Consider the following 72,089-nt stretch of genomic DNA (forward strand, 5'->3'; position numbering starts at 1 on the left):
ATTTGACTTGGAATAATGGCTTTTTTTCACATCAGGGTTGCATTTTCTCCTATCACTATATTAAGATATAGAGTTGGACATAGTCCAATGTGCAGCTTTTTCATGGAGCTCTTGGGTGCATGCTCTGAGTGAAAGAAGCTTCAAGAAGAAAGCTGCTTTGCGAGAGCTCTGAATAGGTGGAACTAGCAAGAACAAACCACTCCAAAGTTGAGAAGTTTCATATCCTTTTGTGACACTCAAAATGGAAACAATAAGAGTTGGTGGCAGAAAAATAGCCAACCTCACAGGTTTATACCTTTCCTCTTAACCCAATACTGTAGGAGAAAGATTGGTGCTTCCAGAGATAGCCTCATAATTAGAATGCCTACTTAAGAGCAAGCCCACCAGAAAAACACTGTGTTTCCTCATTAAATAGTGAATATAATTCTAAGAGCATGGTTTGCTAAGTATGAGGAAGGGATTGAAATAAGGGTGTATCAGCAGTAGCACTGCTAGGAATTTACCCAAGGGATACAGGAGTGCTGATGCATAGGGGCACTTGTACCCCAATGTTTATAGCAGCACTCTCAACAATAGCCAAATTATGGAAAGAGCCTAAATGTCCATCAACTGATGAATGGATAAAGAAGTTGTGGCTTATATACACAATGGAATACTATGTGGCAATGAGAGAGAATGAAATATGGCCCTTTGTAGCAACATGGATGGAACTGGAGAGTGTTATGCTAAGTGAACTAAGCCATACAGAGAAAGACAGATACCATATGGTTTCACTCTTATGTGGATCCTGAGAAACTTAACAGAAACCCATGGGGGAGGGGAAGGAAAAAAAAAAGAGGTTAGAGTGGGAGAGAGAGCCAAAGCATAAGAGACTGTTAAAAACTGAGAACAAACTGAGGGTTGATGGGGGGTGGGAGGGAGGGGAGGGTGGGTGATGGGCATTGAGGAGGGCACCTGTTGGGATGAGCACTGGGTATTGTATGGAAACCAATTTTACAATAAATTTCAAAAAAAATAATTAAAAAATTTAAAAAAAAAAGAAATAAGGGTCTATAAGGATGCTTTCACAGGTAACATCCCTGGCACACACACGTGCACACACACACACACACACACACACACACACACACACCTCTTGGTAATTCTGCTTTTCTTAGCATAGGAAAACTGCATTCTTTAAACCTGCAACACTTGATGATGGGGCCAGATGTCAAAAAGCATGTGGAGTTGGAGAAGAATACAGCCCAAAGATTGAAGAGTTGCCATGGAAAATCCAAACACAGATCAAGGAAATTTTTTAAGTGAAACTTTTACCAGTCTATTGTTTGTAGTCCATTTAGGAGACAAGATACTCTATATGCTGTGAAAACAGTCACTGATGTGAAACAAGATTAATGATAAAATTCATTTCTTCCTCATTAGCACCTATACTAACAATCATCAGTGGACTGTACTGGCCTTAATGTTGTCATATTAAACATAGACACAATCCAAACCTTTCCCCCAGTTCTGATAATGTTGTGAAGTCCACCGTCTCCAAAGTCTAACATTACACACTGAAACATTTGTCTGTTTACTTTAGGTATTTTGTTGGTGTAAATTTTTTTTTTCATTTTACATCTCTGAGTAAAACTTTGGTTTGGAAAAAACATAGAGATTTTTATAGGTTGTGTGTAAGGGAAGGGGCTCATTAATAGACACAGTTCATTTTAAAATTTTAATAAAAGCTATCCAAAAATTATAGCACAATAAGCTGACACATTGTTTTGTCTAAATAAACCCATGTGTTGGAGTGCTGATTCTAGGCTATCTTCCAAACCCACAGACCTTTAGTGATGCCCTTGTTACGTGCATGTGCATCTGCTGAGCCAGCATGCTATGCTGCTTTGACTCAAAAGAGTTGTCCATATCCAGGCATTAAGTCACTATACCGGACAAGCACCACTGGAATGCTGTGACCTACATACGGTGTATGTGGTTTACATTTTCAGTAACTGGGAGGCAATTTAATTGTCTGACTCAATTACAGTAAGTGAGAGCCAGACTGCCAACTCTTCATTCACCTCCCTGAAAACGGACCCCTCAAAGTCAAGCCAAATTCTCGAAGGAGAAGCTGGGTCAGCAAAGCTGCTCCTGACGCACGTGTGTTCCAGTCTGTATCCTGAGAAAGCTGTTAGTTTTCCTTGATCCTTTATTTCCAGCTCTCTCTCTGAAACTGGTCAAACTCTAAGATCAACAGTACAATTGAGTTTGACTCTAGCAGAATGGAGATCCTATTTTGGGCAACTGTTTCTTAGATCAAAGCCAAAAGAAATACTGCCCAGTAGGAGGAACCATAACAAACCTGGGTTTTGATTAATTTGGAAAGTGTACATTTTCCAAGCAGCACTGATATGTTTGGAATTCTACATGAGTCTTAATCTCCACTAGAAAGAGGTAGCCTGGGCTCTTGGGACTAGACTACCTCATGTCCTCATGTGGCCAACTGCCTGAAGATTGGTTTGTCAAGTGACTCCTTCTTTGACCTGCCTTCACTGGCTTCTGACCAGAAGGTGCGTGGTATGCTTAGCCAGAGAACTGTCACTTAGCAAGAAACAGCCCAAGTATCCACTGAGAAACAATTGGTCTAACTCTCAGTTCCTAATGAAACAAAGGGAATCTGTTCAGGTCTCTTTCTTTGTAATGTGCCAAGCAGTAGGCATTAGATTTGAAGTCTTCCCCTCTTAAAGGGTAACTGTGTTAAAAGATGATGAAGGTAATTCTCAGTGAGGGTTATGATCAAGCCTGGCATGGGCAACGAGAAGTCCCAGAGGAAGATGGGTAAAATTCTAGTAGGAAAAGTGAAACCAGAGTGAGAGGAGAAACATTTTATACATCAGCTCTGAAAGCAAATGATTCTGCACTATTTATAGTAACTGAAAATCCCCACAACTTGATAGTAAGCAGGTGGGCTACTGACATTTCTTAGAAATACTAATAATTATGATGGAACCTTGTTTTTTCTCCCGTAAACTGAGTTTAAGCAGTGAAAGGAAGGCCCAGAGTGGGGCAAAAGAGAAGGCCGTGAGAGAACAGTCTGACCTGAGGCTGCAGCTTTTTTTTTTGTCTATATATTATCAACGTCTTTAGGATCACATGGCTATGTCTGAAAGACCAGGGGCCCCAAAATGATCACAGTTTAGATTCTATGACATGATGCCTATTTAAAATATGATATCGAATAGATGTAATAAAAAGCAGCAAACTTGTGAAACAAATAGGCCATTACCTATCACCACCAATGGTTGAAAGCTGTAATACCTTATGAACAAAGTATTAATCAATGCCAGTTGGCTGTTCAGAGTCTTCATTGGCCTTTCTATAGAGTACATTTTTTTCAATAATGTCTTATAATGTGTTAACAATTCAATAATGTTCAGAATTTGGGGCGACATGATTGAAAGATATTCTTAAAATAAATGGGTCCACACAGATGTTGGGGAGAGTGGAAAGGAATAGGGAATGTGGTTGAGAGTAATGGGCCTGGTACCACATGAACCTAAGTTTGGATTCAAGCTCTGCCATTTTGTAACCATTGGCTATGTCTTTTCTTTCTTTCCTACACCTTAGTTTTTTATCTATAAAATGAGAGAAAGAAGATTAATGAAATAATGCATCTAAAGCTCTTATCATAGTTCATGGCATATGGAAAGCCGTTAATAAAAATTAATGATTATTATCTTAAAAATAAGCAAATCAACACGTGTACACACACACACACACACACACACACACACACACTGTCTTTTATTCATCCACTGGTACTAGGATGTCCATGCTCTTCTTTAGCAGAAGGACCTGTAACATTTTTGTTCTTAGATACAACTTAGAAAATACTGTGCAAGTGAAGTAAGGAACCATCTATAGAACATGATTTCCGGGTTCCTGAAAGACCCTCTCTTCACCTACTGAGAACTGATATTCCAAATATTATCATCTTATTCCATCTCATTTAATGTATGCTGAAACTTAAGTTTAAACTTCCCTTCTTTCTCTCCTTCTCCTCTTTTCTCTTTCCCTCATCCATTCTCTTCCCCTATCTGGGATGTCTTGGTGGGCTTCCCAAAGTCCCTACAGATAATAGGAAGCTGGCGTAAGCTGCCTAGGATACAGATTCACTGAGAACTCAGTTCTGCAAAGTCAACACTACCACCTGCAATTATTCTTTAGTTTAATATTAAGACAAAAATGTTTTTGGAGGAATATATTTTAAGCCCTAGGTGGTAACAATATGTTTTATTTTCATCATTATTTGTATTTTTCTGATTTTTTTGCATGTATCACTTTCATAATCAGAAATTCAAAAAAAAACATTTAAGGAAAGTAAAGAAAGAAATTGATAGCACATTTCAGAGAGTTCTAAGTCAGCGCAGGATTCATTCGTCCCTTTCTGCTTCTTCTGCCATAATTTCTAAGGATCTTGGGTGTGTGGAGAAAGGATGACTTAGGTATCTGGGTTATGTATTTTATCGTTCTTATCTTTCATCATGACATTTCTGACAGTTTTTCTGTCAGAAGAAAAGTCTATGAGTTACATAGGCACATAACATATATAGTTCTTCCTTCCTGGGTTTGTACAGTTTATAAATTAAATTGCAAATGTGAACATTATTTGCTATCTTTATCTGCCTTTTGGCCTCAGAAGTTTCCTCACCCACTTTTTCCTTCTCTGCTTATGACATTCTAGAATGTTACATGCTTTAGCTTTCCTTCATCTTCTATGGAAGGCTTCAGCATGTCAGACCACTTTCTCATGTTCGTATGGAAGTATATTTCAGTAGAAAGGCTTACCAACTTGCACAATGAATAAGAGTAAATAGTAAAAACATCTTCTGAAAGTAAATAAAATCGGGGTGCCTGGGTGACTCAGTCGGTTAAGCGTCCAACTTTGGCCCAGGTCATGATCTCATGGTTCATGGGTTCGAACCCCACGTCAGGCTCTGTGCTGACAGCTCAGAGCCTGGAGCCTGCTTTAGATTCTGTGTCTCCTTCTCTCTCTACCCCTCCCCAGCTTGTGCTCGCTCTCTATCTCTCTCTGTTAAAAATAAATAAAAACTTAAAAAAAGATTTTTGAAAGTAAATAAAATAAAATCTACAAATGTACCTTGAGAAATCAATTTACAGTAGTAATATCTCTGGTACATGGATACATTTTACTTCCATGAAAGGTTTCTATATTCGTGTCTATCCGTTTGAAGAAACTGACAGCACAGTTATGACTTTTCCTAGTGAGAAAAAGAAAATCACATACATCAGATGTTCCATATGCCTGTGTTATGTCAAAGTCTTTAACTTTTTATTGACTCTGTCTGGTCAGATGTCTCAGGAAACACATCAGCTTATGACACACAAATTGAGTCCTTGAATCTACTTTCTAACTTTGATTTGGCTTTTTCTTTATGAGGCAAGACCACTGGTTTCAATTAGCCTGGTATTAAAGACAATGAGGATACTGTCAGTAAGAATGTGGGCCACCCCATCGCATAGGCTTAGAGAAAAGCAGCATAGTTTTTAAACTCACAAAACTCTTTGAAGGCAGCACTTTCCTGACTTGTGGCAGAGCCACTGTGGGATTTCTAGGTAGAGATGTTTTCACCATCACTTCTCCAGAGACGCTGGAAGCATAGAGTATCTCCCTGCGCTCCTGGCCAGCTCCAAAAGAGTACTGGCTTCCTGCACCACTTCCTGCCCAGAGATTCCTTCCTTGAGACTTATGCTGCTTAAGAAGGCAAAACCTGTTGCCATGCTGCTTGTTGGAGTCCGTCTTCCCATGTGGCAAATTTATCTCCAAGTTATTTACAAAAGAAAGAAAGAAAGAAAGAAAGAAAGAAAGAAAGAAAGAAAGAGAAAGAAGGAAACAAACAAAATGAATGAATGAATACCCATAAATTTGAATAGCAGCTTTCATACTCAATTTCTAGAAATTTGGAAAAGAAATGGAATGGAAGAGATTTGCAGTAGGAAAACTTTGATGAGTGGCTCTTGAAGTAAGTAAGAAAGAGTCTGCCCTCTTTCTACAGAGATTTTCCAAATCCGCAGAAGCACATATTGAATATATTATGGGCCATATTCTCATTCTTTTCCTCTCTTTTGACATGTAAGATAATACTTCTCCTTCCATCCTTTGATTTTCTGAATCTTTTAATGTACTAATGGCTCACTCTGATGCACATGTGTGCAAGAGTGGCCCTCTTCATGCTGCTTTTCCAGAGCAAACCTTTTTAATCTCACCTTATATACAACATGTGTCATTGTGTTGATCATCCTCTATAGCGTGTTAATAGATGAATCACCACACACGCTTTTACAATCTATTTGGAGAACTTCAGAAAAGAGTAATGACTCTTTTTTAAAGACTTAAAAAGTGTAAAATTAAAATAATGAAAATTTTTGTTGTTCTGATTTATATATACAATTTATCTAACATGATGAAATGCTGTGATGATTTATCACATTTTATTAATTTATGTGTTATAGCAATATACAATTAGCCTTTTCTCTATGTCAGCATCTTATGATTCTTTTACAGCATTTATCATAACACTTTTGACATATCTCACTGACTAAATCGAGATTGTCTCCAAAGCAATGACTAGGTCTTAAGTCTTCCTTGGTGTTGGAATATTTTGATTCTTAGCACAGGGTAAACATTTAAATGCACATCAGTTGAGTGAATTTTAAAAAAACAGATGAATAAATGGGGGGAAGTCACATGCATATATTTCATACTATAGTCTTATCTATACTACAAATGCAGGAAGATTTACTAAACGTTTCCTAGGAGAGCTCTTTAGGATTAGGCATGATGTAAATAGATGACACAATAGTTTACAGAAGGTTTCTCAACAGTGGCCATATGGACATTTGGAGTGGGATAATTTTTTGTTGTGGAGGCAGCTCTATGAATTGTAGGATGTTTAAGCAGCATCCCTGTCCTCTACCCAGTAGATGTCAGCAGCAATGCCTCCCTCCCCAGCTCAGACAACCAAAACTGCCTCCAGACATTGTCATCTGTTCCTGGGACAGGGAGGGGCACAACCACCTTCAGTGGAGAACCACTGACAGCATCCGATTTCAGGATGGTATTACATATTTGTATTGCATTTTTTTCTTTACTAGAAAATGAGTACATACTTGGAGTGGGAAACAGAGGGAATAGTAATACCATTTTCTTACTCAGATTGGGAAACATGAGAAACAATCTTTGTCTTCCAGAAAAAATCATTTCAGAGATGTCATTTATTCTGGTAAACTACATATTTTCAAACCATAAAGTGAAAATAAGCCTCTGGAGGCCCATATCCTAGTGCTTCTAATGCATGGGCTCTCCATGTAGTTTCTACCTATAAGATATACATTCCTACATCTGCTGGGAGAAACTTACACTACCATTTTTCTACTCTATTCTTGGTTTGTTTTTAGTACATAGTTGGCAATTTTCCTCATTATATACCCCATCTTCCAAATTCTGCAGAATTTGCTTCCACTGTTTCATTTTAGAAATTGAACAAAATATAACTAAGTTCTTGGATTCCTTAGTTTATCCATAATTATATGACGGGCAGAGCCAGGAGTAATCTGATGTCTTGAGTCCCAATCTCAAATTGAGTCCCAATCCCAAAATACACAAAATTTTAATTAGTACTTTCAGAATGCTCTTAGGACAGGATGTATTCATTTATACTCCTACAGTGGTACAGTACAGTTTTCATCCTGTACCCCTCATATTCTCACCGGTATTTGGCTCTATCTTACTTTAATCTTTGCCAATATCATTACTATAATGTATTATTCTATGATCACTCCAAGGTTGAGCATCTGACCCTATATTTCTTGGATACTTATATTTGCATTTCTACTAATGATTGTAAATCAAAAACCTATTTATATTTGCATTTCTTCTAATGATTGTAAATCAAAAAAATTTCTGCCAGTTTTAGGCATTATAAATGGTGTCTGACAGATTGTCACCAAGCTGTTAATCTGTACATGAAGAAAACTTCTTAATTTTAATGACATATCTATTGATTCATTCATGTCTCTATCTGGTGTTCAGCTTTGTGTAGGTTATAATTTAGAGACTCCGCCCTATTTTTTTTCTCCTTAAAGTTTGCTGGTTTGTGGTGTTCTTTTTGTGATAAAGTTCCCATTTATTCATAAACGTCATTTCTGAGCTCTATTCCATTCCATTGTTCTATTGATCCCTTCCTGTGCTATTACTACAAAGACCTTCTCTCTCCCTCATTCTTCTTTCTTTTTTTTTTTAAGTTTAAGTTTTAAAAATTATTTATTATAGCCCTGTGGCATATCTAGTGCACCAGTGTATCAGTCAGTGTTCTCCAGAGAAATATATATATATATATATATATATCCCCATTAATGAAGGAGAAATCAAGACATTTTTCAGTAAAGGAAGACTAATTGGTTACTCTAACGGAATGACTGACAGAAATTTGCTGCATGTAAAGAAATAAGAGAAAGAATCTTGGAACATTAGGAAGGAAGAAAGAAAACCAAAAAGGTAAAAATATGAGTAAAGACCTCTTCTTCTTGAGTTTTCTAAATTATATTTTACAACTTGAAGCCAAAATTATAACACTGTCTGATGTGATTCTAACATATGTGGAGGAAATATTGTAAACAATTATATTATAAATGGGGGAAAGTAAAGCGATATAAAAGTAGTAAGCTTTCTACATTTCACTTCTACCGATAAAGTGTTAACAATTGACTGTGTTAAGTTATATATGAACAGTGTAATGATGTAATAATGGCTTGTATGATTCTATTTATATAATATTCTTGAAAAAACACAATTATAGAGGTGGAGAAGAAATTAGGGAGAGTAGGGGGAGGGAATGGGTGACTATAAAAGGGTATTAAGAGGGAGATTTTTGTGGTAATGGAATAACTGCATCTTGACTGCAATAGTGGTTACATTATTAAATCTACACTTGATAAAATGGCACAGATTACACATTCATTGTGCCAACGTTAATTTCTTGGTTTTGATGCTGTACTAGTCTTATGTACGATGTAACCATTCGGGGAAACTTGGTGAACTGGTCCACAGGGTCTCTCCCTACTACCTTTACAACTTCTGTGAATCTTTAATTGGTTCTATATAACAAAATTTAAACAAAAGCTTACATCGGCTGCCGGCATGGTAATAAATTAACTTTTGGGAATAGGCTCAGACTGAAGAGATTAAGTGTATTTTTTCCCTTCCAGAGTTTAGGAAGTCTTAAGCTCAGAAGGATGGAGTCATTTCAGGAAAGAGGATTCCCATGTGGAACTCAGTCTAATCTTTGAACTTGCATTCAAAGAAATAACCTGCCTGTTTTTTGATAAACATGATGATGAATGGGAGGGTCAAAATCAGATAAAACATGGCCCCCACCCTCTGCAGACCTGAAAGATAGGCATGGAAGCAAAGTAGCAGCCTAAAGTGCTATGGATTATATACCAGCTATCTGTACAGAATCTACTAAGAATTCAAGACAACCGTATCACTATCCATGCTACTTAGGGATCCCAGAGAATGCTTCTTGAGGGAAGGAATCCTCCAGGTAAGACTTGAAGGATGTATAGTTCTCTACACAGAAGGGGATGGTAAATAAGGCAAAGATTATTTCTCTTTGTAAATCCAGCATCTAGAAAAAATGTCCAGTCTTCAAGAGGTACTCCATAAATGTGTGCAAGTCTGAGCAACCAGGGCTGTATAAAAAAGAGGGAAATGGACTTTAAATATGAAAGATAGAAAAAGAGCAAATTTCCATTAGGAAGGCTCTGCAGTGCTGAGACAATTTATAGAACCTAACAGGTAGAAGTAGCCCAAACTTTAGATATTCCATCTTTTTCATTCACACACATTTGTGAAGAATTCTTGAAGATGACTGTGTGTTACATATCCTTCTAGGGCCTTAATACCACCTGTTAGCATGGAAGCCTGGAGTTACCACAATTCCTTTTTGGAAATGCAATTAATTTGTGTATAAATTTAGTAAGTGTGTTATTTTTTAATGCAAATCAAAGTTTTTAAATCAAGCCTTTAAGGCATATCCGATGTTTAACTTTTGCATTCTCACCTTCAAACCAAAAAGTTATTTGACCTTAGTGAAATACTATATGGTCAAATATTTAATATAAATATTGTGCTCTAACATAAACAAATGACATTTGTTAAAATCAAATTTTCCACTGTGTTTTATCATTTAAAACATTTCCTACTCTCTTTTAACTTTATTTTATTTTATTTTATTTTTAAACATTTATTTATTATTGAGAGACAGAGAGAGACAGAGTATGAGAAGGGGAGGGGAAGAGAGAGGAGGAGACACAGAGTCAGAAGCAGGCTCCAGGCTCTGAGCTATCAGCACAGAGCCGGACACGGGGCTGGAACTCACAGACTGGGTGATCATGACCTGAGCGAAAGTCAGACGCTTAACCGACTGAGCCACCCAGGTGCCCCACTCTCTTTTAACTTTAAAGTGTCTTTCCTGTTATTGTTCCACATCCAATTGCATTTTTCAAAAGTTCCCCTCTAATTCTGTGTAGATTCAACTTATTCCCTTTTTCATTCACAGAGGAAACCCAACACTTGTAGAGAAGAAAATTAATAATATCTATGTGGATTGACCCAGAAAGAAACCTTTCCTCTTCTATGATATAAACTTAAGTTGGAGACAAATTAAAAAATAGAATTTTTTAAAAACTGAAGCAAATTTTCAGGATTAAAAAAAGTATAAAACAAAGTTTAACAAACAACTTTAGTAAGTTATTTGAATTTGTATGTTCTAAAGTTTTATATCACTTTTAGTGTATGTTCTTAAAAATGTGGACATTAAAAATAAAACTGAACAGAGCTGTTAATCTGCCAGTTTGAAACTACAATCAACATGAGACATAGATCTTGAATTCTTCTTTTTTTTTAAAATGTTTACTTATTTTGGTAGAGGGAGGGGATGGAGAGGAGAGAGAGGGAGAGAGAGAATCCCAAGCAGGCTCCGCGCTGTCAGAGTAGAGTCCAATGACGGCCTCGATCTCACAAAGTATGAGTTCATAACTTGAGCCGAAATCAAGAGTCAGATGCTTAACTGACTGAGCCACTCAGGCACCTCTAGGTCTTAAATTCTTTAGACAATGGCTGTGGAAATTTATACAAGGGATTTTACTATTGAGTTGTTATTAAAAGGACAATTATATAATATATCACATATACCATATATATAGATATAGATATAACTCTCCATTTATAAAATAAATAAGTCATGGGGATGAAAAGTACAGCATAGGGAATATACCCAATAATATGTAATAATTTTGCATGGTGACAAATAGTAAGTACACTTACCATGGTGAGCACTGTATAATACATAGTATTATTACCTCACTATGCTGTACACCTGAAAATAATATAACATTTTAAGTCAACTATACTTCAATAAAAAAAGGATAATTATAGACCGTCTCCTACTATGTGTGAATTTAAGACTTGGAAGTGAGCACATACTCACATAGTTTATAAAAACTGTAATAGAAAGTTACTAATGGAAAATTAGTTAAATATAGTCTTTGTACTTCCACAGGCTAAGTGGGTTAAATGGTTATATAAATCTCTTGTTTCTCAATAAGTAACATTGTCTCAGAACACAGGATTTTTTTGTCTTCCTCTAATAACAGAATGATATTTTAATGAGAAAAAAATCTTAGCTTTTTGCCTTTTAAGATTGAATGAAAAATATCCCCTGTGAGTGTTGACAGAGCATTCTAGAATATCATTCACTTTTATATGTGCCATGATCCTTGGGACTTCCAGTCAGGCATTATATGTACACACAATGTTTTAAGCTGATTTGTATTCTATTTCCTCAGAGCAGACGATGAAGTGTTTCATTTGGAACTTACCTACTTATCGGTAATCCCTTTAGATGAAGAATTCAGATAACTTACATTACAAGCTATAGATCTTCTTTGACTTATGATGAGGCTATGTCCTGATACACCTATCAAAAGTTGAAAATATGGTAAGTCAAAAATACAGTTATTTTATTTTTTTCCAACAATACATTTAACATACATAACCTACCACACATCATAGCTTACTTAGCCTAGTCTACCTTAAATGTGCTCAGAACACTTACCAGCAGCTTACGGTTGAACAAAGTCATCTAACACGAAGTCTCTTTTCTTTTTCTTTTTCTTTTTCTTTTTTTTTATTTTTGGGACAGAGAGAGACAGAGCATGAACAGGGGAGGGACAGAGAGAGAGGGAGACACAGAATCGGAAGCAGGCTCCAGGCTCTGAGCCATCAGCCCAGAGCCTGACGCGGGGCTCGAACTCACAGACCGCGAGATCGTGACCTGGCTGAAGTCGGGCGCTTAACCGACTGCGCCACCCAGGCGCCCCGTCTCTTTTCTAATAAAGTATGGAGTATGTCATATAATTTATTGAAAACTGTACTGAAAGTACAAAACAGAATGGTTTTCTGGGTACCGAAGGGTTAAGTGTATCTGCTGTTCGTCCTTGTGATCACAGGGCTGCCCGGGAGCTGCCGCTTGCTGCCCCAGCCCAGCATCACAAGACGGGATGACAATGTATCACTGTCCTAGAAAATATCAAAATTCAAAATTTGCAGCACAGTTTCTCCTGCATGCGTATCACTTTTGTACCATTATAAAGTTGAAAAATTTTAAGCTGAACTATTGTAAATGGGTACTGTCTGTATAAAATAAGTGACTTCTGAAATTTTCACTTTTTTTGGAATTGAGTATAGGAAATAACGAGAAATGCAAGAATAACACATTCGATGTTCATAGCTTGAGATGACCCATAAATGCATATAAAAATGTGTGCATGCATGACAAATGTGATATGTGCATACACATATGCACATATAATTAATATACATGTGTATATTATAATTGGGTGTCTTCCTTATGTGTGCTCATGAATAACCACTCATGTCAGGAATGCTCTCAAAATTTAACATTTATTCTCTCATTTCATGTTCATAAGGACCCTATGAGATATATAATATTGCTATCCCTGTTTTATAGAAGAGACAAGTGAAGCTCAGAAAACTTCAGTAACTTGCCCAACTTTAGAGCTCATATACTCGGATACTAGGTACCCCTGCACAACCCCATTAAAGCTAATGCTCGTCCTTTAAGCATAGCCAGATGCATGGCAATATGTGTTTCTTGTTTGCTTACTTTTTTAAAAATACAGTCTATATTTCTTAAAGGGGGTGGTTAATTCATTATTGATAATTCTCTTTAAAAGTCCTTTCACAGCAATTGTCCAAAACGGAAAGAAAAAAGTGACATTTTCAGGAATAGAAATTAAGCGATCCATATGGCCAGGTTTCCCCTGGAAACGACATGTTTTGGCTCGGTGCTGGGCCATGCATCAGAGCTAGACAGGCTCTAGCACATGTCCCAGAGCCACCTGATGATTGTTTTAGCAGGAGACACCAACACGTGAAGAGAGGTAAGCCGGGCACTTGTGCAAATGAGTCCTGGCTCCTCCTCTGTGAACAGTTGACAGAAGACAGACTTCATGTGTTCCAGTGTGGGAGAACTTCAGGACATGTTATGGTCTTTTGAGTCACATGCTCACATATAAGCTGTTTCACAGAGTGATAGAACTGGAGAATACCAAAGAGAATGTCTCATTTAACTCCCACTTTTCACAGCCAGGTCAAGTGAATAAAGTGACAAGGTCAAAGGTAATCAAAGGCAGAGTTAGATTGGGAACTGAAGTCTCCTGACCCCCATTCAGTCAGTCCAGCCCCCTTAGCAGCAGCTGAGAAATATTCTTTTCATTTCAAGTGTGAAACTGTCTAATTCAAAGCGGCTGGAGTTTAAAGGAGGTATTGTTTGTTCATGTAATCGAAGCAGCCACAAAAATAACAACAGGAACCAGCTTTCCTCTCCATATTCCACCCACACTTCCCCCTGTGTTGATTCCATTCTCGGGCTTCTCTTTGTAGCAAGATGGCAGTAGCAGCTCTAGCAGCATCCTCTCAAGTTTAAGTACAGAGGAAGCGAGAACTCTTTCTCCAAACAGTTTGACACTAAAATCTTGGGGTTGACTCTCTTGGCCCGAATTGGATGTATCCCTATTGCTGAAAAATCACTAATGCCAGGATGATGGAATGCACCAATTAAGCGAGGAGGAGTCTAGGTCCCATGCCCGTCCCCAGAGCCCTTTTAAAACCACATGACTGGGAGTGGGGCTGAGATATTTGGGATATTTTCAGCATGAGAAGATTAAATGAATAGAGTGCCAGAACAATATACGTTCGTTATATGAATGTAAATAAAACTTATAAAGTATGGAAGTGGCTGTTGACCTTTAAAGAACTGCATAGAAGTCTAAATCACTGAATGAAGGCGTATGGAGATTTGGGACCCGAGTATTTTTTTTTTTTTTTAGACGTTTATTTTTGAGACAGAGAGAGACAGAGCATGAACGGGGGGAAGGGGCAGAGAGAGAGGGAGACACAGAATCGGAAGCAGGCTCCAGGCTCTGAGCCATCAGCCCAGAGCCCGATGTGGGGCTCAAACTCATGGACCATGAGATTGTGACCTGAGCCGAAGTTGGACGCTTAACCTACTGAGCCACCCAGGCACCCCCTGAGTATTCTTTAAGTTAGTTACATTTTATTAAGTCATGAATCAATTCAAACAATGAAGGGATAGGAAAATATTTTTAACAACAATGACTGAAAAGCCAAAAATACATTGCAAATTATCGGAAGAGCAAAAATGTTGTCTCACCCGTGGGCAGTGGAAATGCTGATAACATAAAATCAATTATTGTTGTCTATACTAATAGAGTGAAAGAGTTCTTCTGTTGGACATCTGCCAGATTTCACCTACTTTCCACATCCAACCCTCTCAGATCAATAAAAGATATCATCGGTTGAAATAGACAAAATAATAAAAGCAATAATAGCGAATGACAGCTTTTGATTTAGCCAGAAGTCCTTTTATGTCTGAAGGACTTAAAACAAAAAGGGACTACAGCAATATAGAGGCCACCCATAACCTAACCTAAGAACATAGGCTAAAAATTAGAAGAAACTTCTCCATGTAGTTCACTAAAATAAAACATAATTATCACATGAATAAAATAATTCAGGAAGACATTATAAAACCAAAGAATGAGATGCTCCAGGATTGCAGAGGAAAACTCTGAAGACGAAGGCAGTATTCAAAACTGATGATAAACTTCTAAATAAATTAGAAATAACAAAGGACATAATAGACCTTAACTGGAATTGCTTTAATAGAGGAAAGATCAAGATAACCACTGTGAAAATGCAGAGAAAAAAAATATATATATATATGAAGAAAAGATCCATGAAATGAAGGAAGAATTGCATCTGCAGAGTGAAAAAAATACCCTCTTCCAGGAAAAAATTAATATGGAGCCATCAACCTTTAAGCATATCCTGGATGGGTTATATTACCTCCAAGATAATTCCTCACACATCCGCATCTAAGCACATCTAAGCAATGTACTTATTAGAAAAAATGGGAGCAAAATAAGCTAGCTTCAGACTTCATTCTAGCCACATTTAATGCCAGAACACAGACTAGGCATATCCAAAATGTGTGCAGAAATGCCCCAAAAGAATACATGCTGCTGTCATCCTGTTATTCAAGTATGAAGACAAAAGGCAGATACTTTCAAATATAAAAGGACTCAGGGACCACAGCACTTTTGAGTCCTTCTTTTGAAAAAAAGTACCATTCAATTAAATCAAGCCAATGAAGTCATGAATGAAGAAGTCTCAGTGAATTCTGTAATTGCACATATTATTCTATTATGAAGGCCATAGACATTCTCAAGCCTGTAAGAAGTCAGGGAAAGAAAAAAGTTCAGAAGCTTTCTTCAAACAAATGATGGTGAAATTCAGTCAATTCAGTTACTTGTCTTAATTCAGTTACTTATTCAGTTACTTATACAGTTATACAATTCAGTTACTTCTCTTAAACATAATCTTAAATGTACCATCCGGATTTTAAAAATAGCATGCAGACTGTCATACCTCTTTATAAATGTGTTTATTGTCTATAGATATGTACACATACATAAAGATTTCTGGAGTTATGTTAATCTAATGCTTTTTTTCTGTTAATCTAATGATGATAATGTCTCTTTCCAGGTGGTGGGATTTTATGTTTTTGTCTTTTTTCCTTCTTAAGTTCATTGAAGTTTTTGTAATAAACATGCATCGTGTTTATAAAAATAATATCATTATTCTAAACGAGTATTTCTAAAGGAACAAGGGAAGAGAAAATACTGAGGGAGGTCAGTGACAGTGATGAAGTTTTGGGGTGATTGTGGGGGGTGGTCTGGAGTCAATGACCAAGAAAGAATTCTTCGAGACGTCTCTGATGCACAAAGGTGATTTTATTAAAGCACAGGGACAGGACCCATGGGCAGGAAGAGTTGCACTGGGGTGACCGGTAACTCATCGTATACCCTCAGGTTGGTAGGTGGTCAGGGATAGACTAAGTCTCTATGGAATTTTGGAAGAAAGATTTCCAGGACCTTGAGGCACTAGGTGTTACTAGGGAAACACCATTTATTACCGTTTGGTAAAACATCGGTCATGAGACCCTTCAGATGTATCGGAGGGCCATAAACTTGGAGTATGCTTGCCAGCATATATCCTGGGGCGATTGAGATAAAGGAAGTAGACTTACAGGATCCTCGAGGTTGGGATAATGTTAAGCCAAGATTCCCTTTCCCCCCAGCAAAGTGTCATTATTGAGGCAGCTGAGCTCCTAGAGGGAGGTCACTGCTTATTTCAAGGACTTGTCAATGGACTGTAGGCAGTAAGAGAATTTAATTTTTCATTTGCCTTAGCTTCCCACATTACCATGGCAAGCACTTAAACCCCTTTCCTTTGCTCTCGGGTAGCCAGGAGTGTTCCAGGAATATCATACATATTCTCCCCACCAGCTGGAGAAGTGGGGGGAGGTGTGCCAGTCTGTATTTTGCCCTCAGCTTGCCCCACGCCCCCTCATCAACAGCATTAAACTGATGGCCTCAGGTATGCAGGTGTCATTTCAGGTTAATCATTTCATTTGGTTAGGACTTCATTCCTCAGACTACAAAACCACCAGGTCCCAGGCCTGGAATGCTGCCACACCCTCAAGACCTCAGGAAGGGGGAGGTGGATCACTGAGGAAGGAGGTCAGGGTGGTCTTCAACATTGAAAAGACAGGAGAAAATGAAAGTAACTGGAGGGAGAGTGTAACCTTTGCTCTTTAAGCCTCTTGCCCAAATTAACAGGGGAGGGAAGGGACAGAAATATCATCTATGCACACATTCTGCCTTTCTTAGCCTTTGCCCACCATATCTATATATGATACAGTTTCTAGGTCTTTGTTTTGGATTTTATTTAAGAAAGGCAGCCTTCTGGATTCAGTGGGCGGGGGGAGGGCGGGCTTCCCCTGCTTTTAAAGGTTCATTATAATCCTACTGGCATTGAACAGAGTTTAAGAAGAGGGTATGAGGCCCATGTTCCTAAGACTCCTATCAGGACTCTCACTGCTTGCTTTTACTCATATAGCATTCTAGTAAGAGAAACAAATAAAGTTAATAAATGCAGCTATAAGGCAGCTTTCCTTCTATCTTCTTTGAGTGCCCTCCTGTGCATCCCATCCTCTGCATATCTCATGGATATCTAACTTTTGTACTCTCTTAAGATTTTACTTTTGTAATACCATTTTGTCAATCCAGTACATCTAGGAATAAGGTGATTCATATAGTGATGTTCCATGTAACTGAAGATTTCTGCCTTAAGTACCTAAACATTCAAAATTTATATGTTTTTAATACCAAAAAGTTCCTGTTACCCCCCTCATTTTTGACCTAACTTCCAGTACTAGCCACAGTTAATACTAGCTGAAGAAAAAAACAAAACAAAACAAAATCTCAGACAAGAGTCATTCTCTACTCACCTCCATACTCCCATTCTCAGGAAAATAAGCGAAGTTCAGACTTTCTCTCTGGCACCCCGAGAAATGTTGCATGAGGACAGTAATACCAGCTCTGTGCTATTTTTATCACGTGACTGATGATGTGTCTTTCTTTTGCATATAATCTAGCATTGTTAATATTTTATTTGATATTTTGCACCTGGACAAAATTAATTCATTCTTTTAGCGAATATCTACCGGGTGCTTACAAATATGAGGTACTATATAGTGAACAGTATCCTTGTAAGCTTATGGTCTTATCAGAAAGACAAACATCGACAGGACATGAGCATCTTTAATGATTTGCCAGGCAACTGAGCAATCACTGAATTTCTCAACTTGTGCTACCATATTCTTAGTCCCGGAAGTTTCCCTCCAAATACAGCGCCAGCTGGATGTGATTTTTTAAGAAAATGTATTTTGAATGTTTCTATTTAGAAATGTGTGGGGACCACGAATAAGTTTTACATTAAGCATTATTTATATTCTTCTTTGACAAAACAAAATTAACTTTTAAAAATAATAAATGCTGCAGTTTACCAGATGGTCTTTTAGAGCCCTTGTTACCATTTGTGTTCAGTGCCATTCAGTTTATTTTTAAGTGGATTTTCCATTGAAAGCTTAAGCTGAGCTCTAATGAAATTAATGCATGATGTCAGGGTCAGACGGCATGAATTATTCATTGGGTTCTCACACTTGCCTTTATGGTTAAGTCATCATAATATATCACAGTTACGATGAAGAATGCTAACTTTCTAAAACCAAAAATTACTCTCTTATTAAATTGCCTTTTATATTTCTTACAAATATGTGTGTTCTAAGACCCATTCTCAGGGACTAAGGATTATAACTTAAAAGATTTTGGTATCATAACTTTAAATAAAACATTATCTTTAATGAACTCAGACTTGGGCACGTATAGTTTCCTAAGAAGTAAAATACTTTTAAAACCTTTATTGTCTTTAAATACCAGATTTGAATTAAGTATATTTATTTTAGTACGTTAGTCTATAATTAATTCTGACTTCTATATCTCCTAAGATTATGCAAGAACACAAAGTGAAGAAAAATATCAAATTTGATCTATAAGACAAATACTACCATTGTTTTTTAGGTACTTCTCTCTCATTTTTAAACTTAATCATTAAAAAAATTTAATGTTTATTTTTGAGAGAGAGAGAGAGAGACAGAATGAGAGCAGGGGAGGGGCAGAGAGAGTGGGAAACACAGAATCTGAAGCAGACTCCAGGGTCTGAGCTGTCAGCACAAAGCCCTATGTGGGGCTCAAACTCAAGCACTGTGAGATCGTGACCTGAGCTGAAGTCAAACGCTTAACTGACTGAGCCACCCAGGAGCCCCTGAAGATAACCATTTTAATATGAATTAATATATCTTAGAGTAGTGATGGACAGTTCATTCATATCTAAGGCATGCATCTGAAAATGGAGTTTCAGGCTATGAGTACCATTTGTGTTTAGAATAAAATATAAAACTTCTGGTAAGTTGTCCAGTCTTGCAGCTTTGCCCTGCGACCATACCTCTTCTGGGTCTCCCCCTACCCTAGTTCTCCAGTCACACTGACCTCTCTGAACGGCCCACTTATTCCTGGATGGACCTTTTTTTGCTCTTCCTTCTTCTGGCCTGCTTTCCCCTAATCTTCAACTATGGTCAAGCTAGGTATTCAGAGCTAAGTTCAAATGTCACCTTGGAGAAGACATGTCCTGTTATAGTTTCTTCATAACACGTCACTAAAGTTATCTCAGTGATATATTTGTGAGTTCACAAGTGATGATTACAAGTTAATTTTTATCTGTCCCACATGGGACACATGGAATGCAATGTCATGAGCTAGATAGACACTGGCTTCTATCTCTTTTGGTCTCTGTGTCCCCTTTTACTAGGTCCAAAAAACACACAGCACACAGCATAAGAGGTCATTAAATATTCTAGAACAAATGAACTAGAATTATCTTGGGCAGGGGCTGGTAACCTTTTGTTTTGTTTTGTTTTGAAAGGGCCAGAAAATAAGCATTTCAGCCTTTGTGGGACATATTCTTTGGTTTCCTTCCTTCCTTCCTTCCTTCTCTCCCTCCTTCTTTTCTTTCCTTTTTTTAAAAAAAAAATTAATGTTTATTTATTTTTGAAAAAGAGACAGAGTGCAAGCAGAGAGAGAGGGAGACACACAATCTGAAGCAGACTCCAGGCTCTGAGCTGTCAGCACAGAGCCCAACGCAGGGCTCAAACTCCCAGACCGCAAGATCATGACCTGAGCCAAAGTCAGACGCTTAACTGACTGAGCCACCCAGGTGCCCCTTTTGCCTTTTCTTTTCTGTTCTTTTTTATTTTCTTTCTTTTCTTTTCTTTTCTTTTCTTTTCTTTTCTTTTCTTTTCTTTTGCTTCTTTTCTTTTCCTTTCCTTTCCGTTCTTTTCTTTTCTTCTTCTTCTTTTTTTTTTTTTTTTTTTTTTTTTGCTTTTCTTTTCTCCTTTTCTTTTCTTTCTCCCTTTAAAAATGTCAAAACGACTCTTAGGCAGACTTTACAAAGACAAAGAGGACATGAGACTCATTATGCCCATTAGCTGGATTTAGCCTGTGGGTCATAGGCCATGGTTTCCTGACTCCTGATCGAGGAGGTTTGTTATGCAGGTGATTGCATCTGGAGACTCTTGTCAGAGTCTCTGGAGGTGGAACCCAGAAATCTACATTTTTTCCCAAGGACTTCAGTCAATTACCTAGCCATTGATAAATCTGAGAACTAAGGGATTGAAGTAAAGCAAATAAGTTGAGCAAGAGTCTTAGGAAAGAAAATAACATAAAATTCCACTAAGCAATAAGTCTTTTTTTTTTGGTAAAATGTTAAATAATGATTTTATTTTTGTAAAAATTACTACACTATTTTACCTTCAGTAACCATATCCAATGAGGAACATCACTTCTTCTACTTTTCTTTGATGCCAAGAAGTGGAATTTGTCTATTCTCGTCCAGTAGAGAAATGATAAAAAAATTTAAACTTCAATTTAAGTGAACAAAAATCCTATGTTTTGGTCTACATTCATTTTCAGACTCTACAGTAGGCACCAGTCCTGAGAACAAAGTTAAACTCTTTGTTTATTAAAAACCTGACTTGGAATTAGGTCACTGAGAAGGAAAAGGAAGGAACAGGCTTTAACAGGACTTTCTTCAAAAGACCATCACATTTTATTTCAGTCCATTGGTGTAGTAGCATCTCAGTGAAATGGTAGGCACAACTGTGACTATTCTCACTTTCATCACAGACTTGAAAACATTGTTTTTTCTATAAATTTTGGTGTCAAATTGAGTGATCATTTACTACATGCTGGGAGCAATGTAAAACGTAGAAAGAAAAATAATAAAAAGTAACAACCATAATCTGTTTTTTAGTCGTTCAATTGCATTCTGTTAGATTTGTTTACTGTTCTATTCAAGCCTGGACTATGTTTTCTCATGATCTGACTTCACACATGTCTCATCCAAAGCTATCTGATTAATATAATCTATCATTTTATTATCCAGTTTTATGCCTTTATTAGTATAATTTATACCTTTTATTACTTACTTACAATAGGTTATTACACAGATTAATTATGCTCCAGGCATGGCACTAAGTAGTGCCTGTACACGACCTGCTTTAATCCTCCGCTCCTGTTTACTGCCATCCTCATTTTGTGGATGAAGAAGCCAAAGCTGAGAGAGGATTAGGAAGTCAACCTACACCACACCCCTGGAGAGCAGTGGAGCTGGGAGGGCCATTTGGTGGACAGAAACTATGACAGTAGAAGAAGAAAAGTAGAGAAACAAAGGTTCTGAGAAAATGCAAAGGAGGAAAGAGGATAAACAAGGTAGGGAAGGAGCAGTAGAGAAGGAGAGTTAACCTGGGTTTCTGTCAGTTGGTAAGATTTCTCAAGACGGTGATAAGCAATGGAGAACAGCACTTTTCACTGGTATCTTCTTTGTCAAGGGTTTTAACTTCTCTGTGAGAAGTTAGTATTATGATACTGCCTAATATGAGGTACGTCTTGCCAATTTTCCTATATGTTGTGTATTTTGAAGAAAAAGACTTTGCCCAAACCAAAAAGGAAACCATAGTTGCTCAAATCACCTTTACAAAACTTCTATCTATTTAAGAAATTCCTAGAAAATTACTGGCTGAAGGTCAGATAGATAATAACTAATCCAGGCCAAAAGTTTATACTTGTTTGTGAGAGACCTGGATTGAACATTCTTTATTCCATGGAAAGTTTTCTCAGAAAACAAGTCACTTCGTAATAGATTCCAAAACATGGAGTCATGGCATGCTAACAGGCCAGAATACAATGTGGGAAGCTGGTTAAAATATGGAGAGTCACGTACATACACATGGCTTTGCACGCACATGCACACACACACAAACACACCCAACTTACTCTCCAGCAAACTTTTGAGTGTTTATTGTTCTGTTACCATATAAACACATAGAAGCATATTTCTATAGTTATGTCAATTGTTTTAAAAGCTATTATTTTATATTCAATGCCAATTTCCTAAAACCATGAGGTACTTATTATAATATATAAATTATCTTAAATAATTTAAGTTCTACACCTCTGAAATTTGTTTACTTCAATTAAGAACTTTCACATGATAAACAGGTGATGACAGATATCTAATAAACCATGAACTACAATGATCAAGTTGAAGCATTTTGGCATGGAATAATTACAAAAGCAAAGATATATCTGGGCACATTAGACCTCCTTAAAAGCCATACACATTGAACTTTTACCTCAGACTCTTTCTGCATCCATTTGCAAAACATAAAGTAATATTATGACGGTTTTCTTTCATGTGCTTATGATGGTTCCTGAGTACCCAAGCTTTGTCTGATCAAAATGCTATGTAGCAACCAAGGATCAGAGGGTACCATGCGTGATCTCAATCATAGTGTGGCTATACTATTAATAGATTAAAATAGAATTAATGACCATGGTTTTTCTTTGTGGAGAAAGGGAGTTTACTAAGTAAAAAGGAAAATTAGAAAAGTGAAAAATAATTTTGCAGTAGCAATTCTTTGATTTCCATGGTAATTTTTATTATTATTTCTCTTATTATTCCTAGAACTGCAAATTGTTTAAATTATCTAACGCCTTCATAGAAAAATAAAAATAAGTTGATGATTATAACTCTAACATGATTTTAGACCATGCAGACTTCTATATTTGATAATGTAAAGACTATAAATCCTGAAACTTCTATGCCTACAAAACCTTCAAAGTATTAAAATATCTTTTTAAAATGGATAGCCACTATGGGGCGCCTAGGTGGCTCAGTCAGTTAAGTGTCCGACTTTGGCTCAGGTCATGAACTCACTGTTTGTGAGCTCGAGCATCAGGCTCTGTGCTGACAGCTTGGAGCCTGCTTCGGATTCTGTGTCTCTCTCTCTGTCCCTCCCCTGCTCATGCTCTGTCTCTCTCTGTCTCTCAAAAATAAGTAAATGTTAATTGTTTTTTTGTGTTTTTTTTTTTTAATAAAATGGATAGCAACTCTCACAAGAAAGTAAAGAGAATCTTCACAAGGTGAAAGGAAGTAATAACGCCAATCCACTGTGTTTAAAAAAATGTTCAAAGCCAGAAGCTTGCCCTAGGGATATGTGTTGATTCCCAGTGGAGTTGCAAGTCTTAATGGAGCTGGCAAGCAACAAAAGACAAGGACTTAAAAGTGGGGAGTCCAATTAGAGACCTTCTGCATAAAGTCAGAGTCCACAAGGACTACTATCTTGGGAAAAGGAGAAAACTAGAGGGAAAATTGTCCTACAAGTGAGAATGACAGGGAAGATTGTCTGACAAAGTATGGAAACTTTGGGATGGGGAAAGTATGAAATAAAAAGCTATGGCCAGAAACCAGCCTTCATGTAGGACCTGGGTTAAAATTCAACTTCAAGGTACCAAAAACCTCCACAACCTTTAACTGATAAATTAGTTTATGTTCCTCTAGGTACCTATGAAAAGAAAAGTAAATATTCTCTCTCTCAGAAAAAAGCAAGCAAGATCTTCAGCTCAGATCCCATTGGTTTCTTACAGAAAAATCTCCAGTAAAAAAGACGCAAAATGAAACAAGGTACCAAGGTTAAGGGTAAGCAGAAACATTAAAGAGAAGAATAAGGTTTTCAGACTTAAAATTTTGGAATTATTCCTTAAATGTATGCCTGGGATGCTAGTGAAAATAAATGAGGGAAATAAAACATGACTAAGGAATAAAATTTTATAAATGGTTACACATTGCTGAAAAAAAATCCATAAGGATCTCATATAAATTAAAAACATAATAGCTAAAATGTAAAAGAACTTACTGGAAGAGATAAACTATAGATTGCAAACGAGTCAAGATATTTAATAAATTGAAAGACAATTCTGAAAAAGTTATTCAGAATCCATCAAGAAGAAAAAGAAAATTTTGAAAGAAATTATAATCACAGAGTAAAAACTCTAACATTGATTGTAATCAAAATTACTAAAGGAGATTACATACAGAATTATGGAAAGATTTAAAAATGTAATGGCAGAGAATTTTCAAAAATTAATAAAAGATACATACTTTCAGATTTAAAAGTACAATGCCTTAAACAATATAAACAAAATAAATTCACACCTAATCATCATTTTATGGCAAAATTGCAGAATCAAAGACAAATAGATATTAAAAGCATCAGGAGCATACAGATTAGCTACAAAGTAACAATAGACAGCCAAATTCTCAAAATTAAAAAAAAGAGAAGCCAGAAGAGAATAAAATTACACATTTTGTACATACGATTCCATACCTAGCAAATAAGAATGAAAAAGACGCCTTCAGACAATCCAAAAGGAGAGTTTACCACCAAAAGATCTCCACTAAAATAAATTTTAAAATATATCCTGCAAGAAGAAAAATGATTCAAATGAAAGGCCAGAAATCCAAGAAGAAATAAATGAGGAATGAAAAAAACAAACATACAGATAATTCTAAATAACTGTATAAGACAATAATAACAATGTCTAATTAGAGGGTTCCATTTAGAATTAAAATATTGTTCAACAATTAGCATGCCTGTTGGCATTGGAGGGCTGGGTATCATCAGTAGTTAAAGATATAAGGTCTTATATTATTCAGGAGAAGAGCAAAAAGATCAAATATATAGACTTAAGTAAGCAAGTGAAATTTTCAAAGCAATCACTAAAATAAAAAAATAATTGAAAAAGAATTTATAAAAATTCTGAACTGACAGAGCAACAGCGGGAAAATGATAGCATAATGAATGGAAAAGAAGGGAGGCAAAGAGGAAAAAAGTAACCCAGAAGGAATGTGGCACAAAGAAAAAAAAAGAAAGCATAGTATAATGCAAATAAATTCTCATATATTGATGGTCATAATAATCCTGAATGAATAAAATTCATCATGTAGAAGATAACACTAATCAGACTAAATTGAAAAAATGCAGTCAGATACTTTTTAGAAGAGACAAAAGAAACAGTAAAAAAATAGAAAAAAGGCAACCAGTAGAATATTTTTTTTTAATTTTTTTTTCTTCAACTTTTTAAATTTATTTTTGGGACAGAGAGAGACAGAGCATGAATGGGGGAGGGGCAGAGAGAGAGGGAGACACAGAATCGGAAACAGGCTCCAGGCTCTGAGCCATCAGCCCAGAGCCCGACGCGGGGCTCGAACTCCCGGACCGCGAGATCGTGACCTGGCTGAAGTCGGACGCCTAACGGACTGCGCCACCCAGGCGCCCCCAACCAGTAGAATATTAACTCTAAAATTAATTGCCCTAAATAATAATTATCAAAGATTTTTAGGCAGAAAGCAGTATTACAGATAAGAGAGACCTCAATAATGGTAAGAGCTTCATTCACCCATAAAATACAGCAATTATAAATGTTTCACCTAGTAATAGAGGTTTCAGAGAAGGTTCATGAACCATACTTTGTTAATATAACTCTAAAAATATACATTAAAATTAATATTTGCATTCAAAGACACATAAAAAGTTAAGACAAACTGCCAGCTGGAAGGAGCTATTTATCCACTGTATAACCAACAAAATATTAATTCCCAAACCATATTAAAAATTCACAAAAAATAAAAAAACAATCAAAATGGGAACATGGATAAAAGTAATGAAAGTTCATTTCCCTGAAGAGGAAATGCAGAAAAACCATAAGCATTTTAACACATATTCAACCTCATTAGTAATAAGAGAATTGCAAATTAAAGACATGACATACAATTTTACACTCTCTAGATTGGCAAAAATTTTAAAGTCTGACAATGACATATTAAAAAGGAGCGGGATTTTTCATAAACTGCTAGTGGAAGTGCAAATATTTTAGAAAACAAATCAACAAGTGCTGAATTCTAAGATAGAGGTAGCCTGTAATCCAGCAATTCTTAGATATATACCCCAGGAATGCACCAGGAGACATGTATACTTTCTAAGTTGATGGGTAACATTGGTGTAGAAAAGCAATCACAAAGACAGATCTGGCAAAATGACTCGACTCAGACTTGTAAAGAATTGCTCAAAGACCCTTAAAAGGGATAGAGTGGGGAAAAGATGATCCTTCAGTTTTTAAATTTCCCTTCACTCAAGAAAAAAAATTTTTTTTCCCTTTACTCACCCAGAGTTTATGTTGATTCCATGCCCTCAGAAAGGCCATGTTCTATAGAGAAAAACAGACATAAACATGTAATTAAAAAATTACATAAATGTGCTGAAGCAAAAATCACAATGATTTGAAGAATAAAAGAGAGAGGCATGGTTTAGATTGAGGAGTTCTTTGAGGAAGCTTTATTGTTCTTTGACAATAAAACTGCAACTTGAAGGATAAGCAGATTGTAGCTGAGCTAAAAAGAAACCAGGAAGCTATAAAAAAGACACGTGCAAATATTTGGGAATAGGAGAGATTGTGACACGTATAGAAACCAAGTGCTAGAGCAAAGTGAGAGTGCCTTTCTTGAGTTTGGAGGTAAGGCATGAGATTAGAAAGAGGGTGGGGATTTTGATCCTGGAGAATCTTGTAGGCTAGATAAGAATTTTGGCTTTTATTCTGAAGGGACTGAGAATTAAGTGTTTTTTAGCAGTGGAATAATGTGACCTGTATGATAGATTCGGAGTTAGGGAGAAAGTGGGAAGCCAGCATGGTGCCTGTGAAGTTTGAGACGCTGTCAGTCACAGAAGTCAACAGGCAGTTGGAGCTACGTATCTCAACTTAGAATGCGAGGTGGGTGATGGGTATTGAGGAGGGCACCTCTTGGGATGAGCACTGGGTGTTGTATGGAAACCAATTTGACAATAAATTTCATATATTGAAAAAAAATTAAGAAAAATAAGAATGCGAGGTCTAAACTGGAGCTGTAGGTTTGGAAATTCTCAGCACATGTGATGTGAGACGTGTGAAAGCACATGGTCTCTCACAGAAGGAAAAGTGAGCCTAAAGACTGAGCCTTAATAAGTCACTGTTAGAGGAGGTACAGAGAGAGTAGAACTACGATAGGAGTCTGAGGTATGCCAAAGAAAGAGCAGGAAGACACATGTGTGTGCGTGTAGTAACAACTAACCAGAACACACTCCTTTGTAAGTTTGTGTCTCAGTCCTGTTGGTCCATTTGCCAACTCTCTAAATTTCAATCAATAACCTGGGCACAGATGAAGGTATTAGGATATTTTCCTCACCATTTTGTCCAACATTTGTCTTTCATTTGGTGAAGAGCAGTGAAAATTCTCTATTAAGTGAAAAAAAAAAAAAAAAAAAAGAAGTCCATATATACAATGGAGAAGATATGTGGGGAAAATTCACTCTCATTTGTAGCAATGACTGCTTCTTTCCTCCCAAAACTATCTTCTTCCTCTTCTTTAATATGGAACCTCCAAAATTTTAATTGGGCACATGAACCCAGCAGATTACATTTCCTATGCTCCCTTGTATCTGAATTTACCTATCCTCCCTTGTGTGTAAATATAGCCATCTGGCTAATATTTGATGAAGGGAGTAGAAGAAATGTGTGAAATTTGCAAAATATTTCTTTAGATGGATGGGATTTGTGCTTTATTTTACATTTCCTCTGGAAAGAGGGCACAATGGTAGAAAGAGGAGCCATCTTGTGCCATAAAATGGAAATCTAATTTTCGGTGAGATAGCAACAAGATAGGAGAAATATTCTTCAACACCAGTAAATAACCAACAACCAACAACCAACCTACCATCTTAACTAAGGAAAAAGAAATTCCTATATACTTTAAGACATGGTAATTTTGTTTCTCTTTGTAATGCACCCTAATCTCTATTCATTACTCATGTAGTTCTAGCCAATGAAATGTTCTTCCCTATCTTCATTACCTTAAAGAATTGCTACATACCTCAAATGCTCCCCCAGTTCAAGATCCATCTTGAAAAGCTTCTGATAAGCTCATCCAGTTTCCAGCACCTCAAAAATGACTTCTAATTTGTTTAGGTTCCCATATAGTTTTATAAAGCTTTAGCATTAACCACAGTTTATTGTAGTTAGTAGCCCATTATACCCTTTAAAAATATCCCCTGAAAGGTTAGGGGTTTTATGAAATTTATCATTGCATCCTCAATGCCTAGTACCATACGTGGATTAAATTAATGTACTGAATAAACAAATGAATACTTCCGACCTTCCCTATTCAAACTCTCTGCCCTCAAACACTTTCCCACTTCCTCTTTCTGGGAAGAGGAATTGTTAATCCAATTGCTCAGAATATGAAACATCTGGGCCACATTTGGTAGTTTACTGTACCCAACATTTTCTTTCTCAACTCCTTTTTCACTACCAATTCATCAGCCTCTTGTCTCATCTCTGTTTCTGCCTGGACAGGGCTTCTTCCTGCTGGGTTAAGTCTGTCCTTTTTGACTTCTGGTCCAGTTTTTAGACCATAAGGCTGTTTCAGTAAATAGATTTGTATCTTCCACACAATCATAGTAATGTTTCTCCTTCCATAGACATGTATGAACACGTGGGTTCCAATACTCAGGTTCAGGATATTCAAGAGGGAAGCCCCAATCTGGCATAATATCTAAGCTATATGCAAAAAATTCAGTCTTTGCTATAGCTTTGCTTTGTCATATTAAACACTTTCTAAGGAACTGATAAAATTGTTGTGTTGTCTCATATAGGACTTTCATTCTTTCTGTGCCATCTTCTCTAAGTTAAGAACTCTAAAAACGACGGGATATTAATGATGGTAGCATTTGGGTACTCAAACTTTACCCCAAACCTTAACAGATACTTCCTTATGGACCCTTCCACACCCAAAATACTACTTTAATATTTTGTGTAGTATGTGCCTGTTCCTACAAAGAATATTTTCTTATGTGTAGAATTTATTTAATAATCAGAAGATATATGAAAGCAGAAACAGTTGGTTTTAGACTACAGCTAGGTAGGTGTGGTATGAGGACTGATCTTATTGTTTAATCTGGGTAATGAGGGTAAAGGACATCAATGAGGTAAAGAACAGTGAACACTGAGAGGATTGATAGATTAGAGGTCCCAGTAGGACTGCTGGATTGTTGGCATTGGGTTCTGGAGGGAATGAGTTCAAAAAATCAAAAGTATTGGTTAATAATTGAAATGCAGGATTAAAATATGCAGGGGTTCAGTTACCAATTATGGCAAGGTCTATGGAATTACCATGGGAATGAGTAGCTAAGGAAGTGTAGAAAACAAGAATGTTGGGTGTGCCTGGGTGGCTCAGTCAGTTAAACATCAGACTCTTGATTTTGGCTCAGGTCATGATCTCATGGTTTGTGAGTTTGAGCCCCGAGATGGGCTCTGAGCTGACAGTGTGGAGCTTGCTTGGGATTCTCTTTCTCTCCTTCTCTCTCTCCGCCCCTCCCCTGCTTGTGATCTCTCTCTCTCTCTCTCTCTCTCTCTCTCTGTCTTTCAGTAAATATATAAACTAAGAAAGAAACAAACCAGGAGGATTGGAGGAGAGGAAGTATGCTAGAATCATCTATTTACATAATAAGAACAAGAATAGTGTCAGAAAGAAAGAGTAAAGAACTAAGATCATGAAGAAATGAGAGACAATTATCTGAGAGTGAATGGCAGTAGCAAGATATTAATCTGATGACATAAGATTCAAATATAGGAGGTTTTAGGGAAGGTGAGGGGAGAACAGGATGGACAAAAAGATACTCAGCCAATATTGAAGACTGGTAATACAAGAGCTATAAGGGGAAAACCAAAACAAGCAAACAATAACAAGCTATAATTTGACAAAGATATAGAGATGGCAAGGTTCTCTGGAGAGAGCCAAGGCAAGAAGATGGGGTAAATTCAGAGAAAAGGTTGAGCAGTTAAGGATTCTTGCTTCAGATGGATCAAGAAATCCGAAGGGCACAAAGAAAGAGAGTTGAGGAGAGAGGAGAAAAAGCTAAAGGATGGGGCAGGTAGATTTTAGAGTCAGGGCTCATCATGGAGGATGACAATAGGGCAAAGGTCAGAATCAAGACCGACTCAGTGGACTCAAGGTAGAGTCAGGCTGTGAGTGTTGAGAGGTAGGGAGGAGTGGGTTTCTGTGATCCTGTCCTTAGCCCTGCCCTCTAAATGTCTCAGTGCCAGTGTATAGTTCATCCTTTTTATTTCTGATGGGAGACTGGATGTGTATTCTCAATTATGACCACTGTTGACAGAGTTGAAACTTGTAGAGAAGTTGCAGTCAGGCCCTCTTCTCCCATGATGATACAGCATCCACAGACAACAGGATCACTCTTTATCCTTTGATAATGATGTCAACCGGGGGAAGTTATTTAACTTTTCTAAGGCCCTGTTTCATTTTAAAATGTTAGTAATAACTGTGATAACTAAATTAAGTAACATAAAAATTGCTTGATTTAGAGCAAGGCTCTTGGTGGATACTGAGTATATGTTACCTGTTATTGTTTATTTTCCCAAAGCTTAAATTAATCATTTAAGAAAGAAGATCAAAACCCACTGTTTTGTTCTGCGGTTAGAATTAATCCCTCTTCCATTCAGAGATTCACCCTCTGACTTCCAGAAGTTAGGTAACCTTTACCAAACAAGTCTTGAAGGTAAATCATCTCTTTTTAGTACAATTTCAGCGTCTAAGATGGCGAAACTCATTACATGGAGAAGGTATGTTGATTTAAAACTAGTTGGTATTGGTTGCTATGCCTGTGACATTCCTGAATATATTATGTGTTGTATCTAAACACTATTACTCTAACAAATGATAGTGTACAGACTTACTGACCTGTGGCATTCACAGCAAAGCTAATGACCATAATTCAGAAGTTGTGATTAAAATAAAATAAAACAGTGGAGCCTGGGTGGCTCAGTTGGTTAAGGGTCCAACTCTTGATTTTGGCACAGGTCATAATCTCACGGTCGTTGGGATTGAGCCTCGCATCGAGTTCCGCACTGACAGTGAGGGGCCTCCTTGGGATTCTCTCTCTCCCTCTCTCTCTGCTCTTCCCCAGCTCATGCTCTCTCTCTTTCCCTCTCTCTCTCTCAAAAATAAAATAAATAAACTTAAAACAAAATAAAACAATTGAAGTCTATTCTTATTGGAATAAAATTTGATGGAAAGTGGAAAAAAAAGTAATATAGACCACATTCACATCATGCTTTTCCCTGAGAGCATTATATAGGAAAATCAAAAGGTGAATATTTAAACCTTTGAAGGTATTTTATTTTTCCAATAGCATTTCATGTTAATCAGTCTAACCCATATAAATAAAGGAAAAAGAAATACTGATTCCAGGGGATCCTATATTAGAGAAAGTTACTTTTCAAGCAAAATCATGTAAATACAGATATAGAAAAAGTATGTATTCTAATAAAATTTTACTTAAGGACACTGAAATTTGAATTTCATGTAATTTTCATGTGTTAGGAATTATTACTATTTAAACCATTTAAACATGTAAAAACCTTCTTAATTTATGAGTTGTTCAAAACCAGATATTGGCAGATATGACTCATAGATTTAGTGTGTGGGCCCTGCCATGGGTAGCATATTGCAGACTCCTGTTCTAGATGACTGAAGATATATAAACAGGTATGAAAAACACTGAAAAATTAAAGTACTTCTAAATGTGACCAGCAATTAAGGAATGAAATAAACTAGATATCAGTGCTTTTTTTTAAAAAAAAAAAAAAGGTAAATACAGGGGCACCTGGGTGGCTCAGTCTGTCAGGCTTCTGTCTCACACACACACGCACATGCACTCTCTCTCTTTCATTCTCAAAATAAATAAGTAAACTTAAAAAAAAAGGTAAATGTAAAATGCAAAAAAATAATAATAAAAGGCAAACACATTGGAAAAACTATTTGTAAGAGACATGAGAAGGGAATGGTTAACATCCCACATATGCATAAATAGATGTAAAGAACACAAGCTTAAATAAAAAAATATATATACACACACACACACATATATACACATACATATACATGTATGTGTGTGTGTGTGTATATATATATGTATATATATATATATATAAATGCAGGCAAAGACAAACACAAATAGGCATAAACAAATAGGCATGAAAATCCCAAAGGAGGTGAGGGGATGGGAAAGTTCTTAACTGGCCAGGTGACTGTAGGGGCTCTGGGTGTTGAAGATGGCTAAAGTGGACTCTTGAGGTTTGCTTTCACACGTTTTTAAGAGAACCCAATTGCTGAGGACTGGGACACTCTCTCTCTCCTTTGGTTTCCTCAGCCAGGCTGATGCATCTCTATTCATTGTGGTTCCGTAACTGTGAACCTTTATAAAACTGGCCATTTGTAGCCATTCACATAGTTCATAAAAATACTGTGATGCATGGTTGTCATCTCCCCTAATGTTTATCACCAGTCAGAGAAAGAAGCAAAGGATAATGTTCTCATTTTAAGAATTTATTTTATATGGTCTTTAAAATTCAACAAAATAAATTTGTTTTTAAATGGGCAATTCAGTCTGTTTCCCAGACTTGAAACGTCTACCAAATAGAACTTACAGCATGGTTTGTGCTTTAGAAGTCTATTCTGTTATTAAATGGAATTATTTTAAGTTCTTGGATTATAACAAATTTACATATGATTAAATGGTTGACACAAGAAATAATTTACAGCCAAGCACCAGAAGTTTTACCAAATGGATTCAAGAAATATATCTTGGATCGATAAATTATTCTATGATTATATAAAGAAAGAATATACCTTTGTCCCATTCCTCTGATTAAATATGTGGAGTATATTTCCAAACGTTATAGGAAAATAGTCATCTTTGGTTTTTTACTTCCAGACAGTGAAATGACAGCCAATTCTGTTGAAAAGGGAAAAGCATATTCTAAATGTAATGTGTTTCCAGTCCATGGCATCCGGAAAAATATTTTTTCATTTGTACTGTTTTAATGTTTTTAGCCTTTACTACCTCACAGTTAAGAATGTTATAAATCATATGTTTTAGCTATTGAAATAAATACTTGAAACAATAATTGAAATATTTTAGGGAATTATATATTACTTCTATCCTACTCTTTTACTTCCTAAAATCCTTGACTCGATTTTAAGATTTTAGCTTTTCTTGAATATCTGTACTAATGGATTGTTTTTGCTTATTTTGGAATTGTCACATTTAAACACAGTTTTCTATTCTAACATTCTTACATGATCATTATAGAAAAATATAAAATATAGAGAAGTAAAGAAGACTGTGAAAATACTCCTGTGCTCAGTACCAATACAACTTTTACTAATACTGGGGCATAATTTCATTCTCAGTTATTTCTTTTTAAAATGTTTCCTGTGGTGCCTGGGTGGCTTAGTTGGTCAATTGTCTGACTCCTGACCTCGCTCAGGTCATGATCTCATGGTTCGTAAGATCAAACCCCACATGGGGCTCTGTGCTGACAGCATAGAGCTTGCTTGGGATTCTGTCTCTCTCTCTCTCTCTCTCTCTCTCTCTCTCTCTCTGTCTCCTCTGCCCCTCTCCCCCTTGTCTCTCTCAAAAATAAATAAATTTTAAAAAGTTTTCTAATTTTCTTGAGCAGAGTTCCAGTAGGTTGTGAATTATACTTTGTCCACATGAAAATATTGATAATTTAAGTGTATAAAAGCAGGGTGTTCCATGTACCTGTTATTAAAAGGAAAAAGCTGTTTACTTGGCGAAGTTGTTGAAACCAAATCTCTTGATGAATCTCATGGTATATTTCTCAGTAATAGAAATCTGAGATCTGGGCTCCCACCGTATCTGGTTCCTAATGACAGCAAAACTTTTGTCAGATGGTGGAGTGGCAAGTTCTTTACTTGAAGACAAGGGCTATGTCATGTCCTATACATTTTTTTAGACAGCCCAATGGTTTAATTCAACATATAATTAGTGAATAATTGATATGTGATATTACTCTGTAGAGTGAGGGAAAATTTAGTTAGGCTTTTGTGACATCTCCAGCCAAGCTGTGCCCCCTATTTTTAGTGTTTATCTAGTATGATAATTTTGCTGTGGAATTGGAAATTATATTATTTGGTTAACTTACTTACATAGCAACTAATTCAAGTAATTCAATTCCCAGCATGGATTTTTTTTTTATCTTAAATATATCATGTTCAATAAAGAGACTTAGATTCCATACTCTGGTTAATTTGTTAGTTGTAAAACTGGGGGCAAATTATTTAATGCCTATGTGTGTATGTATGTATGTATGTAGGTATGTATTATTTTTACAGCCTCTGTATTTAATCTATTAAATGAGAATAATAAATATCTTATAAAGTGGGTGTAAGGACTAATGAAACAAAATAACAAAATTTCTATTACAATATCTGGATCAGAGTGAGCATCCTTTAAATATAAGCTATTATTGGGGCGCCTGGGTGGCGCAGTCGGTTAAGCGTCCGACTTCAGCCAGGTCACGATCCACGGTCCGTAAGTTCGAGCCCCGCATCAGGCTCTGGGCTGATGGCTCAGAGCCTGGAGCCTGTTTCCGATTCTGTGTCTCCCTCTCCCTCTGCCCCTCCCCCGTTCATGCTCTGTCTCTCTCTGTCCCAAAAATAAATAAATGTTGAAAAATAAATAAATAAATATAAGCTATTATTTTTACTGATTTGTTATTACTATTACAATAATCTTTTTATTTCTCTTAATTGAAGATCAATAGGGAATGTATATATACATTTTCCTTCAATATTTAAATAAATGTCTCTTGATTATCTCAAAAATTTAAATACATATGATTTTTTGTAGTAAAATTATTTAATTTACATTTTAAAAATCAAAAGATATAGTGGAAGTGTCTCAAGTACTCAAGTGAAAGGTCTTACTAAATCTCTTTTCTGACACATACATACTTTGGGAGTTCCCTTATCAAAAAGAGATAGTTTACATACTTACATATATGTCAATAGTTTCAGAGATAATTTTGGCAAGGACATTTTGGTTCAAAGACTAGGTTCTAAAGCAAATACAGTGCCTGGGGAACTAGATATGGAAGAACAAAGAACTTTAAGAAATATTTTCTGCAACTTTCTGATGACAGGTATTGTTTTTAATTCTTGACACTCTAGGTCCAGAGTTCCTTATCCACAATTCCAAAATCCAAAGGGTTCTAAAAAAATTTGTTCCTAACCAATATGCTGGCAAAACCCGACTTGACCTACATTCAATGACAAAACTAACAAGAACTAACCTGAAGGTCTATATACTTTGAATTTTCCCCATGCAATATGAATATTTATAAGTATAGGCAGACATAATAATGTTGCCCAGACCTCACTGGAGATATTAGCTCAAATATGATATCTGCCACTAATTATCTTTCTAAAATCTGCAAAATTCTAAATTTAAAAAATACCTGGTCAAAAACCCACATGTCAGATAAATGATTAATATAAGTAATTAAATATATTATAGCATAACATTATGTTAGTATCACCAGAGTTTTTATAATCTATAAATAAATAGAAAACACTATTGTTTCCATTTATTCATTTATGTATGTATGTATTTTCAGAGGGAGAGAGTGATCAGGGGAGAGGGGCAGAGAGAGAGAGAGAGAGAGAGAATCCTAAGCAGGCTTTGCACTCAGCACATAGCCCAAAGCAGCGCTTGGTCCCAGGACTTTGGGATCATGACCAAAGCTGAAACCAATAGTCAGATGCTCAACCGATTGAGCCACCCACGTGCCCCTATCTCCATTTAAAAATTTATTACAGGGGCACCTGGTTGGCTCAGTCGGTTGAGCGCCCTACTTCGGTTCAAGTCATGATCTCACAGTTTATGAGTTCAAGCCCCACATTGGCTCTGCTCTGACAGCTTAGAGCCTCTTTGGATTCTGTGTCTCCTCCTGTCTCTGCCTCTCCCTTGCTCATGCTCTGTCTCTCAAAAAAATAAAATAAAATAAAACGTTAAAAAATTTTTAAATTTTATTACAAACTCTAAGAAGTTCTCATTATTGAATAAATAAAAGGTGGGGGGAAGAGGGAAGATGGCGGCGTAGGAGGACGCTGGGCTCACTGTGCGTCCTGCTGATCACTTAGATTCCACCTACACCTGCCTAATAACCCAGAAAACCACCAGAGGATTAGCAGAACGGAGTCGCCGGAGCCAAGCGCAGACGAGAGGCCCACGGAAGAGGGTGAAGGGCGGTGAGGCGGTGCGCGCTCCACGGACTGGTGGGAGAGAGCCGGGGTAGAGGGGCGGCTCACCGGCCAAGCAGAGCCCCCGAGTCTGGCTTGCAAAAGCAGAGGGGCCTGATGGACTGTGTTCCGACAGCAAGCGCGACTTAGCATCTGGGAGGTCATAAGTTAACAGCTCTGCTCAGAATGTGGGAAGGCTGGAGGACAAAGGGAGGGAGAGCTGCTGAGCCCCCTGACGACAGAGCTCAGTTTGGTGGGGAACAAAGGCGCTCGCCAGCACCATCTCCCCCACCCATCCCCCAGCCAAAATCCCAAAGAGAACCAGTTCCTGCCAGGGAACTTGCTCGCTCTGCGAAAACACCCAACTCTGCCCTTCTGCGGAGCCAAACCTCCGGCAGCGGATCTGACTCCCTCCCGCTGCCACACGGCCCCTCCTGAAGTGGATCACCTAAGGAGAAGCAACCTAAGCCTGCCCCTCCTGCCCCCGTGCACCTTGCCTACCCACCCCAGCTAAGACGCCAGATCCCCAGCATCACAAGCCTGGCAGTGTGCAAGTAGCCCAGACGGGCCACGCCACCCCACAGTGAATCCCGCCCCTAGGAGAGGGGAAGAGAAGGCACGCACCAGTCTGACTGTGGCCCCAGCGGTGGGCTGGGGGCAGACATCAGGTCTGACTGCGGCTCTGCCCACCAACTCCAGTTATACACCACAGCACAGGGGAAGTGCCCTGCAGGTCCTCACCACGCCAGGGACTATCCAAAATGACCAAGCGGAAGAATTCCCCTCAGAAGAATCTCCAGGAAATAACAAGAGCTAATGAGCTGATCAAAAAGGATTTAAATAATATAACAGAAAGTGAATTTAGAATAATAGTCATAAAATTAATCACTGGGCTTGAAAACAGTATAGAGGACAGCAGAGAATCTCTTGCTACAGAGATCAAGGGACTAAGGAACAGTCACGAGGAGCTGAAAAACGCTTTAAACGAAATGGATAACAAAATGGAAACCACCACGGCTCGGATTGAAGAGGCAGAGGAGAGAATAGGTGAACTAGAAGATAAAGTTATGGAAAAAGAGGAAGCTGAGAAAAAGAGAGATAAAAAAATCCAGGAGTATGAGGGGAAAATTAGAGAACTAAGTGATACACTAAAAAGAAATAATCTACGCATAATTGGTATCCCAGAGGAGGAAGAGAGAGGGAAAGGTGCTGAAGGGGTACTTGAAGAAATCATAGCTGAGAACTTCCCTGAACTGGGGAAGGAAAAAGGCATTGAAATCCAAGAGGCACAGAGAACTCCCTTCAGACGTAACTTGAATCGATCTTCTGCACGACATATCATAGTGAAACTGGCAAAATACAAGGATAAAGAGAAAATTCTGAAAGCAGCAAGGGGTAAACGTGCCCTCACATATAAAGGGAGACCTATAAGACTCGTGACTGATCTCTCTTTTGAAACTTAGCAGGCAAGAAAGTATTGGCACGAGATTTTCAGTGTGCTAGACAGAAAAAATATGCAGCCGAGAATCCTTTATCCAGCAAGTCTGTCATTTATAATAGAAGGAGAGATAAAGGTCTTCCCAAACAAACAAAAACTGAAGGAATTTGTCACCACTAAACCAGCCCTACAAGAGATCCTAAGGGGGACCCTGTGAGACAAAGTACCAGAGACATCACTACAAGCATAAAACATACAGACATCACAATGACTCTAAACACGTATCTTTCTATAATAACACTGAATGTAAATGGATTAAATGCGCCAACCAAAAGACATAGGGTATCAGAATGGATAAAAAAACAAGACCCATCTCTTTGCTGTCTACAAGAGACTCATTTTAGACCTGAGGACACCTTTAGATTGGGAGTGAGGGGATGGAGAACTATTTATCATGCTACTGGAAGCCAAAAGAAAGCTGGAGTAGCCATACTTATATCAGACAAACTAGACTTTAAATTAAAGGCTGTAACAAGAGATGAAGAAGGACATTATATAATAGTGACAGGGTCTATCCATCAGGAAGAGCTAACAATTATAAATGTCTATGCGCCAAATACTGGAGCCCCCAAATATATAAAACAATTACTCATAAACATAAGCAACCTTATTGATAAGAATGTGGTATTTGCAGGGGACTTTAACACCCCACTTACAGAAATGGATACATCATCTAGACGCACTGTCAATAAAGAAACAAGGGCCCTGAATGAGACATTGGATCAGATGGACTTGACAGATATATTTAGAACTCTGCATCCCAAAGCAACAGAATATACTTTCTTCTTGAGTGCACATGGAACATTCTCCAAGATAGATCCTATACTGGGTCACAAAATAGCCCTTCATAAGTTTACAAGAATTGAAATCATACCATGCATACTTTCAGACCACAATGCTATGAAGCTTGAAATCAACCACAGAAAAAAGTCTGGAAAACCTCCCAAAGCATGGACGTTAAAGAACACCCTACTAACGAATGAGTGGGTCAACCAGGCAATTAGAGAAGAAATTAAAAAATATATGGAAACAAATGAAAATGAAAATACAACAATCCAAACGCTTTGGGACGCAGCGAAGGCAGTCCTGAGAGGAAAATACATTGCAATCCAGGCCTATCTCAAAACAAGAAAAATCCCAAATACAAAATCTAACAGCACACCTAAAGGAAATAGAAGCAGAACAGCAAAGGCAGCCTAAACCCAGCAGAAGAAGAGAAATCATAAAGATCAGAGCAGAAATAAACAATATAGAATCTAAAAAAACTGTAGAGCAGATCAACGAAACCAAGAGTTGGTTTTTTGAAAAAATAAACAAAATTGACAAACCTCTAGCCTGGCTTCTCAAAAAGAAAAGGGAGAGGACCCAAATAGATAAAATCATGAATGAAAATGGAATGATTACAACCAATCCCTCAGAGATACAAACAATTATCAGGGAATACTATGAAAAATTATATGCCAACAAATTGGACAACCTGGAAGAAATGGACAAATTCCTGAACACCCACACTCTTCCAAAGCTCAATCAGGAGGAAATAGAAAGCTTGAACAGACCCATCACCAGCGAAGAAATTGAATCGGTTATCAAAAATCTCCCAACAAATAAGAGTCCAGGACCAGATGGCTTCCCAGGGGAGTTCTACCAGACGTTTAAAGCAGAGATAATACCTATCCTTCTCAAGCTATTCCAAGAAATAGAAAGGGAAGGAAAACTTCCAGACTCATTCTATGAAGCCAGTATTACTTTGATTCCTAAACCAGACAGAGACCCAGTAAAAAAAGAGAACTACAGGCCAATATCCCTGATGAATATGGATGCAAAAATTCTCAATAAGATACTAGCAAATCAAATTCAACGGCATATAAAAAGAATTATTCACCATGATCAAGTGGGATTCATTCCTGGGATGCAGGGCTGGTTCAACATTCGCAAATCAATCAACGTGATACATCACATTAACAACAAAAAAAGAGAAAAACCATATGACCCTGTCAATCGATGCAGAAAAGGCCTTTGACAAAATCCAGCACCCTTTCTTAATAAAAACCCTTGAGAAAGTCGGGATAGAAGGAACATACTTAAAGATCATAAAAGCCATTTATGAAAAGCCCACAGCTAACATCATCCTCAACGGGGAACAACTGAGAGCTTTTTCCCTGAGATCAGGAACACGAGAGGGATGCCCACTCTCACCGCTGTTGTTTAACATAGTGCTGGAAGTTCTAGCATCAGCAATCAGACAACAAAAGGAAATCAAAGGCATCAAAATTGGCAAAGATGAAGTCAAGCTTTCGCTTTTTGCAGATGACATGATATTATACATGGAAAATCCGATAGACTCCACCAAAAGTCTGCTAGAACTGATCCATGAATTCAGCAAAGTTGCAGGATACAAAATCAATGTACAGAAATCAGTTGCATTCTTATACACTAACAATGAAGCAACAGAAAGACAAATAAAGAAACTGATCCCATTCACAATTGCACCAAGAAGCATAAAATACCTAGGAATAAATCTAACCAAAGATGTAAAGGATCTGTATGCTGAAAACTATAGAAAGCTTATGAAGGTAATTGAAGAAGATTTAAAGAAATGGAAAGACATTCCCTGCTCATGGATTGAAAGAATAAATATTGTCAAAATGTCAATACTACCCAAAGCTATCTACACATTCAATGCAATCCCAATCAAAATTGCACCAGCATTCTTCTCGAAACTAGAACAAGCAATCCTAAAATTCATATGGAACCACAAAAGGCCCCGAATAGCCAAAGTAATTTTGAAGAAGAAGACCAAAGCAGGAGGCATCACCATCCCAGACTTTAGCCTCTACTACAAAGCTGTCATCATCAAGACAGCATGGTATTGGCACAAAAACAGACACATAGACCAATGGAATAGAATAGAAACCCCAGAACTAGACCCACAAACGTATGGCCAACTCATCTTTGACAAAGCAGGAAAGAACATCCAATGGAAAAAAGACAGTCTTTTTAACAAATGGTGCTGGGAACTGGACAGCAACATGCAGAAGGTTGAAACTAGACCACTTTCTCACACCATTCACAAAAATAAACTCAAAATGGATAAAGGACCTGAATGTGAGACAGGAAACCATCAAAACCTTAGAGGAGAAAGCAGGAAAAGACCTCTCTGACCTCAGCCGTAGCAATCTCTTACTCGACACATCCCCAAAGGCAAGGGAATTAAAAGCAAAAGTGAATTACTGGGACCTTATGAAGATAAAAAGCTTCTGCACAGCAAAGGAAACAACCAACAAAACTAAAAGGCAACCAACGGAATGGGAAAAGAGATTTGCAAATGACATATCGGACAAAGGGCTAGTCTCCAAAATCTATAAAGAGCTCACCAAACTCCACACCCGAAAAGCAAATAACCCAGTGAAGAAATGGGCAGAAAACATGAATAGACACTTCTCTAAAGAAGACATCCGGATGGCCAACAGGCACATGAAAAGATGTTCAGCGTCGCTCCTTATCAGGGAAATGCAAATCAAAACCACACTCCGGTATCACCTCACGCCAGTCAGAGTGGCCAAAATGAACAAATCAGGAGACTATAGATGCTGGAGAGGATGTGGAGAAACGGGAACCCTCTTGCACTGTTGGTGGGAATGCAAATTGGTGCAGCCACTCTGGAAAGCAGTGTGGAGGTTCCTCAGAAACTTAAAAATAGACCTACCCTATGACCCAGCAATAGCACTGCTAGGAATTTATCCAAGGGATACAGGAGTACTGATGCATAGGGGCACTTGTACCCCGATGTTCATAGCAGCACTCTCAACAATAGCCAAATTATGGAAGGAGCCTAAATGTCCATTAACTGATGAATGGATAAAGAAATTGTGGTTTATATACACAATGGAGTACTACGTGGCAATGAGAAAAAATGAAATGTGGCCTTTTGTAGCAACGTGGATGGAACTGGAGAGTGTGATGCTAAGTGAAATAAGCCATACAGAGAAAGACAGATACCATATGGTTTCACTCTTACGTGGATCCTGAGAAACTTAACAGGAACCCATGGGGGAGGGGAAGGAAAAAAAAAAAAAAAAGAGGTTAGAGTGGGAGAGAGCCAAAGCATAAGAGACTGTTGAGAACTGAGAACAAACTGAGGGTTGATGGGGGGTGGGAGGGAGGAGAGGGGTGGGTGATGGGTATTGAGGAGGGCACCTTTTGGGATGAGCACTGGGTGTTGTATGAAAACCAATTTGACAATAAATTTCATATATAAAAAAAATAAAATAAAATAAAAAAATAAAAATAAAATGTATAATTTCATAATTTCTCAAATTGTTTAATAGTGTTTAAAACTGTATTTCGCCAGACACCTGGGTGGCTCAGCTGATTAAGCAACTGACTTCTCTCAGGTCATGATCCCCCAGTTCAAGAGTTCAAGCGCCACATTGGGCTCTGTGCTGATAGCTCAGAGCCTGGAGCCTGCTTCGGATTCGGTGTCTCCCTCTCTCTCTGCCCCTCCCCCTCTCATGTTGTTTCTCTCTCTCTCTTTCTCTAACAAAAAATAAATAAATAAATAAATAAATAAATAAATAAATAAAACTGTTAAAAATATTTTAAAACTGTATTTTGCAAAATCAGGAAAAATTGTGCCAAAATTTAAGTTTCTCTATTTGTAATATCAATTACAGTTGGTACTTTCCATGCCTGTAAGAATAAACTGATTCATTTAGCATGTGTGTTTCAGCTTTTTCTTTGTAGATTCTCCTGTCAAATAGAAAATGAAATGCAGAAACTTCTAAAATAGTAAATTAAACATCAGCCCCCCAGTTGAAGCATTAACTACCATTAAAATGCAAATATATATGAGTTGCATAGTCTAACATTTAAAGTTACTACTATTAGCAACGTTAAAAATATGTACCTTGAAGTATTTCATCTTATGGTAAATGAATAAATTAACATAATTGTGTACATTCCAGGTCAGATGTAATGTCCCACATTAAAATGTGTATAATTCAAGTATACAGGTTTTCTGGCTCACAGTAGTATTCAACATTTGATCATATTAAAATAAGACCCATATAGATTGTTTTATTTTATATTTTATTCATATTTTTACTAATGTAATATTTGCTTATTGTATAAAAACTAAAAAGTTTTGCGACGATAAATAAATTTCTAATTTATCCTAATCTCTATGTGCCCTCTAGAAACAATGACTTTTAACTCTTACAGCTTTTTCTTCTGTAATTGTTTCTGATTACAGAAAACAATTATATATGTAAAATGTATATATTAATATATATATGTGAAAATATGGATGACATATGCATGTTTTTATACATAAATATAATTTTTGCTTATTTTTATTTTTGTCAGAGTAGTATTTGCTAATAGTATAAAAATAAAATAGATCACTGCTGAGCCAAGTAGTATGTATCATTATTATGAGTCATCTTTTGTACAACTCACATTAATTTTCGTGGACTCTTGCCTAATTATTTTCTTACACAGTGTTTTAGTTTTTCCTTTTCAGATTGTTCCCTAAGTCTTGTGATCAAAGCCATCATTTTTAGATTTCTTCTTCCTAACATTCATGTCTTCTTTCTTGGTTCATCCCTCATTTTGCTAGCTTCAGGCATAGGAAGGAGCAGTTGAGGTCCCTGTGTTTGCACATGTCTTTACCTTCACAATTGATTTTTAAATTGGAAGAGCATAGGGTTTTGGGTTTCAAAACACTTTCTCTTAGAATTTTGCAGGCATTACTATCATCTGCGAGCATTTTGTAACTCAAAGTGTTGAGAGGGAATCAGCAGTATCAGCAGCATCTGAAAACTTGTTAGAGAAGAAGACGTCTGGTTCCACCTCAGACGTACAAAATCAGAACCTGCATTTTAACAAGATCTCCAGGTGATTTGTAAGCACATTCACATTTGAGAAGCACTGGTCTGAGCTGCAGTGTTACTATCCCTTTGTGTATTATTTGTTGGGCTGGAGATGTAGTGACTCCTTTAATACTTGAGAATCATGTTCTTTGTTTCTGGGAGATGTCTTTGTATAATTTCTTGATAACTCCTTCCCTGCCATTTTGTCTCCTAATTGGAATGTCTCCTAAATAGACATGGAAACTACTGGATTGATCCTCGAAGTCTTTAGTTTTTCTGTCCATTTTCTCTCTTTTCATCTTTTCTCTTTCTAGGGAATTTGTTACACCATCATCTTTCAATGCCATTGGACTTTGTGTATCAGCTATGCTAGTTGTCATTTTAGTGAGCTCTTTCTGATTGTTTTTTTACATCTCATTGTCCACAACCTAGTTATAAGGGACATCCACCTGCAGGTGTTCTGAGAAATGTACTTTTTCATTCCAGAAAGAAGGGTGATCTGCTAAAAAGCAGTACTCTGTTACCAAGGAGAGGACTAGAGTATAATGTGGCTGGCAACTAGAGGCCTCTACCACAAGTTCCAAATAACTAATTTCAGATGAAATAATCATGCCATCTGTTTATCTGTTTGATTTACATCTATCTATGAGCTTTCTTGTCATAACGTAGAAAAAATGATGACTAGTAAGTGCTGGAAAAAATTATTTTAAATAGGATAATTATTTGAAAACAAAAACATCTGAACCAAATACCATTTCAATTTTTAAATTCAGGATAAAGCTTCAATTTAGAGTTAATCAACTCCATACTTTCTAAAGTATGTTAGGATCCATTAATATAATCAAATTACACTTATAAACAAATTGCGGTCAGAGGGCCGATTCTTGCACAGGCTATAGAAAAGTAGACCAATTACTTTTACTCCTTTGGACAAAGTCTGTCTCCCCAGGATTATACCCTTTTCTCAGATCTTGGAAGGACACATGTGGACAGCTCAAGGAGAAAAGATTGGTTGCCTGGTGCATTTTATAGGCCAAACCAACCTCGCTCGTCCATGTGGTGACAGAGGCCATAGTCTTTTCACACTTACTATTCATGAATTTATTCAGATTACATTTCTATCCTTCCATGTGGTCAGCTCTCGACTAAAACAATAGAAATCCTAGAATAATTTGTATTTACATACAAAAGTCTGACATGTGGCAGTGAAACAATCCTACAACCCTAAAAATTAAACTTTTCATTGAAAAGAGAGTCCCACTGGAAGATGCAAATCTAACCATCATTTAAAATATGTCATATTATTCCTGAAAAAAAAAAAAACCCTCTTTGGATTAGCTAGACACTATTTTTTAATGTTTACAGAATTACTTCAACCATAATGAATTAGTACTGATATTTCTAGCTACAAAAATATTTAAGTTACAAAAGAACTGTAGTAGATGGACAGCAACAGAAAATAACTTGAAGTTTAAAATTTAAAAGGAACTTGATTCATATATATTCTCAGTAAGCTTATTTATATATCATTGTTACACTTAAAACTTATATGTACTTTCCCTCAAAATTCACATGAACTCCAAACATTTACAGATTCTATTCATAGGGTGCCTGGGTGGCTCAGTCGGTTGAGTGTCTGACTCCAGCTCAGGTCAGGATCTCGCAGTTTGTGAGTTCGAGCCCCGCGTCGGGTCTGTGCTGACAGCTCAGAACCTGGAGCCTGTTTCAGATTCTGTGTCTCCCTCTCTCTGCCGCTTCCCTGCTCATGCTCTGTCTCTCTCTGTGTCTCAAAAATGAATAAATGTTAAAAAAAATATTAGAGATTCTATTCATAAAGACTAGCTTCACTTCTTTTATATTTATAGCATAATATAATAAACTTTGCTTATATTTATAATGTGTTTCTGTACAACAGATGTCTATTATATATTCCATCTATATGTTATTTTTGTTGCAGATAAAATGATGAATTACAGAAGTTTCATTAACATATAGACCTTTAGTCCTGTCCATTCTTTTTGAGATTAAAAAAAAAAAAAAAAAAAAAACCCTAAAAAAACTGACAGTAGTAAGATTTAGCTAGGTTTATCCATATTACTGGAAGCTATTGCTCCTGGCAGAGCAATTAAAACTGATGTTCGCGACTGCCAGAAATAATGAAGTTTGGGATTTATGATGAGGAACCAAGAGTTATGCCCATTTTTATTTTTAAAGGTGAAAGATTTACAGCCGATGAGGCTTGAACTGATGTGCCTCATTCATTCCAGAAATATGGGAGTGAAGGAATGTGAGTTTGAGGCCAAAAAATGCCATTGTGTCCAGGTGGAAGTGGATCAATAAAAAGGAAGCTACTAATGGAGTAATTTGTTTTAAAAGGCTTTGTGTAAAATGCATAAAACCCTCAGCTCTTTGATAGCAGAATCAGAAAACTTAAGTTAGAACTATATATTTATATCGTTATATTCTTCGTCTTTATTTTCTGAACAGATATGAAATATCCCAGCTAGGTGTTCTTCATCAATTTCTAGAAAATTCTCAACTCCTCAGGGAAGGCAATTTACATTAAAAATAATGTTCAGAAAAAACCCCACCCAAACTGTTCTCTGCTTTCTTTTCTTCCCCCCACCCTTGTTTTCCTGCCACTCTTCTCCCGACATTTTTATTTGCAACACAATTTCTATCATAACATTTTATATCCCAATAACCCCATATCTTTCTCTGAGAAGAAAAAAAAATCAACGAGACAGCTATAATAGTTATTATTTAATTATTTTATTTTTCCCACATGTTTCCAAACTTTTGCTTTTAAATTCTTTTGCATTGAGGCAACTGGATTTCAGTTATTTTCTTGTTTCCTGAAAAATAATCAGGAACTATTTTCCTCATGTCTCAGATGCTGTCTGGGTGTTGTGAGGTGGTAACAATTATGCCAAATGTAATCAATGGACTTGTGGGCACTGTACTGTGTTTACTCCTACTGAGAGCTTTTCTAGAAAAAAAAACTTTATTTCCACCTTTTATATGTACACATATGACACCAGATTGAAATCTCTTAAGCCAGGTATCCATTTATTTATTTAGGAAATATTAATCAATTCACACAGGTTAATTTATACAGACATAGCTAAATACATAATATTTTCAAACCAGTAGACAAAAATGCACTGAAAACTGGCACATTTTTTCTTCAATGAAGAAGTTGATGTAAAATGGTAAAGAAATCCAAAATATTCCTATCAAACTGAATATCAGTTTATATCATTAATAATAAAATCCCCCTTGCTGCCTGTTATTTTAAATTTATGTTATTATTTTCAACTTAAGTGAATACGTAAAGTTAGCATATGTATGTATCTATTTAACACACATACATACAGAAATATACTGATGGGATTTTCTCTGGGGTATTTTATTGTTTGTGAGATTCTCTCATGTCAGTTACGTGTGTCCCCCCTGAACAGAGAAAGCTAAGCTCCAGGAGGGGAGAAGGGAAATACAGAAATGTGGAGAGAAGTGGTCAGGTCCCACACCTTGCCCACTGCCAGTGATTGAGAGCGCTTCGATAGTAAAGCAGACCTGCTCCCGGGAGACACGGGACTCTGGACTCCTCTGCAGATCACCTGGGCTCTAGGAGTCCTGCTGTTTTTGTAAGCCTCTCTTACACTGCACTGAAGTGTCTCCATCCAACCTTATCTGCCTTCTCCTTCACTTGGGGTCACTTTGCATTTTGGTCTCATATCTCTCCCAGCCTTGTCGAGCTTCCTCCCTATTTCCTTTTATATAAGCTTTTCCCCTAAAAACAATCTTTGCACATTTAATCATGCCTCAATGTCTACTTCTCAGAGGACCCAGACAAATACAGGAGCCTACATGTGATCGTCTACTAGCTAGTATGACTTGGTGCCCCCCAGCTGGATCCCGGAAAGCTTAAGATGAGATTGGTCCGCATGGCACTGAAGTGCTGACACCTGCCCGTGTGCATTTGTCAAGTGTCCTAGAACTGTACATCACAGAGAATGAATTTTAATGTGTGCAGTTAAAAAAATCAATCAGAGCGTTGAGGACTTCAGGATGAATTGCAAAGTGTGACAAATAAATCTAACTGTATCATCAGTGTATGACATTACCTCCCTGAAAGGGGTAGGGAATAAGGAGCTGCCACGTAACCTCCGATATAAGCATTTTGACCGGAAAGTAGGAGCATAACGATAAGAAGAAATGTGTATAAGCACTACAATATAATTGGCAAATTCGTTTCTCACTGGGCTTTGTGTTAACAACTAGGAGCCTCCTTTACCTGTATACTGGGTAGAACAAATACATGGGTGGTGGGTGGCGGATGCCAGGGCTTTCACTATGGCAGGGGGAAGTAACACATAAGCAAGGTAGGGGTAGGGGAGGTTAGGCTGAATCCTGAAGAACTGAATTGGCATCGATACATTAATAAGAATGCTGTTTTGGGGCACCTGGGGGTGGCTCAGTTGGTTAAGCGTTGGACTCTTGGTTTCAGCTAAGGTCATGATCTCATGGTTTGTGAGATCAAGCCCCAACTTGGGCTCCACGCTGACAATGCAGAGCCTGCTTAGGATTCTTTCTTTCCCTCGGTCTCTGCCCTTCCCCCCCTTTCTCCGAATCAATCAATCAATAAATAAATAAACTTTAAAAAATGCTGTTTAGTTTCATTTATACGCAGAAAGTTACCAAAATAATTTTAGATATGTGTACACATGTGTTAACTTACATGCATATATTTCCTTGTTCTGCCAATTGAGTGGTATCTTGAGTGCTGATATTACAGTAACAATAAGCACACTTGCACTCAGGCCTTGGTTTCAAATAGGGCTCCTCAGTGAAATGGCTGATTCTAAAGCTTGGCAGGGAATACATACAATAAGCTTGGATCATCTAGTAGTGATTGAAAGCAAGGAAGTGCTCAAAACACAAAATGATGGGGGCCTGAACAAATGATGCAGAAAAGAACTGGAAAGAGCTTCCATTGTTGAGCTTCCCAAAGTACAAAATAAACACCCATGAATCCATGTTGGTAAATGGCTGAATAAATACATAAATGAGGGATAAAGGACAAATCTTCCACCTGGAAGAATTTCAAATAACAAAGCAGATACTTACCCCTCCAGGAGGTAGAATGCAACCTCAAGTGTGGGCTGGACCTAGTGATTCTCATCCAAATAATAATGTATGGGAAACTGAGGTCCTCCTCTGAATGCCCTTGGCAAAAGCAGGCTGCTTGTTTCAAGGCTATGGATTATGACCATCCTTCCCCGCAGCCCCACCCAATAACAAGGTGATGCAGGGATAGGCTGAAAGACAAGATCCCACTCTCCTACCTCAAATATGACAACACTGAAGATTATGCCAGCTCCATGTAAGATTTGCTGGAAACTCTCTTGCAAGTGCATCAAAGTCCAGCTTCTCCCTTTGCTTAATCCTGCTGCCTGCCTTCCTTTGTACACATTGTTCAGACAGGCCTCCCTGGGAAAGCTTCTGTATGCAAATCCCCATCTCAAAGTAAGCTTTCTGAAACCTGGTCTAAGACAGATTGTGGAAAGGAGGAGGCAGGTAGCATGTAGGAGGTAGGTGAAGAAGAAGAAGATATAAGATGAAGAAGGGGGTACAATGCTGAAACAGGGTGACAAGTTGGAGAAGCGGAGAATGAGAAGTAGACTTTACTAGTCTAGAGGGTAAGGTGCAGACAAAATGAGACAGGAGATGGACACATTTGAGAGAATGGAGACAGAAAATCTCTTGGAAGACCACAGGTAGGAGCTGATCCTGAATGTAGAGAAAGCCTCTGCTCTTACAGTACACAAGATTCCCTAAGACCCTTTGAGCGAGCTCCAAGTGAGGCTGTTGGCCTACTCAGCTTTGGCCACTGCTCTTCTATCTTTGAAACGACCTGTTCCTGTCATAGTTTAAAGGGTCACTTTGGCCCCGCCCGAACTCTCTTAATAGTTTAAAAGTCTTAATTCCAGTTTAACAGGAATATAAACATTGCAGCCAAGTTTCATCAAGTCTAATAATTCTTGCAGGACCTAAACTGACCCAGACAATAATGGAGTTATTTATCCTAGGGGAGAAGAAAGGGAAAAAAAATTAAGAAAATGATGGAAAGTATATGGAAAATTTAATGACCCTGCTGCATAAATTGAGTTCATAGCTCCAAGATGTAACTGCATGTAATAGAAAACGTGGACTAGATTTTGTTAGACTCATGTTCCCATAAGGGAGCAGGCTCTGCTAAGACATTTTACAGGCAATTCTGGGGCCCCAGAGGGTAACAAGAATCACTGGGTTCCTACAAATTGGGATAGAGGGGTCAGCACTCAAAGGGAGCAGGAGAAATACAAGCACAATGATGGGCCAATAGTTGTAAATACAAGAAAACCTAGTTTCTCAGGGAAAACCCTGTGAATGGAGAAACGATTCGAATAAGCTGAGAATTCAAGATTCTGAAAGGCTGATGTCATGTACATTTCATTGTCCTCTTACAAATCAAACCATACTTGTCTCATGAATGGGTACTTTCATCCACAGTAAAGAAAAATCAAAAGAAAATTATGCATCTTGTTAGACTTTCACAAACTCTATTTCTGTGCTGCGTATAATCTAATTATTGAAGATTATGGTTAGAGAAAGAAAAATATCATCCAACTGGAATAAATTTATTTCCTAATTGATTTCCACAGAAAATAATTTAACTGCTCAGTAAAATCAAGAGTGCCCTAAATTCCCATATTAAAAACTGACCCAGAGATTATAAAAGCAATCTAGAAGGAAATGTGGAAGTCCTAGAATTTTCAAACCACCAGAAAACAGACATGATCTTGCCAATTTCAAAGATTTTCATTTGAAATGCATTTTTCAACATAATATGAAGCAACTCCTTTGTATGTGGGAGGAACAGGGAGAAGGTGGTAGTAGTGTGAGTTACTTTCCTAAAATGAAATAAAGGGATTTGAATGGTCTATATTTTCCTTCTTCCTCCCCTGTTCCTATTAATCAAATTGGGCTTTTTTTAAATTCTTTTTTAATGGTTATTTATTTTTGAGAGGGGGGGTAGGGGCAGAGAGAGTGGGAGACAGGATCTGAAGTAGGTTTTGCACTGACAGCAGAGAGCCCACTGTGGGGCTTGAACTCACAAACCTTGAGATCATGACCTGAGCCAAAATCGGACGCTCAACAGACTAAGCTACCTAGGCACTCCTGGATTGTGCTTTTAATAAAATAAGTTACAGAATCATTAACAGTTTTGAATGTTTATCTCTTTCTGTCTCTTACAGCAAGTTGTTCCAAACCCAATACTTTTGTTGTAAGCCTTTTGTATCTGTCAATATCTGCCCATTATCAACATGAAAACTTTGGAAATAAAAATCTTAACGGACAAAGTTTTTAAATTTGCATATATATAGAAGTTAATTTTAGATATCCCTATAGCCACTAGGTTTTATTTATTCACTTTTCTCTAAAAAACTAAAATGATATCAATTAGAATATGTATAATATACTAACAATAGGATTCTGTGCTGAAGTTTTCAGGATGTTTTAAATTTAACTGATCTGTTTTCATAAACAACCCTGTTAGTTTTCCTTTGCAAATATGTATGACTCATACAAACCTCACTTATTTCTTTTCAAGTATGCCAAATGTTTTTAGAATAATAAATGATTTGTATAAGAGATAGCTATTTCCAAGCATGCAAAAACAATTTCTAGAATATGTACCATGTGGTAACCACCTATGATGGCATTTCCTTTTTTCTTGCATTTAATTCATTTTTCCTGCCTCTACTTCCATCCCATTGTACATTTTATCATAGGCACGGTTTTTGTATGAGAAAAGTATGGTTATATAATTAAGGAAATATGAATCAACTCATCACATCTAAGTTTCTTGAATTTAAAATCAGGAACAGAAGATGGTAAAATATGTCTGCATCCTAAAATGCTCTGAATTATCTTGCCAACTTTTTAATGAATTATTCTAAAATTGGACTTAATTTTACAGCTAACATCATCTTCCCATTTTTTTTTTTACTATTCCCATTTACAAACATATCAGAAACACACCAGGATCTGAAATACGTGTCTTAGACAATCTTACATCTAAAATTATGTTTAGAATGGACAGAGGAAGACACAAGATTAAAATGCTATAAAATTAAAGAGTAAGACCCAGTGGATTTTTGCTTGCTTTCTAGAGAAAGGACTCATCTTCCATAGCTGTGGAACAAGATACAGTTTTCACTTGAGGAATTCTTTGCAGTTTCTGCCACCAGACATTATACAATGCTTTTTCTTGTTCAAAGTTTTATTAGAAAAAATATGGCTTGTTGATTCTGAGAAGGATCCAGAGAACACAAATTATGATATAAAATGAAAGTGTACTTTTTCCAAATAAACATCTTTTTCTTTGTGTTCAAGAGAGCAATGACTAGATATCCCAAAGACATCTGCATTTAACAGAGGAGAAGATACAAGCCATGGGAATAAATATGTAATAGTGGAACTTCAGACATCACTCAATGAGACATGGAAGGCTTTCCTTGGAAAGGCAGTGATGAGGTGGAAAGAGTTCAGTGTTAAGATAGGGTTAACTTGGATCCTGGCTCTGTCGATTCTAGTCTGGTATAAGAACACATTTTCAGCCTTTTTCTGAACTTCGGCTTCCTTACTTGTAAAAAAGAGACAAAAATAACTATCTTCCATGATTATTTTATCAGACGAAACAATGAAGGTTAAGCATAAAATAAGCGTTCAATGCTAATCTCTACATAAACCTACTCAAAAAGCTGGTCTTAACATCTTTAAAGTGTGGGGTGCTCCATCCAACCTTTCACTGGCTGAAGAGTAAATATATGTAACTCAAAGTAACCTGTACATTCTTGGCAAATGATATTTTAAAAGAATTTAAAAGGATAAAAGAAAGATGTACATTTATTGAGTACCTACCAAGTGTCAGACACTATTTCCACAAACATGTTAAATGATAATTAATTTAATCCTGGGAGGTACCCTATGATATAGGTACCATTTTAGCCCCAGTTTTCTTAGCATAAGAAGGCAAATAACATGCCTGAACTGACATAACAAATTAGGAGGTGGAAACTGATTTTAAAGCCAGGGAATCCAACCACTTTCTCAAGAAGGATTATTTATTTTAGTAAGAAATGAAACTTAGAGTTTATATATATATTTTTAATTCATTTATTTATTTTTAGAGAGAAAGAGAGAGCCAGGAAGGGGCAGAGAGAGAGAGAGAGGAAGAGAGAATCCTAAGCAGGCTCTACGTTGTCAGCGCAGAGCCCAATGCAGGGCTCAAACTCACGATCTGTAAAATCATCACCTGCGCCAAATCCAAGAGCTAGATGTTTAACCAACTGAGCCACCCATGCGCCCCAAAATACTTTTTAAAGTTCTGTTATCCTTTGGACATATCCAGTTAAAATCATACAGTCCAATTAGAGTATTTTACAGTCCCTCGGGACATTATCTTACTACTGTGTGTTTATACCACTGACTACATATTTAGGTTCATTTAAATTTTTTATTCTTAAGTATTAGTCTCTTATTTATTTAATTTTATAATTATGAAAAATATCCCATGGTCCTCCAAATCAAAAAAAAAAAGCTGTATTTTTTTAGAAACCTGACTTCTATCTTTTCTCCCCTTCAACCTATTCCATTTCACCCTTTATAAGTAACATTTTTGAAAAAAAAATATTTTAAAAAATAATTAATATTTTATCCACTTTAAAATATAAGTTATTATTTTAATATATATTTTAAAAATACAAAATATAAACTAATTAATAAGTAGATATTAGAGAGTGATTTGTTATGAGAGTTTATCTTCCCCATCATGCATTTTTTTTCTTTTAACGTTTATTTATTTTTTTTGGGACAGAGAGAGACAGAGCATGAACGGGGGAGGGGCAGAGAGAGAGGGAGACACAGAATCGGAAACAGGCTCCAGGCTCTGAACCATCAGCCCAGAGCCCGACGCGGGGCTCGAACTCACGGACCGCGAGATCGTGACCTGGCTGAAGTCGGACGCTTAACCGACTGCGCCACCCAGGCGCCCCTCCCATCATGCATTTTTTAAGGCTTGATAATTAGATCAATCATGCATCTAAAATTTACCAGAATCTACATAAACTGAAACACAGTGTTCATTCTTATAAATTGGCCCAAAATCCACAAAGCAAAACTTAAAGAGCTGATAAATGGTTCTTTAAGGATTTCCTTAAAGACTAAGTTCTCAAAAATCCAGAATGAACTTAAAGACTGTTAACCACTTCCCTCTTAAATGACAATAAAAATAATGAAGACGTCATAGCTTGGATATTTCACAAAGTCAATACAAAGGTATGATATTTAAACTTTCCATTATCTATTTGTATTTTTAATAGAAGCTGATACATATCTCTTTTTTAAAAATAAACAGTGGCAAACTACATATCTTTTTTTCCTGCCTTGTCTGCTCCCCTTTGGAAGGATGTATTAATATCTATCCAACAGTCCCCAACTGGGGTGTGTTCAGTTTCTGATATTACAAATAACTCTGCTTTGAATTACACAGCCTTACACAAACAATGTGCTGGCTTGGGCAGATTTTTTTTTTTTTTTTTTTTTTGAGATGGATTCCTAGAAATAGGACTACTAGCTCAAGAGGTAAACGGATATGTAATTTTTCCTATTGGTGAGAAACAGTATCTCAATGCAGTTTTCCTACTTTTCCAAATGATTTAAGAGATGCACATGTCTATTTTTACAAAATATCTATTTTTTTCTCTTTCCAACTTTCTGTATATTTTCTGTGGATTTTTTCTTTATTTTTAAAAGCAAAAATATTCTTATGAACTTTCCATGAAGTAATATTTTTATTTTTTGATAAGTCTTTATTTTGTGCTTACTTTGCATCATGACTTGTACGAAGTTTTGGGAAAATTGCTTATTGTTTTAATTGCATTTCTTATTTGAAGCTTTCCATTTTCAATGGAAAATGGGAAGAAATTCAGAGTTATTTATCAATCATTATCAGAAGTTCATATCTGGATAAGAAATTCATCTTTATAAATTAATTTGGGATTCTTATAAAAGGGAGTATATTTGTCAATATAGGCTAAGCTATGCTCTAGCAACAAGCAAGCTCCTCTATCTTTTAGGCTTCATATTTTATTTTTCACTCACCATCACAGTATGTATAGGTAGAACTTCCCCCTTGGTGATTCTCTTAAGTGATAATTCAGGGACACAGTTTCCTTCTATACTGAGACACTGTTGTTACCCTAAACTTGCGGTCCCTACATTTGCCACAGAAGGAGATAAGAGAGCGTGGGAAGAAGGTTTATAGCCAGGCTGAGAAGGGATATACATCACTTCTACCTTCATCCTATTGGCCAGAATTGACCCAAGGAAACTTGAAAACAGTCTTCCTCTGTATCCATAAAGAGGACAATGAAGCGGGATTTCACAACCAGTGTCGACTCTGCCAATAAGCAATCTTAAATGAGAATGAGATTTTTTGTGTGATTGTCACTACACTATTTCACTTGACTCTCACTACTTGAAGGAAAAATAGAAAAGCATGCAGCATTTGAAAATTACTATTTAGTAATGAAAAATTACTATTATTACAGCTTCCACATTTTATTATATTTTCTTTCTTTTGAGGGGGTGAGCATCCAACTTTTTCTCTATTATTCAGCTATGATGTAAAGCTTCTGGTTCCAAATGGCTGTGCATTTTTTTCCAATTGGTATATAATGTCAGGCATTATGAATTTGAGTTTTTGTTATGATTATCTCCATGTGTTCAAGTATATTGCTAAAGCTACCTTTTATGTTTAAACCATAATTTGCAGTAGTTGAGTCCCTTGTTTCTTGTTTATTATTATGCTTGTAGAATGTGTGACTGGCTACACAAAAATAAGGGTTACTGTTTACATGCGGTATTTAAATATTTAATCTTTTACCAGAACACACCTCTAGGTGCAGCTAATTAAAAACAAACAAACAAACAAGCAAACAAACAATTCTTAGGGTTTTCTGCTTAAGAAAACCTCAAGGGATTACCTGGGAAACAGCAGGATGATCCCCTCCCCTCTTCCCTCTCTTTGTCTTTTGCTATCTCTTAGTGAGTGTAAAACAAGTTTACTATTACATGATTCCAACTCCAATGCCCTAATAAGTGATTTGATAAGTGGTAGGCATATTTCCAGTGGAGCAATCAGATTCCTTGGGAGACTCTAATATTTGTAGTTAAAAGCACTAGTCTGTGTTGTCACTTATACTGAGATAAAGGAGATCCATGAACTGAGAGCACCGTTTTGATGCAGCATATTACATATGTCAACCTTAAAAATAAGATAGCCAGTACTAGCAAAATGACTTTGAGAATATCAGAGAAAATGCAATTCAGGATAAGGAAACTATGGTGAACCGTAGGCAAGTTTGGAGATAAAAGGAGAGAAGCTATTCTTTTTTACAGGAAAGGAGGAAGTTGAGAGGGGCTTTGGAAGAGAGTCAGTTGCAGGAAAGCAAGAGTTTGGTGTTGTGGCAACTTCTCATTGGCTGGGTTGTTGCTGGGTAAGGAGAAAATCTTCCTTGCTCCTGCTGGGGTTGGAAAAGTAAGTTGGATGAATGGTACATGTGTGAGAGCTCCCCTTTAGGACTTCCCCACCCCATTTTGAATGAGGTTTTTTTCTTTACCATTTTCACAGATAATGGTAATTGTTAAAAATAAAGCAGGGAGAGGATAGTGTCAGGGAAGGGCTTCCATTTTAGATACGTGGTCAGGGAAGACAACATTAAAAAGGTAACATTTATGTCAAAACATGAAGGCAGTGAGAGGGCGAGCCAGGCAGAACTCTGGGAGAAGAGAATTTCAGCCAGAGAGAACTACAAGTTCAAAGGCTCTGTTATAGGTAATATAAAGCCAAGCATGTTCCAGAAACATGGAGGAATTAGTGTGGCTGGAGAAGAGTGATCAAATAGGAAGCAATGGGTAAGAGGTTGCGGGAAAAGGAGGCAGGATCCTGTAGGTCTTGGCAAGTTCATAGGAAGACCTTAGCTCTGAGGAAGTTGGAGCTCACTTGAAACACAGTTTCAAAAACACTTTTCTAGGGTCATAAAATCTCACCTAATTACAGCAGATAGAGTTACCATAAAATCTCCATATGGCAAAATATCTTTGTCTTGGACTTCTTATAAATAGCAGTATTTAATGCAGGGGAATTGCAGTAAGTGTATTTACTTAAGATACTTTGATCTTACTTGATACATTTTTCTCACTTGTAATTTTGCATTTCAATCTTCCTTTATAAATGTCTAACACTTTATACATAGAACCTTACAAAAACATTCAGAGATCTTCATTTGTTAGCTTCAGTATTGCAGTGATGAATGTGACTTTTGATTTTTTTTTTTAATTCTGTTTAGTGATAAGGGCACTGGACCTGGGGTCTGAATATCTGGTTTCAAATTTGTTTTCTTGTTATGTGAACTTAGAAAGGCACTTATAGTGTAGTAGAATCTTTATGTCTGACCTTTTGAATCCTGGCCTTATGACTTGAAAACAGTGTGATATTGGTGAATTACATAACCTTTCTGAACCTTGTCTTCCTCTCGGCATATTGGAGTTGATGGCGTTAGGATTAAATCAAGTAGCATGTAATAGATGGCCAGGAGAATGTCTGAAACCTAGTAGGCATTCAGTGAATGGGGCTTTGTGTTACTTTTCTAGGTCTGCTGTAACAAATTACTGCAAACGTGGGGGGGGGGGGGGGGGAGGCTTGCTTAAAACAACCAGAAATACATAGTCTCACAGTTCTGAAGTCTAGAAGTCCAAAGGTCTCCAAAAGACCATACTCCCCATGAAGGCTCTAGAGAAGAATACTCCTTTGTCTCTTTCTAGCTACTAGCGGTTTCCCACAGTCCTTGGCATTCCTTGACTATAACTGCATCACTCCATCTTTACATGACTGGCTTTCCTTCGTGCATGTGTGTGAGGGTTTTACGTATTTTTCTCGTTATAAGCACACCAGTCATCAGATTTAAGGCCACCTGAATCCAGTATGGCCTCCTCTAAATGTAATTATATCTGCAAAGATCCTATTTCCAAATGAAGTCACATTTACAGGTAACTAGAGTTAGGACTTCAATGTATCTTTTGTGGGGATATAATTCAGCCAATAATAGAAGTCTTATTATAGTTTGAATAATTCATTTAACTGTTTCTTCTCCTCAAAAATAAAGCTACTAACATCTATCTCACAGTGATTCTGAAACTTAAATGAGATAGTTCATGTCAGCCTGCCATGGTCTGACACATCCAACACAAAAGTCCATCTGAATTTCCTTTTCCTGTTTAATCACAATAAGCCCTTCCATCTTTTATTCTTATATATTATTTTAAAATACAAGAGCCACGTCTCCCAACTGAAAAATTTTGTAGAGTTTTACCCAGCTTAGAAGTTGAGTTATACGTGGAGCATCTGGGTAAACACAGTTCTTATCATTTACATTCATAAGTTGGACTTGATTAACCAAACCCTTCCCTTGAGCTCACAGGGCCTGTTTGTTTTACTTTGGGGAGAGAGAAAGAGCATTGGGGGAAATAGTCTCAGTATTCTTTGCCTCAATGACCTACTTAAGTAGCTTTTTGGAAAGACGTGGTTAGTTTTCCCTACACACAGAAAGGAAATGAATGTCTTTTCTCAGCTAAACCAAAAGATATTTTCCCAAGTTCAAAGAGGAGGACAAGAGTGCCAAACACTATTGTGAAATAGAACCTTCTAAATTTTTAAAGAAACTTGAATCTTGCCCCTGGGGAGGGAATGACAGCAGGAAAGGTAAATTTGAGGGGACCCTAGAGTAAGGATGCCTTTGCTTTGTTTCTGGGTGCAGCCCAGGAGATCATTGTCCTTGAAAAGAAGGCCTGTATCCAGAGTGGTGCACAATCATGGGGCAGCAAGGGCAGGGCATTTAGGCTGTTACATGCCAGGGCGGCAAGGAAGAAGGCAGTCAAAGGACTGTAAAGGCCTTACAGTTCAGGTAGAGAGGAAGAGCTCTATGAACTTGGACATTAGGCATCCTAGTGAACTCAGTACTCACCAGCAGCACTAATAAGTACATGTTCACAATGACTGGAAAGGAAGCATTCAACCTGGTGTGTAGAGATGATCAAAGATCCAACACCTCTTGCGATCAATGCCGTGAAGAACTGCATGCGTCTCTGGACCTCAGCGGTGGGAAGAAGAAAACTCTATGTGGACTGATTCTGACTCCTCAACTCACTGAGTTTAAATCCCAAATCAATGACATTTTGAACCTGAATAAATCAAGTAGTGTCTGCTGAGTTTACTAAATAGTGACGAGATAGTGTTTTCTTATATCAGTAAAAAGGAGAGATCAACACAGAAATTGTACCGGTTAAGATTAAGAAAGTCATATTCTTGAATAGTAAGGTTTATTTGTCGAATTGTAATGAGCCACACACAAATAAAAGTGACACTTTCCATTCATCTGGGAGTACCTGAATTTTGTTCTGTTGCTCTTGGGTTTTCATATTTCTTCTTTTTAAAGAAACCAGTTTTCTCTGCTGTTTTTGCAAGCAGGTAAAACATGGCTGCATCAAAATGGTGCTCTCAGTTCGTGGATCTCCTTTATCTCAGTATAAGTGACAGCAGAGACTAGTGTTTTTAACTATAAATATTAGAGTCTCCCAAGGAATCTGATTGCCCCACTGGAAATGTGCATACCACTTATCAAATCACCTATTAGGGTATTGGAATTGCAATCATGTAATAGTAAACTTGTTTTATACCCACATAAGAGACAGCAAAAGAGAAAAAGAGGGAAGAGAGGAGGGGATCATCCTGTTGTTTCCCAGGTAATCCCTTGAGGTTTTCTTAAGCAGAAAACCCTAAAAATTGTTTGTTTGCTTGTTTGCTTGTTTGTTTTTAATTAGCTGCACCTAGAGGTGTGTTCTGGTAAAAGATTAAATATTTAAATACTGCATGTAAACAGTAACCCTTATTTTTGTGTAGCCAGTCACACATTCTACAAGCATAATAATAAACAAGAAACAAGGGACTCAACTACTGTAAATTACAATTTAAAAACAAAGGTGGCTTTAGCAATATACTTTTTGAGTCATTTTTATTGACTGATAAATCAGTCAGAACAGAAACTCCAAACAGAAACTCCATTAAGGCAGAAATTTTTCTTTTGTTTGTTACTATATCTTCAGTGGCCATAACAGTTCCTGGCACAGATCAGGTCCTCAACAAACGTTTGTTGAATGAATGAATGAATGAATGAATGGACGATGAATTCATGGATGAACTATTTTATAGTTCTTAACCTGACCTCCAAAATAGAACCTCAGGGTGTCCATGAGTGTCTGATATTGCATGAAAAATAGTGTATACATGCAAAGGTTTTGGGGGAGAATTCATCATTCCATCAAGAGATAACACATTATTAACCTCTGAATTTATTTATTTATTACTAAAGAAAATTGTGAAATATTTATGTGGAACATGGAAAATATGGTGAGTTTTAAGTGTCAGTTAAGCTCAGTATGAGTTTAGCCACATACATCTCAGAATATCCCTGCATATATGTGTGCAGTTGATGCATCCTCGTGGATTCATACTCTCAGTTCTCTTTTCTATTTCCGCAATTGTTCTCCACTTTGGCTTTTTGGTTTTCTCTTTACTTGCTTTCTGCACTTACGTATTAACCTTTCCTATTTTGTCCTCTCTTCTCTTTTTCCTATTTTTCTTCCTATGAAGTTTCTTTTTAAAAAAAAATTATTTTTCAGTTTTATCGAGGTATAATCAAAAGAGTTGTAAGATATTTAAAGTGTATAGAGGGATTATTTGATGCATGCGTTGTGGAAGGATTCCCTACATTGAGTTAATTAACAAATCCATCACCTAACATATTTTCCCTTGTTTTTAAGTTTTAGTGAGAAATTTTAAGTTCTACTCTTAGCAAATTTCAATTATACAATACAGTGTTATCAGTTATAGTCACCACCTTATACATTAGATCCTGAGAACTTAGTCGTTTTACACCTGAATATTCGTACCTTTTACCAACCTCTTCCTGTTTTGTCCACCCCATAGCCCTTGGAAACCACTTTTCTGTTTTTATGAGTTTGGGGTTTTCCTTTTTGTTGTTGTTGTTTCCACTTATAAATGATTCCATGGAGTATTTGCCTTTCCCCTTCTGACTAATTTCACTTAGCATAATGACTTTCTTTATCTGTTGTTACAGTCTTTGGCTTTAGTTCTGTTTTGTCTAATTTAATTATTCCTACTTTCTTTTGGTTTCCCTTTGCACGGAATGTATTTCTCTGTACCTTCTCTTTCAGTCTGTGTGCTCCCTAAAGCTGAAGTGAGTCTCTCATAGGCAGAACATAGTTTGGTCTTGTTTTTTAATCCATTTGGTCACTCCACGTCTTTCGATTGGAGGATTGAGCTCATTTATATTTAAAGTAATTATGGGTAGGGATTAACTTACTATTACCATTCTGTTTACTGTTTTCTGTCTGTTTTGTAGTTCTTCTCTTGCTCTCTTCCTTTGTAATTTGATAAATTTCTGTAATGGTATTGCTTAATTCCTTTCTGTTTTTCTTTTGTGTGGCTTTGTGATTGCCATGAGACTTACATAAAGTATCTTGTATTTATAACACTGTATTTTAAGCTGATAACACTTAACTTCAAGTATATTGAAAAGTTCTACATTTTACCCTCCCTCCACCCCATTTTATGTTTTTGATGTCATAATTTACATCTTTTTACATTGTGTAACCATTAACAAATTATTGTAGTTATGGTTATTTTGAATACTTTTGTCTTTGATCCTTCATATGACAGTTGTAAGTGACTTACCCACCAGCCTTAAAACTGGGATATTCTGATTTTAACCGTATACTTACCTTTACCAGTGAGTTTTATACTTTCATATGTTTTCCTGTTATTAATAAGCCTCCTTCAGTTTCAACTTGAAGAACTCCATTTAACATTTCTTGTATAAGGCTGGTCTAATGGTGATGAACTTCTACACATTTTGTTTGTCTCCTTTTTGCTTCTCCCTTTCTGCCTAGAATCTAAAACCCCAGGTACCTTACCTGATCTCATTTCTCAGTAAAGGAATATAAGTTACGTCTAACCAAAATGAGGAGAGATGTTTCCTCATGTTCATTTTTAAATAGCTTGGAACTTCCAAAGCCTAAGTTTTGGTTTGGTTTTCAGAAAGCGTATTTTTAACTTGTACTTCAGGTGGTTTTTGTTACAATGTCTTGAGTAGAGGCTCTGAGCAGTTTCCTACTAGTCACCTTTACAAGGCACCTTTAAAAAATACTCAAATCAGCTGTATAAATGTCACCAATTTCATTGTTAGTTACCATTTATGATTACATCCTATTCTTATAATCATAATTATGTGGGTTTTTAAGCATATGTTAGATGCATTTAGTTCTATCCTGTGTTGATTACATCACCAAATTCTTGATTTATAGTTGGTCTTCAAATTTTTCAGTTCATAATCATTGCCTCATTTTTAAAAAATTAGAAGGAAAATTTCACAGGACACCCTTGAAGCTACAAACGTGGGTCTTTGGAGGTGGAATTTGACTGCTCATTTTGACCTTGGATTTATGACATCATTTGAATCAAGCTGATTAATGATACAATGTGGTGAACCTTGACTCACAGTTTTGTCCTCAGAGGATCCTTAACTCTGGAATGTGTTTCTTCTCTTGGTCCAATGAAATATGAGCTTTCTGGCTCCAGGGATACCTTCAAGGGCCAATTGTTTACAAAAACATTTGCCTAAGGGCTTGAAAGTAGGGGTCCAGATGATAGATGGCATTTTAAATGCATTTGTCATGTATGAATCCCAGGAGGATCAGTCATGGAAACATTTCAAAAAGTAATACCAGTAATTAGGCACATTGGTTTATGAAAAATTAGCCTCATATAGTTTGAAGGTTTGGCATGTCAATGATTCCCAGATTTCTAAAGTCAAGGTGTAAGAAACTAATTGCCAAAAATATAGACATGGATTTAATAAACATAACTCAGTCCAGCTTCAATAGCCCAGAAGCCCAAGAAAATCTCAGAATTTGATTTCTCAGAACTTTTATGACCTTTGGGAGCCTTCCATTAAAGAAAAATGAAGCAGATTTGCTTTAAGTAATTCCAGCCTTCAATGATAAATAAAAGGAATACTTCACAAACATCAGAGCTTTTTACAGTTTTTATTTTAAAAGGCCCAAATGTTCTGTAGGGGTTTTTAAATTACTTTCATAGATGTGAAGAAAGTTTTGGCTTCTCAGAGCTAATATTCTGGGAACAATGAAAAATATACTGGGAGAACTCCTTTTGTAGAGCCTATGTTAAAAGGAAATGCAATGTAAGATTGAGATGGTTTCCTTGTTTAGGTTAGACTAGTACTTGAAATACACCCAGATTCTGTAAGATTGTATAGAGTGAGCTGGCCCCTGAAATTCCCATTAAACTTTTCACCTTCAGACTTTATTGAAACTTGGGACAACACCTCTCCCCCTCCCATCCTCAAATGGTTTAACTCCTGCAAGACAGAACAGGATTGCTCTCTTAGAGAAAGGACTCAAGGTCATTTTCATTCTTCACAATATACTAGGGATTTGAATTCTCCAATTTGCATTACAACACAGACTTCTGAGCTAAAGCATCCTTAAGGGTATATGGAATGTAAGCGAGAACTTTTGTTTAGTAGTAAAATGACAAATTGCTGAGAAGTATTATAATATCTTAGGAAAACTTCCTAATGTCATGGGCTTCTTTGATAAATGTTTGTATTGCATAATCTCTAAAATTAATTCCAGCTCTAAATTTTTATCTCTCCTCCATAGAAAAAGAGTTACGCTGCAGCCTTGGTGTCTCTTTCCTTGAAAAGTTCAATTGGAATTGTTGTCAATAATGGTATTTTGCAAAGAACTATTTTAATATAATAACAAATGAACATAAAACTGTACAAAAATTAACACTGGGTCAGCCTGATTTTACGATATATATGGATGCTGGTAAACAGTCAGAGAAAGTAGTCTTCCCTGATACATTCCCAAAAGATGCACTCTAACTTCATGCGAAGCAGAAGGGAGAAATGCGTTCAATCTTTCCCTTTCTAGCTGTGAATGTGATTATTTTTTTATTGATACAGGTCTAATTTCAATTTACTGCATCTTCTAAAATCAAGTTTCTATTAAGATTTTCATTTTAGCAATACCCAAGATTTCTAGGTAGTAGAAATAGTGGAAATAATAGTAGAAATAGGAAATAGGAGTAGAAATTAGTAGTAGAAATTAACAGTAGAAATTAGAAAATAGTTTCTAATAGTAGAAATCTACTACCTAGAAATCTTAGGTGGTAGACTAAGAAACACCCACCACCACCACCACCCATTGTAGGATGAGCCTAGGAAAAGCTTTAAGCTCTTGGAGTCACAATTCCTTCATCTCCAATATAGGAATGATTCATGACCTATCTTTAATATGTGTGTATGTGTGTGAGAAGCTCTTAAGTGATAAATAAATGTGGAAACACCTATTAACCATAAAATAACTTACCAACATAATATATTTTTATTGTAGGATCAATAGAATATAGAACATTTCATCAGACACCGAAGAATGAAGACATTTTACCTATTTATCTGTGTGGCAGAGGGGCTAGTAGAAGCAATGGCCTCAGTAAAATTGCATGACCATAGTAGATGCTTTGGAAAGGGGAAAGGCATAATTTGTCATGTTATTTCTGCAAGATGTGAAAGCAGTATCAATTCCCACAGCCCATAAACTCCAGCTCTTCTTTAAAATGGACGTTTTATTATTTTCCAATCCGGAGATGATTGCCATTGAAAAGATAGCTTGTTAATTACAGTTCCCAAGAGGAAGAGACATTACGTATCGCACAGGAAGCACAGAGCAGTACAAGAAAGCACCAGAGCTGGTCAGCAGGCAGAGGGAGTGAAGGGAAAATACTGGTGAGAACCTTTATTGTGGTTTCTGTGGTCAGGAACTGGCAAGGCAAGGCTAGGCAGGTTTAGGATTGGCTACTTTGAATAACTTCAGTGTAATCAGAGGCATAGAGGCTGTCCCTGGTGTTCGGGTACTGGGCCTTGGCATGATTAGCGCAGGCAAATAGTGCCCTTAAGTGTTGTTGGAGCCCAATAGATGGTGGGGATGTGGGCTCTGGATTGATTACTTTACATATGAGAGGTATCCTCAGCAAGCCAGTCTTTCACTCTCACTAGGAATTGTCTAGCCCTGTGAAGACTAGTCCCTCCAGGGTCAGCAAGCCCCCGATGCTGATCTGTCAGAAATATGGAAAATAAAAAGGTGATTAATAACAGAGAACACCATTTGATAAAAAGTCAAAGAGAAATTGTATCTTTCACAAACACACTAGTGTTCACGGTTCTACATAAGAAAATTCAACCTGATTTGTATCAACTAAGTAAAAAAACCATACTGAAATGAAATCTTTCAGAATGTCCCACTCACTTTGTAACAGCCAAATGATTCCAGTGCCTATCTATCCCTGGAGTGTTCTCTGTGTGTCCTCTACATCTATTGTACATCTATGATAGTGATCTGGTCCTGGTGCTGTAGTGCAGCATTGCAGCAAATAGCTGAAAAAGAATATTGAAAACAATCTGTGAGTGTATTTGCTGAGAAGCTCCCTCAGTCCAGGAATAGTTTGTCTTAACCATCCTCGTGTCTCACAGTACCTTGAAGATTGCTTTCTTTAAGTGTTGAAAAAAACGTTTCCATGAATTGTCTTGAAGATTTAAAGAAGTCTAAAGAGCTTTAAAGAAGATAAGATGAATCTAGTTGGGAACGTCCTGACGGTGTGAGGTGTAAGATGGCCAAAGGAAGATACTGTAGTAAATGGCTAACTATAAAAGATTTGGAGACCACAAGAAAAAAGTGTCTTGAAAACAGAGACTGGGAGATATCGCACAGTAAGAACGGAACATGAAGGGGTGTCTGGGTGGCTCAGTCCTTAAGCATCTGACTTCCACTCAGGTCATGATCTCGCGGTTCAAGAGTTCAAGCCCCACATAAGCCTCTGTGCTGACAGCTCAGATCCTAGAGCCTGCTTTGGATTCTGTGCCTCTCTCTCTCTCTCTGCCCCTTCCCCGCTAGTGCTGTCTCCCTCTCTCAAAAATAAATGAGAACATTAAAAAAAAATTTTTTTAGAAGAATGGAACAGGAGGAAAGAAGAAGGTTGAAAACATACTGATGGGGACTATTTCACACGCCATGCACGTTGTATCAAGTGCACCATATGGGAATGGGCTCCCTGGAGAGGTAAGGGGCACAACCCATCCACTCTGCACAGCAACTCTGAACACTGCACAGCGCAGAGCTAATGTTCTATAAATGTGTCTAAATAGAAGGAAGGAAAGCAAAAGAGTGGCCAGCAAGGAGAAAGGGGAGAAATATTTTCATTGGAAAACTGTATAGTAATAGATTCCATTCTCCAAAAAATTTAGATAAAACATAGCTTATGGTGAAATATGTTTAGGTACTCTTTCTTATTTCAAATAAATGTGATCTTCCCCTCCCTGTGAAGAAAACTGTCAATGCTGTAGTTTAAACAGAAAGAAACTCTTTTATTTTTATTCCAATATAGTTAATATACAGTGTTATATTCATTTCAGGTACCCAGTATAGTGATTCACCAGTTCCATATATTCCTCAGTGCTCGTTAAGGTAAGTGTACTCTTAATTCCCTCCACCTCTTTCACCCATCCCCCCACCTACCTCCCCTCTGGTAGCCATCCATTTGTTTTCTGTAGTTAAGAGTCTGTTTTCTGGTTTGCTTTTTTCCTCCCCTTTTGTTTGTTCTGTTTCTTAAATTATATATACACTTGAAATTTTATGGTTTTTGTTTTTCTTTGGCTTATTTTTCTTAGCATTATACTCTCTAGATCCATTTATGTTGTTGCATATGGCAAGATTGCATTCTTTTTTATGGTTGAATAATATTCCATTGTGTATATATACCACACCTTCTTTATCTATTCATCTGTCAATGGACACTAGGACTGCTCCCATAGATTGGTTATTGTAAATAATGCTGTAATAAACATAAGGATGCATAGATCACTTCAAATTAGTGTTTTTGCATTCTTTGGGTAAATACCCAGTAATGTGATTACTGCACTGTAGGGTAATTCTATCTTTAATTTTTTAGAGAACCTTGCACAGTGGGGGTTTGCACCAGTTGGCTTCCCCACCAACAGTGCACAAGGGTTCCTTTTTCACAACATCCTTGCCAACACTTGTTATTTCTTGTGCTTTTTATTTTAGTCATTCTGACAGGTGTGAGGTGATATCTCATTGTCTTTTTGATTTGCAGTTCCCTGATAATGAGTGATGTTGAGCATCTTTTCATGTGTCAGACATCTGGACGTCTTCTTTGGAGAAATGCCTGTTCATGTCTTCTGCCCATTTTTTAATTGGATTATTTGCTTTTTGATGTTGAGTTGTATAAGTTCTTTACATATTTTGAATACTAAACCTTTATCAGATATGTCATTTGCAAATATCTCCTCCCATTCAGTAGGTTGTCTTTTAGTTCTGTTGCTTATTTCTTTTGCTGTGCAGAAGCTCTTTATTTTGGTGTAGTCCCAATAGTTTATTTTTGCTTTTATTTCCCTTGCCTCAGGAGACCTATCTAGCAAGATGTTGCTACAACAGTGTCAGAGAAATTGTTGCCTATGCTTAAAGAAAAAGAAATTATTTTTTTTATTTTAATGTTTATTTACTTTGAAAAAAGAGAGACAGAGTGTGAGCAGGGGAGGGACAGAGAGAGGAGACAGGATCCAAAGCAGGCTCCAGGTTCTGAGCTGTCAGCAAGAAAAAGAAATTCTTACACAGAATAAAAGAAAAATGGTTGAAAGCAAACAAAGGAGGAGTTTAGTTACTGTTTAATCAAGTCACACTGTGTGTTACGAAATTAAGAGTTAGGGAAAATAAATGTAGAAACCTGAAAATTAGTTCATCAATTGAAAATTATATTAAAACAAGAAAATTATATTAATATAACAGATAAAAAAGAGTGGTGAAAGAGTTGGTAAATAATACCTATTATTAATATTAATCCATTTGATAGTATATTTAGATTGTTTTAATACATTATTTCAATTGTCCATCTCCATTATCATTACACTTATACACCCCCTTTTTTTAAAAAAATTTTTTAACGTTTATTTATTTTTGAGACAGAGAGAGACAGAGCATGAACGGGGGAGGGACAGAGAGAGAGGGAGACACAGAATTAGAAGCAGGCTCCAGGCTCCGAGCCATCAGCCCAGAGCCCGACGCGGGGCTTGAACTCACGGACCGCGAGATCGTGACCTGAGCTGAAGTCGGATGCTCAACTGACTGAGCCACCCAGGCGCCCCTATACAACCCCTTTTATGTATACTCATGTACCTGTATATAGCCTTTCCTTGCTAATGAAAGGCTTTTGTCATTTTAAAAAAATTTTAATGTTTATTTATTTTTAGGAGAGAGAGAGAGACAGAGTGCTAGTGGGGAAGGGTCAGAGAGAGAGAGGGAGACACAGAATCTGAAGAAGGCTCCAGGCTTCCGTCACAGAGCCCGATGTGGGGCTCAAACTCACGAACTGTGAGATCATGATCTGAGCCGAAGTCAGGCGCTTAACCAACTGAGCCACCCAGGAGCCCCATATTCTTTCAAAGCACCCCATACAAAAAAACCCACTAATCATAGTATTTTTTGTGTGGTCTTTTAATTGAAGGTTTGTTTGTCTCTTCCACTGGACTCTGATGTCAAAAATTCTATATAATTTCTTCACTGATGTGTCCCCCAGCACCTGGCAGAGTATCTGGTACAAAGGAGATGCCCAATAGATCTTGAATGAATTAAATAAAAATGAATGAATAAGCGAATATGTCTCAGATGAAAGATCAGTCATTTGATTGTGGATGAAATCACTGACACAAATTTGCCATGTTAACAAGGATGCAAACAACCTAAGGAATGATGATGTTGAAAGTAACATACTTTCCTAGCTGCATCAGTTGCTGTGTAAAAGCAATAAACAATTCTTAAGAAAATCCTCTGAGCAAATAGTTTGGTTGTCCAGAATGGGGAGGAGCTGCCCACCCGAGTGTTTTAAAATGAGAATGACTATCTTTTTCCACGAGGAGCATGCCAACTCTGAGAAGACCTATGAGTCGTGTCATTGATTTTATGCAATTCTTGTTCTTGAAATTTTATTTTCATTATAAGTGTCCAATACAATATAAATCAAAGAAGGCCAAAAACCTAGATATTCCAGTAAAAGACCCAAAACCATATATTTAATTTTAAAACCTGATTTGAATCTTGCAAAAATCTTAGCTTTCCTAATACACTGATGTGGTGTTTATTTCTTTTTGCCAATTTCACTACATGTCAGTTTACTTGGTGCTATTTCAAGGCTTTCTTTGAATATGAGCAGACTTTTTTTATTTTGACATTAATTCAAGAAGCTTTATTTACCACTGGCAGTTACTTGCTATTGATTTTTACTACCAAATTATTTCTTTTTTAAGAATAGTGAACTTAAAATTTGGTCAAGCTGTCTAAAGTCTTAGAAACTTGCTCTGCTGTCAAACCCATTCCACTTATTCTCACTCAGTTTATTCAGGTAAAATTTACATACAATAAAATTCACCATTTTTAATTATACAATCTGATGAGTTTGGGAAAAAATATATATCCATGTGTACATATTCCCTTATACCACTTTGTAGTCAATTTCCTTCCCCCAGCCCCAGGCTCTGGCAACCTCAGATGTGCTTTTGATACTAAGGTTTTGTCTTTTCTAGTAACATTTTATACATGTCTATATCCGGCTTCTTTAACTTAGCATAATGACTGGGATCCATCCATGTTGTGTATATCAATAGTCTGTTCCTTTTTATTAGTGAGTAGTATTCCATTTATGGATATTTCACAATTTGTTTACCCATTCACGTGTTGATAGACATTTGGGCACTATCAACGATTCGGTTATTACGAACATTTATATACAAATACATGTGTGGACATATGTTTTGATTTTTCTTGGGTAAATACCTAAGAGAATCCAGTTAGGGATTGCTAAATCTTATGGTAAGTGTATGTGTAATTTTATAAGTGGGGGTTGCACTTGATATTTTCCTTTTCAAGAAGTTTAGTTATGATGTGTCAATATTAGTTTATCAGTTGTGACCAATGTATCACAATAATGTAAAATGCTAACAGTATGGGAAACTGGATACAGAGTATATACGAACTCTGTACCATCTTCACAAATTTTCTATTAATCTACAACTCTTTCTAAAATAAGTTTGTTACAGCAAAAGACATTTGATCTTTGTGTTCTTAGCACAAATAAAGATGCTTCCTTCATTCATACTGAAGCATGTCTTAATTATTAAGAAGTAATTTACACTGTCATTAAATGTTAATTATGCCTTCAGAACACATATAAATTCTTCAAAACTCTCTTTTGAGTTCCACTGTCACTGAAAGTATGAAGGGAAATTTACTAAATTATAATAATTTGACAGTTATCCACACTTATACACGGCAAGTCAAGGAGGTGTGTTGCAAAGTAAAACTCTAAATCAAAAGGTAAACCAGATTAGCAACTTTTGCATAGAGGAAGCAGACTCTACAGAATTTATTTTTCTTTACCCTCTGCAGAAGCAGAAATTTTAATCTTATTTTAAATACTCCAAACAGGTTTGAAGCAGCAAATGAATGGCAGATATAAATTGAAGGGTGACAAGAAACATCAAGTAAGACTAGATAGTAATGCAGGATGAAAGTCTTTATTTCAGTTGACATGATATGGCTGGAAAACTGAAACTGAAAAGATGATCCATAACAACAAAGGGCTAATGGAGCCAGGACAGTAAACTGTTTAATTTCACTGTGACATCTAAAGGAAGGAACTAATGGGAGTGGAGATTCGGAGACCATCCTGGACTGTCCCGTGCCTATAAGAGGGAAACTGTACAGTTTTGCTACTCCCAGCAGCTCCAGTGGAACCCACGTCTTGCCCTCTGCTGTAATCCCATCTTATTTAGCTCACTGTTAAGAACCGTGCTGTGTAGGGGTGCCTAGGTGGCTTGGTCAGTTAAGCGTCCGACTTCAGATCAGGTCATGATCTCATGGTTCCTGAGTTCGAGCCCGCAGTCGGGCTCTGTGCTAACAGCTTAGAGCCTGGAGCCTGCTTCAGATTCTGCATCCCCCTCTCTCTGCCCCTCCCCTGTTTGTGCTCTGTCTCAAAAATGAGTAAACATTTTCTAAAAATTAATAAAAGCACACACACAACAACTGTGCTGTGTATTTCAAGGGCCATAAAAGAAGAAAACCAGAAAATGTGTCAATAACCCCAAGTAGAATTTGTAACCTTTCCCAAAATGATCCTACTGACCTGCTTCACCTTGTGCTGTCCTTTATTTTTTAAAAAAAAATTTTTTTTTCAACATTTATTTATTTTTGGGACAGAGAGAGACAGAGCATGAATGGGGGAGGGGCAGAGAGAGAGGGAGACACAGAATCGGAAACAGGCTCCAGGCTCTGAGCCATCAGCCCAGAGCCTGACGCGGGGCTCGAACTCACGGACCGCGAGATCGTGACCTGGCTGAAGCCGGACGCTCAACCGACTGCGCCACCCAGGCGCCCCAGTGTGCTGTCCTTTATTAATACCCTTTTGTTTTAATCAGCCAACTGAAAAAACAAATTAACTATTTCCTTTTGCATGATCTGACACATGCAATTAATGCCTGGTGGTGGCAGTTTTTTAAGCTTTTAATTACATGCTTTGCCAAGGGCAGAATTTATTATGTTTTCAATGAAAACTAATGTTTTCATAATACATCCTTCTTACAGTCAGTATAAATATTGAGAATTTCTTGATACATTGTTATCTAAACTGAAACTTTCAGAA

Source organism: Herpailurus yagouaroundi, unplaced genomic scaffold (genome assembly GCF_014898765.1).
Source record: "Herpailurus yagouaroundi ecotype Mexico unplaced genomic scaffold, PumYag 139, whole genome shotgun sequence".
Classification (NCBI taxonomy): domain Eukaryota; kingdom Metazoa; phylum Chordata; class Mammalia; order Carnivora; family Felidae; genus Herpailurus; species Herpailurus yagouaroundi.